This window comes from Neoarius graeffei, chromosome 17, assembly GCF_027579695.1.
Source record: "Neoarius graeffei isolate fNeoGra1 chromosome 17, fNeoGra1.pri, whole genome shotgun sequence".
Lineage (NCBI taxonomy): Eukaryota > Metazoa > Chordata > Actinopteri > Siluriformes > Ariidae > Neoarius > Neoarius graeffei.
In genome coordinates this window covers 20608407-20680495 of record NC_083585.1, presented here as the reverse complement: position 1 = coordinate 20680495, position 72089 = coordinate 20608407, and the positions used below count along the sequence as shown (strand labels likewise).

At 42.6% G+C, this 72089-nt stretch overlaps 1 protein-coding gene across 1 annotated transcript; it reads left to right on the top strand.

Moving 5' to 3' along the window:
- Positions 1 to 29918: 29918 nt before the first annotated feature.
- Positions 29919 to 63681, top strand: LOC132901440 (L-amino-acid oxidase-like). Its single transcript, XM_060943836.1, has 8 exons — positions 29919 to 30017; positions 30565 to 30636; positions 38877 to 39091; positions 46973 to 47082; positions 53222 to 53423; positions 53506 to 53574; positions 53660 to 53796; positions 61484 to 63681. The coding sequence occupies exons 1-8, from the start codon at positions 29954 to 29956 to the stop codon at positions 62244 to 62246; spliced, it is 1632 nt and encodes a 543-aa protein (XP_060799819.1). The 5' UTR covers positions 29919 to 29953; the 3' UTR covers positions 62247 to 63681.
- The last annotated feature ends 8408 nt before the right edge of the window (positions 63682 to 72089 follow it).

The following is a 72089-nucleotide window of genomic DNA, read 5'->3' as shown; positions in this document are numbered from 1 at the left end:
AATAAAACATTTCAGGAGAAAGCTAAAAACCTCTAACTTGCTAACGCCGAGCAAAAACATGGCTGAATCCTGAATGACTCAAGTTTGTATAAATAGGGGACTACATAGACGGCAAAATGTAGTTTTTTTCCTGCCATGGAAGTGCACTTGTATACCGAGGAGAAAGCAATTTGCATTATAGCTGTGAATGAGGATTCAAAATAGCATTAATTTTACAGCATGGATAGCGATAACGACAGTGTTCACAGCAGGGCTCTCAAGTTTTGAATGCAGGCAAGAGTGACATTCCCCCCCCCCAGTTGGGGGGGCCGGTTGGATGGGTCGCAGGAATGGGGGTCTTTCATTAATAATATTATTATTAGTGTTGTTGTTATTAATAACTGCTCAGACGTACAGAAGAAAGGATAAACACACGGCACTGACAATTCAACCAAATACAAAGTCTTTATTCAATTTCCGTGTATTGAATAAGTGTGTGTGTGTGTGTGTGTGTGTGTGTGTGAGAGAGAGAGAGCAGAGAGAGATTATGACTGGTGTCATTTATTGTAAGTGTTTGTTGCCTTTTTGGAGTCCTTCATCATTTGTGTTGTTGGCTCCCGCTCAAGTCCAGCCATTTTCAGGGTCATGATAGAGGCCAATGTCCCGTCTAGAGACAAACTGTTTCGAGTTGAGGTTTTGTTCAGACTGACCATTGAAAATACCCTCTCAGCATCAGCATTTGAATGAGGAAGCACCAAAACCAAGGTTATGATCTTTGATAGCCTCCCAAATTGGTTCAAGCCAGTCACCTTTGAAAAAGGAACCAAGGGCCTCTATTACTTAAATGTTTTCCTTTTATCTTAATAATGAGCAAGTCATGTTGTGTGCAAAAAATTTACTTTGTTCTTTTTTGAGGACATTCTTCCCCAAAACTCCTCAACGTCAAAGGATGTTGGGTCCTGTAATCTGTAATAGTTGGACTTTCCTCTTCCCTATATCTTCCCCTGGAGTCACGCAGTTTCTATATTATGAACAATAAAAACTTAATCTTTCACAAACGGGTCTTTCATAACTGCTGACAAATTAAAAAAAAAAAATCTTCACTCTTGCTGGTATTCACATTTAAACACACGTTAGTGTCGCTGTTATTATTGCTGACCAGTGTCTGTTATTGCCTGTGAACAAGTGGAGCTGCTCGCCAGGGCATCATTTAAACAGGTGCAATACAGCCCAGCTCCTGTAAAACCTTACCATGTCCATGTGAATTATCTGGGCAACATTCTCTCACAGCAGGCAAGTTGCCATTTCTTGTGTCAAACAAGTTGTGAATTTGTTGTAACATTAAAACAGGATATGACTTCCTCTGGTCTCTGTGCTGCTCGGAGCTCATCCTCATGGTGTCCACTGAACAAAACTTTCAGAAGATGGTTGTAGCAGAATCACGTGAACAATTCCTGGGATAACAATGCTTTTTTCATTGGTTGTTGCGTTATCGACCCAGATACAATAGTGCTTCTGATTGGCTATTGTGTAGCCCCGCCCTTTTCCTTTTTTTGATTGGCTGGTAAGTGGCAGGCTCGACTCATGGGAGACGCGCTTGTTTCCTGCCGTTTCCATAGCGATAGCGGCGCGCCAGAGAAATTTATATTATCATTTTTTTCAGCGTGAGAAATACAATGTGTGGCGGGAGTGCGTGACAAAAGACCGAAAAGCGTGACTGTCACGCTCAATGCGTGAGACTTGAGAGCCCTGGTTCACAGTGAAAGCGAGTTTTACTACCCTGAGGAAGAAGAAATAAAAGAAAACATTTCAGGAGAAAGCTAAAAACCTGTAACTTGCTAATGCCGAGCAAAAACATGGCTGAATCCTGAATGACTCCTATTTGTATAAATAGGGGACTACATAGGCGGCAAAATGTAGTTTTTTTCCCTGCCATGGAAGTACACTTGTATACTGAGGAGGAAGCAATTTGCATTACAGCCATGAATGAGGAATCAAAATGGCAGCTCGGCTCGGTTTTCCCTTTCGGGCGCTCTCGTTTTCTGTTAGAATTTGGTAAAGAAAAAAAATATTATTTACCAGCTTAAGGTCGGTCCGTATGGTGAAATACCATGACCTCCGCCTTGAATACAGTCTTGTGTCGACGCACGATGACACAGATAATGGCAGAGTGTTGCAGAGGGTCTTTAGTAGAGGCAGGTTGATGCAAGTGGATGATCTGTTCACATTTCAGCTGTGATTCGCTTCCAATCGGTGCAAATAGCAGGTTGACCCATGTAGAGGCAGGTGGTTGTGCAACACTTAACGACCAATTGCAGGTTGAAGCAGGTAGTGGCAGCTAGACTCAGGGGAAGACAAATCTTTCGAGATGGCTGTGATGCATCACAGGTAGACGCAGACTGCACCTGCAAATAGTTTACAACAACCTGTGAGCAGTCTTATGGCCTTACTTTTTTAAAGGTTTTCTTTGCGCTGTGTCAACCTGTGTCTGTTTCCGACTGGTTGTCTCCTCTCGTAACAGCTTAAAAACTGTGCGTCTTGCAATACGTCTGGCCACAATGAAGGATTTGACGCAAAACGCCTGTGTCCACCTGCAATCAGTCACCACCCGACTAATCACAGGTCACAGCATGTGTCTTTCTGCCGTTTGACCTGGGCATAAGAGTCTAGACCGAGTCTACCACACTGTACAGTAACAACAGCATCAAATCTCAGAATGTCATTTCGAGGACATATATTGCACCATGTAGCCTCTCTGAAATTGGCTGTTATGTCTATCATGTTCATGGCGAAGTTACATTAAGTCAAAGATTGCTTCATGGTCCCGGGCCCAGATGAGCAGCATCAAAACATTTCTAAATGAGTGATTAGTTAAATAAAACTTGATATCAGGAAACATCTCATCTCATCTCATTATCTCTAGCCGCTTTATCCTTCTACAGGGTCGCAGGCAAGCTGGAGCCTATCCCAGCTGACTACGGGCGAAAGGCGGGGTACACCCTGGACAAGTCGCCAGGTCATCACAGGGCTGACACATAGACAACCATTCACACTCACATTCACACCTATGGTCAATTTAGAGTCACCAGTTAACCTAACCTGCATGTCTTTGGACTGTGGGGGAAACCGGAGCACCCGGAGGAAACCCACGCGGACACGGGGAGAACATGCAAACTCCACACAGAAAGGCCCTCGCCGGCCCCGGGGCTCAAACCCAGGACCTTCTTGCTGTGAGGCGACAGCGCTAACCACTACACCACCGTGCCGCCCCCAGGAAACATTACAAAAAAAAATTTGAAAACCCGCTGATCTGCCGTGTCATTTTCAGTATAAATGCATTTTCTTCAGTAAATGCCGCTAGTTAGGTACACTGAACATTATACATACCCGAAATAGAACCCTTGGTGGTTTGGGAGTTTTATCAGTCCGACAGGCTCGTTCGGCTGCTGAGTGCTTTGGTACATTGAGAGGCAAAGGCTGAAGAATGCTTCTTTGTTTTACAGGCTTTGGAATATCGCTAGTTTCAGACGATGAACAGTATTGATTGTTATAATCTTCTATAACCGAAGGCCGTTCCGCAGACAATGGAAATATTACTGGGTCACAGTTTAAGTATGTCTTTTTCCCACCAGAGAAATGTAAGCTACAAACACTTGTCCATTTCGATTCAGTTCGAACGTTTTCGTTGCGGATTAAACTTATCCATTTCTTTCTTCTCTTCTCCTCGACTGGCAGCTGATGAAAGCTCAAATGAGGTGTTCTCTTTGTTCTGGAGACATAGTAAGGCACACAGCAATTCACTTTAGGTGACATGGTTAAAACCAGTTAGACAGAACAATGCAGTGTTTAACAAAAAGTAAACAATACGGCAGAGCTGACCCCGGGTATCACCCATAATGCATTGCGGTAAACACGCGATGGCGTAGTTATGGGTTAGGGTCATTGGAGCATAGTTTTACACCGATGTTCTGATGATTTGTGCTGCCCTATCGAAAAATGCTACTGTAGCACCAACCGACAGCAGAGTCCATCGATTTATGCTACTTTGTCAAAAACTGCTACCGTTGAGTATCAGTATGATTTTTTTTATATCTCCTAAAGATACAGTGGGGCAAAAAAAGTATTTAGTCAGCCACCAATTGTGCAAGTTCTCCCACTTAAAAAGATGAGAGAGGCCTGTAATTTTCATCATAGGTACACTTCAACTATGAGAGACAGAATGGGGGGAAAGAATCCAGGAAATCACATTGTAGGATTTTTAATGAATTAATTGGTAAATTCCTCGGTAAAATAAGTATTTGGTCACCTACAAAACAAGCAAGATTTCTGGCTCTCACAGACCTGTAACTTCTTCTTTAAGAGGCTCCTCTGTCCTCCACTCGTTACCTGTATTAATGGCACCTGTTTGAACTCATTATCAGTATAAAAGACACCTGTCCACAACCTCAAACAGTCACACTCCAAACTCCACTATGGCCAAGACCAAAGAGCTGTCAAAGGACACCAGAAACAAAATTGTAGACCTGCACCAGGCTGGGAAGACTGAATGTGCAATAGGTAAGCAGCTTGGTGTGAAGAAATCAACTGTGGGAGCAATTATTAGAAAATGGAAGACATACAAGACCACTGATAATCTCCCTCGATCTGGTGCTCCATGCAAGATCTCACCCCGTGGGGTCAAAATGATCACAAGAACGGTGAGCAAAAATCCCAGAACCACACGGGGGGACCTAGTGAATGACCTGCAGAAAGCTGGGACCAAAGTAACAAAGGCTACCATCAGTAACACACTAAGCCGCCAGGGACTCAAATCCTGCAGTGCCAGACGTGTCCCCCTGCTTAAGCCAGTACATGTCCAGGCCCGTCTGAAGTTTGCTAGAGAGCATTTGGATGATCCAGAAGAGGATTGGGAGAATGTCATATGGTCAGATGAAACCAAAATAGAACTTTTTGGTAAAAACTCAACTTGTCATGTTTGGAGGAGAAAGAATGCTGAGTTGCATCCAAAGAACACCATACCTACTGTGAAGCATGGGGGTGGAAACATCATGCTTTGGGGCTGTTTTTCTGCAAAGGGACCAGGATGACTGATCTGTGTAAAGGAAAGAATGAATGGGGCCATGTATCATGAGATTTTGAGTGAAAACCTCCTTCCATCAGCAAGGACATTGAAGATGAAACGTGGCTGGGTCTTTCAGCATGACAATGATCCCAAACACACCACCCGGGCAACAAAGGAGTGGCATCGTAAGAAGCATTTCAAGGTCCTGGAGTGGCCTAGCCAGTCTCCAGTTCTCAACCCCATAGAAAATCTTTGGAGGGAGTTGAAAGTCCATGCTGCCCAGCGACAGCCCCAAAACATCACTGCTCTAGAGGAGATCTGCATGGAGGAATGGGCCAAAATACCGGCAACAGTGTGTGAAAACCTTGTGAAGACTTACAGAAAACGTTTGACCTCTGTCATTGCCAACAAAGGGTATTTAACAAAGTATTGAGATGAACTTTTGTTATTGACCAAATACTTATTTTCCACCATAATTTGCAAATAAATTCTTTAAAAATCAGACAATGTGATTTTCTGGATTTTTTTTTCTCATTTTGTCTCTCATAGTTGAGGTATACCTATGATGAAAATTACAGGCCTCTCTCATCTTTTTAAGTGGGAGAACTTGCACAACTGGTGACTGACTAAATAATTTTTTGCCCCACTGTAGCTGCCCCCAACCCATAAACTATGATAACTAAAATGTGCCATATATTAAGCTCCTTACTGATTGAATCTGGACACCCCGCCCCCCGTAAATAAGGATGAATGACCAAGATAGATAGATATTCACCACAGAACATTGCTTTACTTAGACACCAAAACACAGATGAATATAACAGAACAATGAATGAATTGCATGAATGACAATGAATGCATTTGTACTGTACATGTAGGCCTAAAGGGCTCTTTCCTTTCCTATGTTCTGTGCCTGTTCCTTTTGCAAGCTTTCATTGTTTTTAGAGGCTGCTTGCTTTGCAGATTTGAGCAATTTTCCAGACACCTCCACCTCATAGCACTCTGTGTCAATAAACTTGTTAATCTTGCAAGACATCAGATTCAGAAGTGTTTGGTGAGACATCTGACTCCTAAATTCTGTCTTGATATGACACACCATGCTGAATGCCCTTTCCACATTACAGTTAAAATTTGGCAGCACCAATAGCAGCTTCATCAGCTGACAGAGCTCCCTGAAGCTCAACTACCCTGAGCTCACAGATGTGACTTTGGACAGCTTCCCCCAGAACTCATCAACTGGTAAATTCTTATAATTTGGCACCAGTGCTTCCAGGTTAGATGAGACATAATCCAGGACTTCTAAATGAAGTTGTTCTCTGGCATCTGCCTTCATTACTCTAGCAAAGAACTAGAGACCAGAGGTTTAAGCTGAGATACATGAAAGGTAGGGTGAACACATCGCATGGTGAGTGGTAATGCCAGTCTAACAGAACATGGGTTGATTATTTTTTTGATGAGGAAGGGTCCAAGTAACCTGGGTGCTAGCTTGTGAGAGACAGTCCTAAATAGCAGGTGGCATGTGGAGAGCATAACTCGTTGACCTACTCGGTAGGTGGGTGCCTTGGAGCAACGTTTGTTGGCCTGCCTCTTGGATGTGAGTGCAGAGCGAATGAGTCTTCTCCGGGCCAAAGCCCACGTCCTCCTGCAGCGGCGTATAAAGAGCTGGGCTGAGGGTATGACGACCTCCTCCTCTTGGCTGGGGAACAGTGGTGGTTGGTACCCTAGTGAGCACTGGAATGGAGAGAGACCTGTGGCAGAGGAAGGGAGAGTGTTATGTGCATATTCGATCCAGAGTAGGTACTTGCTCCAAGAACTGGCATCCCTGGACGACATGCACCTGAGTGCAACCTCCAAAGCCTGGTTCGCCCGTTCTGCCTGGCCATTGGTCTGTGGGTGGAAGCCTGAGGAAAGACTACAGGTGGCTCTGATGAGTTTGCAGAAGGCTCTCCAGAACTGTGCAGTGAACTGAGGACCCCGGTCAGAAACAATGTCAGCAGGCAGACCATGTAGGCGGAAAACATGGTGGATGAGTAGTTCTGCGGTCTCTTTGGCTGAGGGGAGCTTGGGCAGAGGAATAAAATGGACGGTCTTAGAAAAACGGTCAATAACAGTGAGGATGCATGTGTTGCCACCTGAGTTGGGGAGGCCTGTGATGAAGTCCAGGGCGATGTGAGACCAAGGTCGATGTGGAGTTGGAAGGGGTCTTAGTAAGCCAGCAGTGGGTCGATTGGCTGTCTTGTTCCAGTAGCATGTGTCGCAGGCTGCCACGAACTCCTGGATGTCCTCCTTGATGGATAGCCACCAAAAGCGCTGCTGGATGAGAACCAGGGTTTGGGCAGCTCCCGGCCGACAGGCCAGCTTGGAACCATGACCCCACTGTAGCACCTGAGTTCGCACAGGACAGGGAACAAACAGATGGTTACGAGGAATGTTGTTGGAGTTACCTTCACCGGGGTCCTGCTCCAGGGCCTTCTGCACGAGCGTCTCAACCTCTAGACTAGCGGCTCCCACCAGGCAGCGTGGAGGAAGGATGGTCTCAGACACCTCTTGGTGGGAAGAGAACATCCTGGACAGGGCATCGGGTTTACCGTTCTTGGAGCCTGGGCGGTAGGAGAGTGTGAAGTTGAACCGGGAGAAAAAGAGAGACCAACAGGCTTGACGGGAATTGAGATGCTTGGCAGACTTGAGGTACTCCAGGTTTTTATGGCCGGTCCAGACTAGGAAAGGGAGCTCAGACCCTTCGAGCCAGTGCCTCCACTCCTCCAAGGCTAGTTTCACGGCCAGTAGTTCTCGGTCCCCGATGTCGTAGTTCCATTCGGCTGGGGATAGCCGGCAGGAGAAGGAGCATGGGTGGACCTTGTTGTCGTTGGCCCTCTGGGATAGGATGGCTCCGACCCCTGACTCGGAGGCGTCGACCTCGACGATAAACTGAATCGGGTATGGTGAGAATGGGTGCTATGGTAAACCTGTACTTGAGACTGGAAAAGGCCTTCTCTGCTTCCTCCCCCCACTTGAACTTGGTCTTGGTCGAGGTCAGGGCTGAGAGAGGTCCAGCCACCATGCTGAAGTCGCGGATGAAGCGCCTGTAGAAGTTGGCGAACCCCAGGAAGCACTGGAGCTCTCGTCTTGAAGATGGGGTGGGCCAATCAGCAACTGCTTCCAGCTTGAGGGGGTCCATCTGGATCTTTGCTGGAGAGATGATGAACCCTAGGAATGAGACAGAGCCTTGGTGGAACTCGCTCTTTTCCACCTTGACGAACAACTTGTTCTCTAGCAGGCACTGGAGGACCTGCCAGGCATGACCCTGATGCTCCTACAGGGAGTGGGAGAAGATCAGGATGTCATCCAGGTACATGCAAATGAAGATGTTTAGGAAGTCCCTTAAGACATCGTTAACAAGTGCCTGGAAGACTGTGGGCACATTGGTCAGGCCGAAAGGGACCACAAGGTACTCGTAGTGACCAGTGGCAGTGTTAAAGGCCGTCTTCCACTCATCCCCCTCCCTGATTCTGATGAGATGGTATGCATTGCGTAGATCTAGCTTGGTGAATACCTTGGCTCCCTGGAGTAATTCAAAGGCCGTGGTCATGAGCGGTAGTGGATAGCGGTTCTTGACCATGATGGCGTTGAGACCCTGATAGTCAATGCAGGGGTGGAGTGACTTGTCCTTCTTTTCCACGAAGAAGAATCCTGCCCCTGCTGGGGAAGAGGAAGGGTGGATGATCCCAGCTGCCAAAGATTTGGAGAAGTACTTCTCCATGGCTTGCCTTTCGATGGGCAAGAGAGTAGAGTCGTCCTTTGGGTGGCGCTGTCCCAGGTAGGAGGTCGATTCCACAGTCATAGGGTCTGTGAGGAGGAAGGGACACTGCTCGGGTCTTGCTGAAAATGAGTTTGAGATCCAGATATTCCAAAGGCATGTGAGAGAGGTCGGGGAACTCGCTGGCTGAAGGCTGCGGTGGTTTGGCGGGAGGCAGAGCGGAGTTCAGACAGGAAGCTAGGCAGGACTGGCTCCAGCCTAGGATGGTGTTGTCAGCCCAGTTAAGGTGGGGGTTGTGCTGTGTTAACCATGGTAATCCTAGGATGATGGGTACATGGGGGATGTTTATGATGTGAAGCTGGATGGTTTCTGAGTGGTTACCCTAAATCCTTAGGGTGAGTGGGTCGGTAAGGTGGGTAATGCTGGTCAAGCTGGTGCCATTGAGTGTCAGGACAGTGAGAGGGATGTCGAGAGCAAGTAGTGGGATTCCCAGACGCTTGGCAGTGTTGGCAGTGGCAGAGCAGATCAGATTCATGTCCGCCTCTGAGTCGACAAGGGCCTGGAGGTGGTGATGCTGGTTGCGAGATAATGATGACAGGAAGTAATGGACAATTAGCGGAGGACTGGTTCCGAGCATTGCTCACCAGGGCCCCTTGATTCACTGGTGGGCTCGTCCTTTTAGCGGGCAGGCTCGGCAGATGTGTCCCAGCTGACTGCAGTAGAAGTAGGCCCCTGTGCTCTGCCGGTGATGTCGTTCCTCCGCTGACACCCGAACCCGGTCTACCTGGATGGGTTCGACGGACGTGGCGGGAGGTGGAGAGGAGGTGAAGCTGGGATGGTTCTTCTCTCTCCTCCATTGCTGGATCTGAGTGTCGATGCGGTTGATGAGGTCCATGAGGCTGGAAAAGTCTGACGGCAGTTTCCGTGATACCAATTCGTTCTTGATGGCATTGGACAAGCCGTTCAGGAACGTGTCGATCTTGGCCATAGGTTCTCAAAGTGCGGCCCGCGGGCCAATGGCGGCCCACGGAAACATTTCTGGCGGCCCGCGATAACATCTGATAATATCTATAAAACTGTTAAAACTATACATTGCTTTGAAAGAATGAATCTCCGTTTAGTGGTGTTTAGCAGCATCTATAGACATAAGCGGTAATTACAGGTGTGGTCCGACCGATCGCACCTCACTTCCAGAAGGCCATCAACGGTCGTGTGAAGATGGAGATGGTGGAGCAAAAGCCAGAGCGGGAGCCGGGCCCCTCAAGAAAAAACGTAATGTTAGCGAGGTGAAAAGGCAGTTTCAAGATAAATGAATTCGACAAATTCACACCTCTCCCCCCTCAGACATTAAAGACCCATTCACACCCCCTGCTATTCTGCCTCCTCTTGCCTCTGACCCCACACCAGCACTCAAGATCTGTGAAGAGGATGTTTGTCAGCTTTTTCGCAGACAGAAGATCAGGAAGGCACCTGGCCCAGATGGTGTATCACCCTCCTGTCTGAAGGTCTGTGCTGATCAGCTGGCTCCCATCTTCACCCAGATCTTCAATAGATCCCTGGAGCTGTATGAAGTCCCTTCATGCTTCAAACGCTCCACAATAATCCCGGTTCCCAAGAAAACCACCATCACAGGACTGAATGACTACAGGCCTGTAGCTCTCACATCTGTAGTCATGAAGTCCTTTGAGAGATTGGTGTTGTCACACCTGAAGGACATCACAGACCCCCTGCTGGACCCCCTGCAGTTTGCCTACCGGGCAAACAGGTCAGCGGATGATGCAATCAATATGGGAATGCACTACATCCTACAACACCTTGACACTGCAGGGATGTATGCCAGGATCCTGTTTGTGGACTTCAGTTTGGCATTCAACACCATTGTTCCAGACATCCTCCACACCAAGCTCACCCAGCTCACTGTGCCCTCCTCCACCTGTCAGTGGATTACAAACTTCCTGACTGACAGGAAGCAGCAGGTGAGGATGGGGAGCTTCATATCCAACACTCGGACTGTCAGCACTGGCGCCCCACAAGGGTGTGTGCTCTCCCCACTGCTCTTCTCCCTTTATACCAATGACTGCACCTCAAGAGACCCGTCTGTTAAACTCCTGAAATTTGCAGACGATACAATGGTCATCGGCCTCATCCGAGACAGTGATGAGTCTGCATACAGACGGGAGGTTGAACAGCTGGTCTGGTGGTGTGGTCAGAACAATCTGGAGCTGAACATGCTCAAAACTGTGGAGATGACAGTGGACTTTAGGAGGAGCCCCCCCCCCCCCACTCTGCTGCCCATCACCATCAACAACAACACTGTGACTGCCATTGAGAGCTTCAGGTTTCTGGGTTCCACAATCTCTCAGGACTTGAAATGGGAGACAAACACAGTCACTATCATTAAAAAGGCTCAGCAGAGGTTGTACTTTCTGCGCCAGCTCAGGACGCTCAACCTGCCTAAGGAGCTGCTGACACAATTCTACTCTGCCATCGTTCAGTCTGTTCTCTGCTCTTCCATCACTGTTTGGTTTGGATCGGTCACCAAACAGGAGAAGAACAGACTGCAATGGACAATAAGGTCTGCAGAGAAAATTATTGGTGTCAACCTGCCCTCCATTCAAGACTTATACTTGTCCAGAGTCAGGAAACGGGCAGGTAACATCTCTGCGGACCCATCACACCCTGGTCACAATCTGTTTAATCTTCTCCCCTCAGGGAAGCGATATAGATCTCTGTATGCAAAAACAACCAGACACAAGAACAGTTTCTTCCCTCAGGCTGTCCTGTGATGAACAGCTAAAATACAGATTCATATATCAGTAATATCACTTGCAAAATATCTGCACACTCATATTGTCATTCTGTGCTCACTGTTACTTATATTATATTTATACTTATTTAAATTTACTATTCATCTTTGCACTATGCACCATATTGCACCAAAAGGGAAATCCTTTCTGTGATGAACAGCTAAAATCCAGATTCATATATCAGTAATATCACTTGTAAAATATCTGAACACTTATACCATCATTCTGTGCACACTGTATACTTTATATTTATTTAACTATTCCATACTTGACTTACCTGGATTACTTTGCACTATGCACCTATTTTTGTTGTTGTTTGCTTGTTTGTTTGATTTTGTGTCTATGCTTTTTTATCTGTTTTGTACTATGAGAGCTAAGTGAACCGGAGTCAAATTCCTCGTGTGTGTCCACATACCTGGCAATTAAAGTGTTTCTGATTCTGATTTCTGATTTCTGAAATGGACAAACAATTACTTTGTCGAACCTCACAGGTCGGATAAAGTCGCTTGTCTGATCTGCAGGCAGGTAATTGCAGTGCGCAATGAATTCAATATAAAATGGCATTATGATACCAACATAAAACCTAAGATAAATTCAGTGGCAAGGAGCGCACCAGTAAGCTTGAACAACTTAAAAGAGGCTACACTGCACAGTAAGCTTCTATTTTAAAAGTTTCTTTCTCTCTTTCTCCCCCCCGTTCTGTGTCTGACTGTCTCTCTCTCTCTCTCTCCCTGTCAGGTTTTCCTGAGGTGCTTTGGTAGCTGGAATTGCCCCTGAATAAGGCCTATGCTGATAAGAAGCAAGGCACACTAAGACTGTTTGTTCTAAATAAGTTTGTACTTGAAATGGACTGCACACAGGACTGTTATATCCCAAATTTGTCTGTTGAGGGTAGAGAACCCCAGGAATTTTGTGTGCATTGCAATTTTTCTCAAGATTTTCACAAGTTTTGCCAGGTTTAGCCTCAGTTTTGAATTAAAATGTGTTTATTGCAATAAATATAAACTGTAGAGATGCAGCCTAGTCATTAAAATGATTACAAATGGGATTTTTTTTCAGTTTTTTTCTTTTTCTCCCCCCGCCCCTTTGGCGGCCCTCAGTCCAATGTTGAGTCCCTGAATTGGCCCTCACCTATCAAAACTTTGAGAACCCCTGATCTTGGTGTTCATGTTCCAACCGCACGAAGCCACCAATGTCCGGAACTTGATGGCATAATCCAAGGTAGATCAGGACCCCTGCCACAGCTCCATGAGCTCTCTGGCCGCTTCCCAGCCGCACAGAGAGCGGTCGAAAGTTCACCTCATCTCCTCAGAGAAATCCTTGAAACTGGAACAAAAGGGTACATTGGCATCCCAGACTGCTGTTCCCCACTCTCTGGCCTTGCCGGTGAGGAGCGTTATTGTCCATGCTACCCGGGAGCGTTCTGTGGGGAAGCCCAGAGGTTGCAGCTCTGGGATCAATGAACATTGAGACAGAAATGATCTGCAAGTACATGGTTCTCCCTTGTAGGGCTGAGGCACTGGAAGTCTCGGTTTGTGGAGAAAGGCGGTGGCAGGAGCTGAAGTGATGGCTGAGCAGGGTTAGACATGGCTTGACAGCGCTGCATCTGCATGGTAAGAAGGTTGAGTGCGTTGGACAGGGTGGCGAAGTTCTGGGTAATTTGTTGTAGGTCTTGTTGGTGGGTCCCGAGGAGAGTCCCTTGCTGCTGGATGGCCATTCTCAGATGGGCGAGTTCCGCTGGATCCATGTTGGCCAGAATGTACTGTTAGGGTGGGTGGAGGTATGGTGAAGTTCGGATCCAAACGCAGAACACAGACAGTAATCCAATAAATAAGACGATTTAATACAGGGAAGAAAGGGTGTGGCAAAAGGTAAACAAACAGGACAAAAAACAAATGGCAAAAATAGTCTGGGCAAAATGAGAACAAACAACTTGACAAAAACATGAGACAGGCAAAGACAAAAATGCTAGCGCAAAAAACCCTGAACAAGAAAAGACCCTTAGTGCAAGAAACCATGAATCAGAAATAACCCTTAGTGCAAAAAAACATTGTAGCAGTTCTTATGTATGGGCGGAGCACAGAAGACGGCAGGACAGAGCTCAGGTTAATAATCTTGTTTATTTGCACTTTTCAGTCGCAAACACTCTCTCACACACACGCACACACATCAGCCGTCTGGTTCGGGAGAGAGATCCTCTGCTCTCGCTCTCCCTCCTTAAGTAGGGCGCGGTCACTGGGAAGACACACAAACACAGGTTAATTGCTCTCAGGTGAAATGATTCTGCCACTTACCTTGACTCCGCGCTCCTGTCACAGACCGGCGCTTGACCACGCCCCCGCTGCCACAAACATGAACCAGAAAAATGCTAGTGCAAAAACCATGAACAAGAGAAAATCGCTAGAGAGAAAAACCATGAGTAGCAAGAGAGGCACAGAAATGGCTAGATAAGCAAACAAGATGTTCTGGGAAGGTCTGAGTCTGAGTGAGAACGGCGTATTTATAAGCAGAGGTGAAAACCAGGAAGTTAATGCAGGTGAGAAGGAATTCCTGTCCCGGATCCGGATTGGCGCTGGCGTGAGAGATCCATAATCTCCGGAGTGGATGTCCGGGGCAGAGCATGACACACTCCTCACAAAGTCCATATGCATGAAGGTCGTGACAAAATTCTTACCCAGCCATACAGTTACAATGCGCCGTGATCACTTCTCCGTCTTGTTTAACTAAGATCCAGGTCTTTAAAGGGGTTTCTGATGATCTTTGTGGGTGATTTACCTGAGAGATAAGAGCCAACACAAGTGAGAATCAAACCAACTGTTGTTTGTTTACACTTCAACTTGCAGTGCTTCGTTATAAAGATGTGAACGAAAAGCTTAAAAAAAACATACACACACACTTACACGGGCAAAAACAATACAGGATTCATTTGGCAGTGACTTGATAGCGAGGTCCTTTACCCAGCCACATACAAAAAAGTTGTAAGCCTCCATACTCTTCCACGCTTTCATCTGTTTTGCGGTGTAGAAGGACGTCTGCAACACCAGATAGTTCGAGATGTCGGGGAACTCAACTGAAGGGTAGTTTTTGAGATCGTATGACAAATCCTTCTTTCCCAGACTGTAGGGGTCAATTCTATTGCACATTGCAATCTTTTGAATATATGTAAAGCAAGCAGTGGCTTCTAGATTATGAGCATACTCTGGTAAATTATCACTAGTTGTTTGCACTACGGCGGCTGTTTCGACCACCAGCTATTTCACTTCCAGTAAAACCGCTAAGAAAAGTCACGTGACTGAAACCCAGCAATAGGTGAGAGGCCGAGGGTTATGGAAATGGAGATAGATGCCGCCCTATGCGCCATATGGTGTGGAAAGGACTTTAGATTTAGACATGTCTTTGGACTGTGGGGGAAACCAGAGCACCCAGAGGAAACCCACACAGACACGGGGAGAACATGCAAACTCCACACAGAAAGGCGCCCATCAGCCACTGGGCTCAAACCCGGACCTTCTTGCTGTGAGGTGACAGTGCTAACCACTACACCACCATGCTGCCATTATTTTTGTTGTTGTTTTGTAGATTATAAACCTCCGGAAAAATTCATTGTAGAGTAAGGCTCAGTGTAACAAACAAAACAAAGGGAGGAAAAATGAAGTGGTCTGAATAACTTCTGAAGGCTTTTGATGACTAATAAGTAGTTCATGCATTTGAGAACGGGTGAGTCAGAACAAATAACCACTTTGTAAGTTTCACTTCCATTCTTCAGGGTGCATAGTGCCATTTTTTTTTTTTTTTTTTAAGAAAAACTACATTCCACATGTGGTTTTACCTGTCTCTGCATGAAGTTGTTAAGACTTGCACATGAATATAAAATCCTCCACATTATATAATGGAACTCTGCTTCATATGGGAATGTTATCTCGCAAAATAACCCTCATGTGAGGAGCTAGAACACAATATGAATGAAATCCTTTGAAGAAAATCTAATTACTCATACAATCACTATCATAAAGACTGGAAAAAAATAAAGCAAGCTTTCATCCCAGTCTACAAGTTTGATGGCTTGTAGCCATAGACGTCGGCGATTTTTTTGGAATGGGTGAGATCCTGCTGGAATTCTGTACATTTTAACCCCATCACTGCTACGATTCTGACACCCGACAACACAACAACTAGGCATTTCTTCCAAATATGTCTTCTTGTCTCTACCGTCGCCGAGTCTTTTTTGAGTCCAGGCTGCACGCGCAATTTCCTCTTACGTATGAATGACGTTCACTGTGAAGGGGTCTATATAATGGAACTCTGCTTCATATGGGAATCTTATCTCGCAAAACAACCCTCATGTGAGGAGCTAGAACACAATATGAATGAAATCCTTTGAAGAAAATCTAATTACTCATACAATCACTATCATAAAGACTGGAAAAAAATAAAGCAAAAAAAAATGTGTGAGACACTACAGCCTGCCAGTTTTTTGTTTGTTTGTTTGTTTGTTTGTTTGTTTGTTTGTTTGTTTGTTTGTTTGTTTGATTGATATTTTCTGACATTTTCAGTGGTCCAGATGGTACCAGGGACGCAAACTGCTTCAACCCAAACACTGCCATATTGTCTTTGACTTCTGAGACTATGTGACATTTATGCCGCTTTTCCACTACAAATGCGGCTGAGTCGGGCTGAGCCGTGCTGTGCTGAGTCGGGCTGAGCGGGGCTGTTGGAGTTGCATTTCGACTACAACCGCGCTGAACCGTGCTGGCTGGAAGTGGGTGGACACACTGGGTGGAGTTAGCGAAAGTGGGTGGACGTCAGGTGATGTCGTTAAGCAGCGCAAACAGTGACATCAGTGATCTTTTAAGCGGTAGTCTCACAACCCGAATAGTAAACAATAAACATGGAGGACATGGAGTCGTTAGTGTTGCTGGTCTTGGTGCTGTGGCTTGTTGTCACCGACAACGCAAACAGATACTGGCAAGAGCGTATAGATGAGGCGAGGCGGCGTATAATGCTTCAGAAATTCTCGTAATTCGTAATTCTTCTCCTTCCGGGTTTGCGGTGTTTACAGATCCCAGCGCGCTCGCGGGGCGTGTGTGGGCATGTGAGGACACTCCTCCTCACCAATCAGTGCACAGGGGAGTGTCTGCTCACGCCCCCAGCCTCAGTCGGCTCGCTTTGGCTCGCTTCAGCCCCACTCCAAAACCGTGCGAGTTTTAGGGGCTAAGCAGGGCTGAAGCGAGCTGAGTCGTGCTGGTTTTTGGTAGTCGAAACGCGAGCCGTGTCGGGCTGAAGTGAGCTGAAGCGAGCTGAAGTGAGCTGAAAAAGGGTAGTGGAAAAGGGCCATAAGTTGTCACTGTGTAACACAATTCCCTCCTTTCAGTGTTCTCCAAAGCACATTTGGAAACTGAAACCAGGTTTCAATCAGCTGATCTGAGAGATTGCCATGGAATGAGTTGTAATGGTTCCCTTCTGTTTATTCCAAAACTTTTGAAAAATGGAAAATACATTAACTTGTGATGAGTTGTGAAAATTTGGCGTTTCCTCTGATGGTGATGTCACACACCCTGCAGTCTGGTCACCAAGCTTGATTATTCCTATTCCATCTTGCTACTCAGCAATCATCCAGTTATTTCTGTCCAGTGGCTTTTTATGTGCTTATTACAACACCACCACTGTTTATGACCAGTCCCCGGAAGATTTCTCAGCTTACTGACATATGATCCACGTTGCTACTCATTTACCCAGTTTCTAAAAAATGTGCTTTTACATCAGACACTTGTTAAAATGTTTCACACCCTTCTGCTTTCTGTTTTTTTAACTCATCCTTAAAATTTAACTGATAATACCAGTTTAGTATACACCAAACATCGATTTTCCCCCATCGATATGACACATTTTTCACACCATTCTCATGACTGTGAAATTGTTTTTCCAAATAGTGAAGGCATTTCTTAAAACAGAACCACAGCTGTGCAAAAAGCTCGAAAACACCCAAAACACTTACCACATGCACCAAAATGAAAAACAAAGTTGACCAGTCACTACAACACTGACCAAATGGTTAGATTATGTTTGTGATTTACAAATGCTTGTACCACAATACATTTTTTTATAAAGTTGGTATTTGGACTACTGCTGTCACAACAAATAGGAAACCATCCATCCATCCATCCATTATCTGTAGCCGCTTATCCTGTTCTACAGGGTTGCAGGCAAGCTGGAGCCTATCCAAGCTGACTATGAGCGAGAGGCGGGGTACACCCTGGACAAGTCGGCAGGTCATCACAGGGCTGACACATAGACACAGACAACCATTCACACTCACATTCACACCTACGGTCAATTTAGAGTCACCAGTTAACCTAACCTGCATGTCTTTGGACTGTGGGGGAAACCGGAGCACCCGGAGGAAACCCACGCGGACACGGGGAGAACATGCAAACTCCACACAGAAAGGCCCTCGCCGGCCACGGGGCTTGAACCCAGGACCTTCTTGCTGTGAGGCGACAGTGCTAACCACTACACCACCGTGCCACCCTGTCAAAGGGGAAACCAATAAAATATAATGACATAACTGTAGAACACATTTATTTACTGTATTTATTTTTTTCGCGGTGCGGTTTTCATCCAATCCTGCGCTCTGATTGGCTGGCGAGCGGGTCTGTATCCTATAGTACAGACCCCAGTTACGGACCCCGGTTACGGACCTCTGGCGACTCACTCGTTCACAACAACAACAAACATAGTAGCATTTTTTGTCAACATTTATCTTTTTTTAGAAGAATTATTTATAAGATTATCAAAAATCTTATAAATTTTTGCCAGCATTTCTCAGGAGAATAGCATTAATTTTACATCATGGATAGTGATAACGATAGTGTTCACAGCAAAAGCGAGTTTTACTACCCTGAGGAAGAAGAAATAAAATAAAACATTTCAGGAGAAAGCTAAAAACCTCTAACTTGCTAATGCCGAGCAAAAACATGGCTGAATCCTGAATGACTCCTATTTGTATAAATAGGGGACTACATAGGCGGCAAAATGTAGTTTTTTTTCCCTGCCATGGAAGTGCACTTGTATACCGAGGAGGAAGCAATTTGCATTACAGCCGTGAATGAGGATTCAAAATGGCATCTCGGTTCGGTTTTCCCTTTCAGGCGCTCTCGTTTTCTGTTAGAATTTGGTAAAGAAAAAAAAATTATTTACCAGCTTAAGGTCGGTCCGTATGGTGAAATACCATGACCTCAGCCTTGAATACTGACCCCGGCCTTGAATACGGTCTTGTGTCGACGCACGACGACGCAGATAATGGCAGAGTGTTGCAGAAGGTCTTTAGTAGAGGCAGGTTGATGCAAGTGGATCATGATCTGTTCACATTTCAGCTGTGATTCACTTCCAATCAGTGCAAATAGCAGGTTGACGCATGCATAGGCGGTTTTAAACGGGGGCCGGGGGGGCCAGTGCCCCTGTATAATTGCTCCTGGCCCCTGTTGTGGCCCCTGTGCTGAACAGATAATAAGCTTTATTAATTTCGACGTGCGCTGGCTCAAAGATCGGAACTGACATGACGGAGTGTTCTACACGGACTCCTTAAAGCACTACACGCACACTGTTACCTGCAGCAGAAAGATCAGCAGCAGCACGAATTGTAAACTTTGGACGTGAGAGATAACAGCTGCAGCCCTGCAAGAACTAGGCTACTGCAAAGAGGCGAAGGTAAGGAAAATTATTCAATTTTGTAACGTCAGTGTTTGCACATATCCGTGTTTTACTGTTGTTGTTCACTACAATAATAAATCCGTTTTATTGCGCTTTCTTAAAAGTGCATTGCAAAGCAATAAGTAGCCTAACTTAATATTTTTGGGAAATGGGTAAAATAACCGACAGTGTTTAACCTTCTTGTAAAACTTGAATGGCCTTGTGATATGTAGAGGCTACATTCCTCTCCGTTTACTTTTTAGTATAGACCTACTGTAGGCTATCATCATGAAAAGGAGCAAGAAGGGCATTATGTCCTTTTTTGCCCCTGTTGGCAAAAAGCAACATAGAGAGAGTAAGGAAGATGAAGATTATGAAAGAGGAGAGAGAGCCAGAGGTGGAGAGAGAGCCAGAGGTGGTGGTTGGAGAGGTGGAAAGTGAGGCATCTGAAAGGCAATCTGAGAGTGAGGATGAAGACATTCAGGATCAGATTGAGGGACAGAATGAGGGACAACCCAACGAGTCACTGGGACAACCAGATTCACCATGCATATCAAGTACAGCACCATCAGGTTTGTGATGTTGAACAAATGTGTGTGTGTGTGTGTGTGTGTGTGTGTGTGTGTGTGTGTGTGTGAGCGGTGTCGGCCTACAATTCATATAGCCTACCCTGAAAGTGTGAAGTCTGAATAATAATTAATAAATATAAAATAAAAATAATAGATATAATAATAGGGCGGCACGGTGGTGTAGTGGTTAGCGCTGTCGCCTCACAGCAAGAAGGTCTGGGTTCGAGCCCCGTGGCCGGCGAGGGCCTTTCTGTGTGGAGTTTGCATGTTCTCCCCGTGTGCGCGTGGGTTTCCTCCGGGTGCTCCGGTTTCCCCCACAGTCCAAAGACATGCAGGTTAGGTTAACTGGTGACTCTAAACTGACCATAGGTGTGAATGTGAGTGTGAGTGGTTGTCTGTGTCTGTGTCAGCCCTGTGATGACCTGGCGACTTGTCCAGGGTGTACCCCGCCTCTCGCCCGTAGTCAGCTGGGATAGGCTCCAGGTTGCCTGCGACCCTGTAGAAGGATAAAGCGGCTAGAGATAATGAGATGAGATGAGATATAATAATAAATGAATAATGATAAATAAATGAATAATGATAAATAAATGTTGTTCTCAGTCGCACTCTCATATTTACTGTATTCATCTTTCTCCAGATATCAGCAAGTGCTTGGACGATACTCCAGTGCAGCCACATCTGAAGAAAAGGTTCATTGTATGCAAAAATAGAAATCTTATTTTACAAAAAAGAGAAACATGGTTTTAAGATTTATTGAGCACAATTTATTTTATGTTTAGGCTATTGAGACAGAATGTTTATCTCATTGTATTTATGCTCAATGTATGTTGTTTTGGTTTTAAATAAACTAAACAAAACATTTTGAACACTTAAATATTGCCATGTTTTGTCCATATGTGCCCCCGTGAAAAAACACTGGCCCCACCTCGGCTCCCCTAGTAATTTTGGTCTAGAACCGCCACTGGACACATGTAGAGGCAGGCGGTTGTGCAACGCTTAAGCAACCAATCGCAGGTTGAAGCAGGTAGTGGCAGCTAGACTCAGGGGAAGACAAGTCTTTCGAGATGGCTGTGATGCATCACAGGTAGACGCAGACTGCACCTGCAAATAGTTTACAACAACCTGTGAGCAGTCTTATGGCCTTACTTTTTTAAAGGTTTTCTTTGCGCTGTGTCAACCTGTGTCTGTTTCCGACTGGTTGTCTCCTGTCGTAACAGCTTAAAAACTGTGCGTCTTGCAATACGTCTGGCCACAATGAAGGATTTGACGCAAAACGCCTGTGTCCACCTGCGATCAGTCGCCACCCGACTAATCACAGGTCACAGCATGTGTCTTTCTGCCGTTTGACCTGGGCATAAGAGTCTAGACCGAGTCTACCACACTGTACAGTAACAACAACATCAAATCTCAGAATGTCATTTCAAGGACATATATTGCACCATGTAGCCTTTCTGAAATTGGCTGTTATGTCTATCGTGTTCATGGCGAAGTTACATTAAGTCAAAGATTGCTTCATGGTCCCGGGCCCAGATGAGCAGCATCAAAACATTTCTAAATGAGTGATTAGTTAAATAAAACTTGATGTCAGGAAACATTACAAAAAAAAAATTTGAAAACCCGCTGATCTGCCGTGTCATTTTCAGTATAAATGCATTTTCTTCAGTAAATGCCACTAGTGAGGTACGCTGAACATTATACATACCCGAAAGAGAACCCTTGGTGGTTTGGGAGTTTTATCAGTCCGACAGGCTCGTTTGGCTGCTGAGTGCTTTGGTACATTGAGAGGCAAAGGCTGAAGAATGCTTCTTTGTTTTACAGGCTTTGGAATATCGCTAGTTTCAGACGATGAACAGTATTGATTGTTATAATCTTCTATAACCGAAGGCCGTTCCGCAGACCATGGAAATATTACTGGGTCACAGTTTAAGTACGTCTTTTTCCCACCAGAAAAATGTAAGCTACAAACACTTGTCCATTTCGATTCAGTTCGAACGTTTTTGTTGCGGATTAAACTTATCCATTTCTTTCTTCTCTTCTCCTCGACTGGCAGCTGATGAAAGCTCAAATGAGGTGTTCTCTTTGTTCTGGAGACACAGTAAGGCACACAGCAATTCACTTTAGGCGACATGGTTAAAACCAGTTAGACAGAACAATGCAGTGTTTAACAAAGGCGAAAGTAAACAATACGGCAGAGCTGACCCCGGGTATCACCCATAATGCATTGCGGGAAACACGCAATGACGTAGTTATGGGTTAGGGTCATTGGAGCATAGTTTTACACCGATGTTCTGATGATTTGTGCTACCCTATCGAAAAATGCGACTGTAGCACCAACCGACAGCAGAGTCCATCGATTTACGCTACTTTGTCAAAAACTGCTACCGTTGAGTATCGGTGCGATTTTTGTAGATCTCCTAAAGATATAACTCACAACAAGTTATGTTACATATTTTTTACATTACAAAGAAGGTCACGTGTACTGTCAGAGCTTGGCTTGCATGTTTGCTTGTGTTTAGTGTGAAATGCTTGTATGTTATGTCTTGTGTTTAGTGTGGAATGTTTGTATGTTATGTGTGTCCAAGATGTTTGGGTGTTTTGTATGAGCAGAGATCACTTGACTGCAAACCAAATCTACCTTTGGGTACTAATAAAGTCAACTAACTAACTAATGTTTTGATTATGACATTATTAAAGTAGCACCTTTTGGTATACCAATATTCTCCATCAAATAATGCTCCCAGTAAATACACATTCTATTTTACACCTCCAGTCACTCCAAGGGCACTGTCAGAGCATGGGGAGCATGTTTTGATACTCTATTTTCATATTCTGAAATATAAATTTAAAGGTAGAGTATTTTGATCGACGTTTGAAGGAAATGTTTCTTCTGCTTTTATGTCTAATGCCACTAATCTTGACACTCAAGCAATGCACAAGCTACTGTACCTTCATTCGAGCCTCTGCAACTGCTTGTGCAGATGTTTGTGTTCTGCTGATGTTTCCTGTTCTTAAGAAAGTCTTCAGCAAACTGCAAAAATGGCAGTTTAGTTACTAACAATATTAAAAAAAATCTTTCCTTTCTGACAAAAGCTTTGGATTAAAGGATAATTTCATAATTTCACCTACTGCACAGGCACTTTCCAAAGTTTGACTAAATATATCTTAAAATTATGATTTCTGAAAGGCTGCTTAATTTTAACTGGGCCACATGCAACAGGTTATGTAATAATGAAGCTTGTTTGTTTCAAGAATGGACATACCTACACATTTATAGGTCAGAACAATTTGAAGACATTGCATTCTTGAAATATACAGTGGTGCTTGAAAGTTTGTGAACCCTTTAGAATTTTCTATATTTCTGCATAAATATGACCTAAAACATCATCAGATTTTCACACAAGTCCTAAAAGTAGATAAAGAGAACCCAGGTACTGTATATCAGTTGTTCAACAAACGTTAATCTTAATAAAATCTTCATTCACCACTCTAGACATTTTAAATCCTGTTGAAATACTAATCAGCTCTTGTGAATAACCAACACCAAAAAAATGTTGCGAGACAGATTGCATTGTTGAGACAGGTTCACAGCCCCATTTAGTAACATAGTTATTATTGCAGCTAGGAGTTGAAAATGGGAGCTACAGCAAGTGCTAATAGAGGCCCACTGGGATACAAACCATGCTGCTCCATGCTAGACCGAGGGGCATTGGACAGGACCTTTAGTTATACAGTGGTGCTTGAAAATTTGTGAACCCTTTAGAATTTTCTATGTTTCTGCATAAATATGACCTAAAACATCATAAGATTTTCACACAAGTCCTAAAAGTAGATAAAGAGAACCCAGTTAAACAATTGAGACAAAAATATTATACTTGGTCATTTATTTATTGAGGAAAATGATCCAATATTACATATCTGTGAGTGGCAAAAGTACATGAACCTTTGCTTTCAGTATCTGGTGTGACCCCCTTGTGCAGCAATAACTGCAACTAAACGTTTCCCGTAACTGTTGATCAGTCCTGCACACCGGCTTGGAGGAATTTTAGCCCATTCCTCCGTACAGAACAGCTTCAACTCTGGGATGTTGGTGGGTTTTCTCACATGAACTGCTCGCTTCAGGTCCTTCCACAACATTTCGATTGGATTAAGGTCAGGACTTTGACTTGGCCATTCCAAAACATTAACTTTATTCTTCTTTAACCATTCTTTGGTAGAATGACTTGTGTGCTTAGGGTCGTTGTCTTGCTGCATGACCCACCTTCTCTTGAGATTCAGTTCATGGACAGATGTCCTGACATTTTCCTTTAGAATTTGTTGGTATAATTCAGAATTCATTGTTCCATCAATGATGGCAAGCTGTCCTGGCCCAGATGCAGCAAAACAGGCCTGAACCATGATAATACCACCACCATGTTTCACAGATGGGATAAGGTTCTTATGCTGGAATGCAGTGTTTTCCTTTCTCCAAACATAACACTTCTCATTTAAACCAAAAAGTTCTATTTTGGTCTCATCCAGCCGCAAAACATTTTTCCAATAGCCTTCTGGCTTGTTCACGTGATCTTTAGCAAACTGCAGACGAGCAGCAATTTTCTTTTTGGAGAGCAGTGGCTTTCTCCTTGCAACCCTGCCATGCACACCACTGTTGTTCAGTGTTCTCCTGATGGTGGACTCATGAACATTAAAATTAGCCAATGTGAGAGAGGCCTTCAGTTGCTTAGAAGTTACCCTGGGGTCCTTTGTGATCTCGCTGACTATTACACGTCTTGCTCTTGGAGTGATCTTTGTTGGTCGACCACTCCTGGGGAGGGTAACAATGGTCTTGAATTTCCTCCATTTGTACACAATCTGTCTGACTGTGGATTGGTGGAGTCCAAACTCTTTAGAGATGGTTTTGTAACCTTTTCCAGCCTGATGAGCATCAACAATGCTTTTTCTGAGGTCCTCAGAAATCTCCTTTGTTCGTGCCATGATACACTTCCACAAACATATGTTGTGAAGATCAGACTTTGATAGCTCCCTGTTCTTTAAATAAAACAGGGTGCCCACTCACACCTGATTGTCATCCCATTGATTGAAAACACCTGACTCTAATTTCACCTTCAAATTAATTGCTAATCCTAGAGGTTCGCCTACTTTTGCCATTCACAGATATGTAATATTGGATCATTTTTCTCAATAAATAAATGACCAAGTATAATATTTTTGTCTCATTTGTTTAACTGGGTTCTCCTTATCTACTTTTAGGACTTGTGTGAAAATCTGATGTGTTTTAGGTCATATTCATGCAGAAATATAGAAAATTCTAAAGATTTCACACATTTTAAAGCATCACTGTACCTATGTATTTACGGGTCAGAAGACACCAAGAAAAGAGATTTAAAGACATTTCTTACCTCCAGCAAAGTAACTCCTGCAAGGTAGCATGAAATGATGGCCATGGAAACAGAGCCCAAAAAAAATGGGTCTGCGCATGCGCAAAGACGCAAGGTAGCACATTTTGATAGGTAGCACAGCTTGATGCCCTTCCTGCCTCAACCCTCCCATTTCCAGGCTTGGGAAACAACCATTCACACCTATGGACAACGTAGAGTTGACAACGTAGAGTTGAACTAATCTGCATGTCTTTGAACTGTAGGAGGAAACCAGAGCACCTGGAGGAAACCCATGCAGGGATGAGAAGAACATGCAAACCCTGTACAGAAAGGCCCCAGTCAGCCACTGGGCTCAAACTGACAACCTTCTTGTTGTGAGATGACAGCATTACCCACTGCACCACCCATCCTTAATGTATTTTGAAACAAAATTGAGTGAATATTATTTTAAATATTCTGAGGTGTTCTGGTCAAATATGGCCAATTTGCTATTTTTCCTCTGTCATAAGAGTCCTCTGACTAGCTTTTTTAAAGGGTTTCTCCCAGCTGACTGCCACAAAGCTTTATGTACCTTCACACATAAAATTAATGATAACTGGTTTTGTAGAATTTTCTGTAGTTTGTTCAAGTTTCCTACAGTAGGGGAGAGCGTGGAGACTTGGGACAAGTTTTCAGCTTTTGTAGATTGTGTGAAATCCTTTGCAGGTTGCGTCACATTCATATTGCATGAGAGAGTACAGTTAGGTCCATATATATTTGGACACTGACACAAATTTTCTTTTTTTACCTGTTTACTGAAACATATTCAAGTTATAGTTATATAATGGACATGAACATAAAGTCCAGACTTTCAGCTTTCATTTGAGGGTATCCACATTAAAATTGGATGAAGGGTTTAGGAGTTTCAGCTCCTTAACATGTGCCACCCTGTTTTTAAAGGGACCAAAAGTAATTGGACAATTGACTCAAAGGCTCTTTCATGGGCAGGTGTGGGCAATTCCTTCGTTATGTCATTCTCAATTAAGCAGATAAAAGGCCTGGAGTTGATTTGAGGTGTGGTGCTTGCATTTGGAAGATTTTGCTGTGAAGAAAACATGCGGTCAAAGGAGCTCTCCATGCAGGTGAAACCAGCCATCCTTAAGCTGCGAAAACAGAAAAAAACCCATCTGAGAAATTGCTACAATATTAGGAGTGGCAAAATCTACAGTTTGGTACATCCTGAGAAAGAAAGCACTGGTGAACTCATCAATGCAAAAAGACCTGGACGCCCACAGAAGACAACAGTGGTGGATGATCACAGAATAATTTCCATGGTGAAGAGAAACCCCTTCACAACAGCCAACCAAGTGAACAACACTCTTCAGGAGGTAGGCCTATCAATATTCAAATCTGCCATAAAGAGAAGACTGCATGAAAGTAAATACAGAGGGTTCACTGCACGGTGCAAGCCACTCATAAGCCTCAAGAATAAAAAGGCTACATTGGACTTTGCTAAAAAACATCTAAAAAAGCCAGCACAGTTCTGGAAGAACATTCTTTGGACAGATGAAACCAAGATCAACCTCTACCAGAATGATGGAAAGAAAAAAGTATGGCGAAGGCGTGGTACAGCTCATGATCCAAAGCATACCACATCATCTGTAAAACACGGCGGAGGCAGTGTGATGGCTTGGGCATGCATGGCTGCCAGTGGCATTGGGTCACTAGTGTTTATTGATGATGTGACACAGGACAGAAGCAGCCAGATTAATTCTGAGGTATTCAGAGACATACTGTGTGCTCAAATCCAGCCAAACTGATTGGTTGGCGTTTCATAATACAGATGGACAATGACCCAAAACATAAAGCCAAAGCAACCCAGGAGTTTATTAAAGCAAAGAAGTGGAATATTCTTGAATGGCCAAGTCAGTCACCTGATCTCAACCCAATTGAGCATGCATTTCACTTGTTAAAGACTAAACTTCAGACAGAAAGGCCCACAAACAAACAGCAACTGAAAACCGCTGGAGTAAAGGCCTGGCAGAGCATTAAAAAGGAGGAAACGCAGCATCTGGTGATGTCCATGAGTTCAAGACTCCAGGCAGTCATTGCCAACAAAGGGTTTTCAACCAAGTATTAGAAATGAACATTTTATTTACAATTATTTAATTTGTCCAATTACTTTTGAGCCCCTGAAATGAAGGGATTGTGCTTAAAAAATGCTTTAGTTCCTCACATTTTTATGCAATCATTTTGTTCAACCCACTGAATTAAAGCTGAAAGTCTGAACTTCAACTGCATCTGAATTTTTTTGTTCAAAATTCATTGTGGTAATGTACAGAACCAAAATTAGAAAAATGTTGTCTCTGTCCAAATATTTATGGACCTAACTGTATTTACTCTACCCATTACCACAACATTTGTTTCTCAGGTTGTCACATATACTGGCCTTCAGACTTCACTTTCTCCATCATTATTTTTTGCGGGGAGATGTTGAAGGGAGATATGGGACATTGTGTTGGGAGACTTGGGACACAGTGGAGAGACATGGAACAAAAATTAAATACCTAGGCCTATATGTTTAATTTTTATTTATTATCAAAACTTGTAACATATGAACTGTAGAAAGCACAACCTTATTCATCACACACTTGTGAAATTATGAACTTATGAACACTCAATGCTGGTACAGTGATAGAACAATGTCAGTTTCCCTAAAACCTGACTGGACAAAACAACTTCATTCTCAATAAGGAATGAAATATGCTTAATCCTCATGTAATCTAAAATCTGATTAGTTGAAATTAATTTTGGGTGGCACGGTGGTGTAGTGGTTAGCACTGTCACCTCACAGCAAGAAGGTTCTGGGTTTGAGCCAAGTGGCTGACAGGGGCCTTTCTGTGTGGAGTTTGCATGTTCTCCCCGTGTCTGAGTGGGTTTCCTCCGGGTGCTCCGGTTTCCCCCACAGTCTAAAGTCATACAGGTTAGGTTAACTGGTGACTCTAAATTGACCGTAGGTGTGAATGGGAGTGTGAATGGTTGTGTGTCTCTATGTATCAGCCCTGCAATGATCTGGTGACTTGTCCAGGGTGTACCCCGCATCTCATCCATAGTCAGCTGGTATAGGCTCCAGCTTGCCTGCAATCCTGTACAGGATAAGTGGTTACAGATAATGGATGGATGGAATTAATTTATGGGAATACAAACTGAGGACGGCACGGTGGTGTAGTGGTTAGCACTGTCGCCTCACAGCAAGAAGGTCCTGGGTTCGAGCTCAGTCTATGTGTCAGCCCTGTGATGACCTGGCGACTTGTCCAGGGTGTACCCCGCCTTTCGCCCGTAGTCAGCTGGGATAGGCTCCAGCTTGCCTGCGACCCTGTAGAGCAGTATAAGCGGCTACAGATAATGGATGGATGGAGGAGTACAAACTGTCCCAAGTCTCCCCGTTTCAAACCTCCCCGCTCTCCCCTACACTGTTCCGGCAATAGAAAATGAATATATGCCTCTCTCTCTTTTTCTCACACATTGTACTCCAGCTCTGACCTCTAAAGGATGTACAAACCAACGTGCATTAAAAAAAATGCAGCAAATGCATTTTTGCAGGGCACAAACCACAGTACACATTGTCACTCCTGTGCATGAGCACACACATGCACACAAACTGGACTCACTGCATTCTTAGTTCGTTATATTTGATAATGAAATATTGTTCTTTATTATTATTATTGTAAACTATGTGTCACTGTATTCATTTTGCCTAGTAGTGTGATTGAATCTGTTCAGTTCTCAAAGTAAGGAAGTAAAGTGTTGTTGTTTAGGTCATTCTTCATTTTATATTTACATGCAGGAGGGAAAAAAAAAGCAAGTTCACTTTGACATCTAGCCTTCCAGTCTTTAATAATCACTCAGTCAGGATTTTATCTGGTCTCAGAAACATAACCTGTGCTTATTTGTATTCAAAAACAGGAGGTTTATGCGTCATAAATTCCAATATATATATATATATATATATATATATATATATATATATATATATATATATATATATATATATATATGCTTCATAAAGACCAGATACAAAACAAGGCTTAATGAATGACGTGTTGTGGTTTTGTGCAGAGCTTATTAAATGAATCACACATTCTAATTTTACTTATCATCTAAAGGAGTCACTTTATGATGTAGATCAGGAATGGCAATTTCTCAAGGGTGCTGATGTTGTATTTTTTTCCCACACCCAAAACCCCCCATATGCGCCTGCTTAATTACAGTAACCTGTCGGAGGGTTGAAGAAAAAAAGAAAAGAAAAAAAAACCCAAAACCGCACAGCACCGACTATGCTTTCGTTTTGCTTTGAGAATAAAAGCAGAGCTGCATGTTACCTTCATACACTCTCCTGCTCCTGAGTCTACCATCACATCCGGTAAGTCAGACATCACACTGCATCATTTCACCAGTTGATTGTGTAATAATCATTAACCATTGTGATAATTTAGTTTTAGTGAAAATGTGATGGGTGATGAAACACTGGCATGTAATAGAGGGGGGAAAATTTTTTTCATGCTATTTTCTAGAAGTGGAATTATAATTGATGTTTTTAAAATTATGTTAATGCTTGAATAGTACCTTGGACAGTTCTGCGTTTGATGTTGTTCTTGATAGACTGTTATAGTTTTCCAGACAGAACCTTCAGCAAAAAAAAAAAAAAAAAACATTAAATCCCAAAACCAAGGTTCATGGCACCAAATGTGCCTAGTGTTCCAGGATATAAAGTCATTTCCACTGATGAACTGAGCGCAGGTATGTTAATGAACAGGAGAAGTCCTTAATCTAATTTGTTCAGTCTGGCTGAACTTGGAGTCAGTGTGGGAAAATAGTCCTTACAGAGTTTCCACAGCTTCTATAGTCACCTTAAATCCACTAATAACAAACTCATCAGCATCATCAGCATCCACTCTCAATAAAAACTCACATGTTTACTGATCTGTCTACTTTACAAACTGAATGAATAAACATAGTGCTCATGTGCATCCAGATTCATTCACTGTGGAAATGGATTGAGGTTTGGAACCAAAATAAGACCAGCAATAATTTATAGAAGTGACTGAAAATAGATTAAATATATCTTGGTAATTATGATCGCTGTAATTAAGCACTGATAGCTTGCATTTCTTAAAAAAAAAAAAACCCTGTAATAAATATCCCAGTTGAATGACTGGATTTTTATTATTTGTATTTTTTTCCATAAGAGACACACTTTCACTTTCCAGTTATTGTTCAGAGCTTGGAGACTATGTTTCAGGTTTCTGTTTGTCTCAAGGAGGAGTTTTATTTCTCCTCTCTCTAGGTTTCAGTTTACTGGGAATCTGTGCAGTTGGCTACAGCACCATGTCTCAGGGCTGTTTCATCTGTCTCTCCTGTAAGTACAGCAAGACTTTTTTTTAGGCTATTTTAACTGCTTGCATTGCCTTTGTTTATTCTGAGTATCCTTCTTTGAAAAAGAAGAAGATTCTCTCCATACAGTGCCTTGAATAAGTACAGTATTCACCTCCCTTTAGCGTTTCCACATTTTGTACTGGGACAATCTGGAGCTGCAGTGGAAGTTAACTGGGATTATTATGTCATGCATCTACACAAATGAACCGATTGTATTAAAGCTTGTAAAATGATTTACAAAGTAAAAAAAAAAAAAAAAGACACGAATGAATTCACTCCTATTTCTGTGAAACCCCTAAATTAACTGTTAAAGTGTCCCATGATCTCAGAGTTTGTGAAAGAACATACCGAAACAAAAAGCATCACAGGTCAAAAAGCTGTCAAGTCCACACTGTAAAAAAAAAAAAAATCCGTTGTTTTTACGGAAAAATACTGGCAGCTGTGGTTGCCAGAATAATCCTGTTAAAAATACAGTGAAATGTAAACAACATTACAGAATAACTTGTGCATTTCACTGGGATTCCATGTACAATTAATGATAACTAAATGTACATTTTACAGGTATTCAATGTACAATAATCAATACATAACTGTTAATTCATCTAGGAATGAATTGCGAGTGTTCTCGATTATTGGTTTTTGTGGCTCCAAAATGATGGTTACAAGCAATGATCTACTAGACAGATATTTTATTTGATTTAGAGTTTTACGAAATGTGCCGGAGAGCCTCTACTGACATTTTTTATTATTTTTTTAACAGGGCAATGATGTAATTTTAACTATCACATTCTGTTTTAGTATTACAGTTTGTCTGTGTTTAAACTACAACAATTTGTAAATTCTACAAAAAAATATGATCAATTCAACATATTCTTACTGTTAAATTAACAGTGGTATTTGGTTAGGAGTTTTACAGTATACTGATGTAAATAACACACTGCTTCACTGTTTTTGTATTTACAGGTTTTTTTTATGTCATGATTTTACATAAATTCACTGTTAATTCTACTGACATTTTTTACAGTGCAGGACAAAGTTCTGGAAAAGGATGAGTCAGGATTTGGTTAGAAAAAAAACCCCTAAAACTTCCCCAGACACAGCTGTGGAGCAGCATTATAAAAAAAAAAAAAAATAAAAAATAAAATAAAATATATATATATATATATATATATATATATATATATATATATATATTTTTTTTTTTCTCATTCATTTTGTTTGAGGGCCATATGTATATTATCATGTGATATTTTATGCCACCCTCGATAAATAAAGTTTATATATATATATATATATATATATATATATATATATATATATATATATATATATATATATATATATAAAATGGAAGGAATATGTCACAACTACAGTTCTGAGGCTGAAGACTGAATATCAGTGACTGAGTGGAAATCAGTCATCATGCAGTAAAAGAGTAATCATATCAATAACACTAGGGCTGTGTCCAAAATCACTCACTCATTCACTATGCCCTACTCACTATCTAGGGAATTCTATATAGAGGACTATATAGTGAGCTCATTGGTAAAATGCAAAATAAACAAACAAACAAACAAGGAAATAAAACCCAAACACTTTCGGACACTACTCCGCCGCACTGTTATTTACATCATTGCTGTCGCACAATTAAAACGTGCCGGATCAGTCGGCTGGTGGGTTTTCAAAATAATAAATCCATATTATACTGAGCGTATAATTTCCTACATTAATAAATACAAAGTACTTTGTATCTGCTGCGTCTTTCAGTTCTTTTAAATTGAGGCTGAATCCTTTCTTTCTTCTTTGCCGCTGCCTTTTATTAAATCAAATTTGAGGCTTTTGATTAATTCCTCGCTCTGCACTCTAACTTTTATTCCTCTATTTTATCTGTCTTATTCTATTTTAGCTTTTGTTTTCTATTCTCTTACTATTTACCTTGCCCGGGACAGAGTCCACCAGGGGGCGAGGTATTGTTTTCGGTGGGGTTTCTTTCTTTCTTTGTTTTCTTGTTTGCAACATTACAAGAAAGCAGCTGGACCAATCTTCATGAAACTTTCAGGATAGATGGGCATTGGTCTCAAATAGAACCTCCAACATTTTCAGGGTCATCCGGTCAAGGTCACCAAAAAGGTCAAAATTGTTTTTTTCCACAATATCTTCCTTCATAGTCATCATATTTACTTCAAACCAATCTCAAAATGCTCATCTTTCAATTCTGCTTCCATTGATATGCTACATGACGGGGTGTATCTCAGTTTTTTTCTTAGCAGTTGGGGGTCAAATGTCAGGGGGGTCAAGGCCATTGCTAAAATTTGCATATTGTCCATTATAATTTGAAAACAGTTAGAGATAGAGAGATGTTTATCATTATCAACATATAGGAAGTCATATGTGCTTTCATTTGGCACCATGACCTTTGACCTTGTTTGTTTTTTTTGTTTGTTTATGTCTGTATGTTAACAATCTAGAGTCTAGACAGTTGCACCGACTTCAAATTTTCAGGGTAGGTGGGCAATGGTCCGTAGATTACCTGATTAAATTTTGTGGGTAATCGGGTCAAGGTCACTGGAAAGGTCAACCTTTCTGTCAAAATAACATATTTTCCATTATAACTCAAAAACAGTTGCCGATAGACAAACATTTACTATTATGAGCATATAGAAACTCCCATATGGCCTTTCATTTGGCACCATGATCTTTGACCTTGAGTGACCTTGAAAGGTCAAACTCAAGGTCACGGATTTTCAGAGGGTTGTCACTTGAAAATGATTGATGGTAGACAGATGTTTACCATGATCAACTTATAAGAAGTGCCATATGGGCTTTCACTTGGCACCATGACCTTTAACCTTGAATGACTCTGAAATGTCAAACTCAAGGTCATGGATTTTCATAGGACAACTGATGATTGAGAAATATTACCATTATCAACATATAGGTATAAAATAAGTGCTGCTGGGCGAGATTTGTTTTGCCTGGCAACACTTGTTTTCATTGTACTTGAATGTCTGTTTATAATGCATTTCTTCCTCCATCCATTCACCCCAACACACTTTTTTTTCTTTCAGTGTGACTGCAATGCATGATGGTATATATTGCTTGGTTAGTGAACATTGGTTGTACACTACTTTTCACGATGCATTGTGGGATACTATGAGTCCACTATATAGGGTGTAATAATTTTCACTATACATTCGGACAGCACTACAAAATGGTGAACTCACTATATAGTGAGTAGTGAGTGATTTCAGACACAGGACATAAGACCACTGAAAAATAAAATTAATTTAAATGGATTTGTGGATCAGTAGGGATTCTTGGTTTCCTCGTGAGGTACATGTATTCTATTTTCTAATAGGAAAACACTTACTTATGGGTTTATACTATACATAGAACCTTTAAGGGTTTCTTTACAGAGACGAACAACTGCCAGGGGCTGATTAATGGAATAAACAAAAATGTTTATCTGACATGTATATGATGTATGGCATTTTAACCAGAGTGTATCAGTGAATGCAAACAGAAGCTGTGTTCATTTTATAGATAAAGGGTCCATGTTACAAAAGGTTGGTGAACACTGTTCACCAACCTTTTGTAACATGGACCCTTTATCTATAAAATGAATTCAGCAAAATCCCTTCAGGAGATAAAGTTCAACAACATAATATGTACAACTACACTCACTATTCACTTTACTAGGAACACCTGTACACCTGGACGTTTGTACAGTTATTTAATCAGCCATCACGTGGCGGCAGCAGCACAATACATAGAATACATTTACAGTCATATGAAAAAGAAAGTACACCCTCTTCCAGTTACATGGTTTTACCAATCAAGACAGAACAAAAAATCATCTGATCCTCACCAGGTCCTAAAATTATGCAAATCTAACCTCAGATGTAAAGCAACATACAACAGATTCCACCGTGTTATTATTTATTGAACAAAAATTAAGTGAAAATGCAGAATTGAGGCGGCATGGTGGTGTAGTGGTTAGCGCTGTTGCCTCACAGCAAGAAGGTCTGGGTTCGAGCCCCATGGCCGGCAAGGGCCTTTCTATGCAGAGTTTGCATGTTCTCCCCATGTCCGCGTGGGTTTCCTCCGGGTGCTCCGGTTTCCCCCACAGTCCAAAGACATGCAGGTTAGGTTAACTGGTGACTCTAAATTGACCGTAGGTGTGAATGTGAGTGTGAATGGTTGTCTGTGTCTATGTGTCAGCCCTGTGATGACCTGGCGACTTGTCCAGGGTGTACCCCGCCTTTCGCCCGTAGTCAGCTGGGATAGGCTCCAGCTTGCCTGCGACCCTGTAGAACAGGATAAAGCAGCTAGAGATAATGAGATGAGATGAGATGAGATGAGAGATGCAGAATTGATGTGTGAAAAAGTAAGTACACCCCATGATTCAATAGCTTGGAGAACCATCTTTTGCAGCAATAACTTGAAGCAATTGTTTTCTGTATGATTTTATCAGTCTCTCACATCATTGTGGAGGAATTTTGGCCCACTCTTCTTTACAACATTGCTTCAGTTCATTCATGTTTGAGGGCATTTATTTATGCACAGCTCTCTTAAGGTCCCGCCACAGCATTCCAGTTGGGTTGAGGTCTGAACTTTGACTTGGCCATTCCAACACCTTGATTCTTTTCTTTTTCAGCCATTCTGCTGTAGATTTGCTGGTGTGCTTGGGATCATTGTCCTGTTGCATGACCCAATTGTGGCCAAGCTTTAGCTGTTGGACAGATGGCCTCACATTTGCCTCTAGAATACTTTGGTGTACAGAGGAGTTCATGGTTGACTCAATGACTGCAAGGTGCCCAGGCCCTGTGGCTGCAAAACAAGCCCAAATCATTACCCCTCTACCATCGTGCTTGATGGTTGGTATGAGGTGTTTGTGCTGATATGCTGTGTTTGGTTTTCACCAAACATGGCACTGTGCATTATGGCCAAACAGTTCAACTTTGGTCTCACCTGTCCAAAGGACATTGTTCCAGAAGGCTTGTGGCTTGTTCAGATGCATCTTTGCAAACCTAAGCCATGCTGCCATGTTCTTTTTAGATAGAAGAGGCTTTCTTCTGGCAACCCTTCCAAACAAGCCATACTTGCGCAGTCTTTTTCTAATTGTACTGTCATGAACTTTAACATTTAACATGCTAACTGTGGCCTGGAGAGTCCTAGATGTAGTTCTTGGGTTTTTTGCAGTTTCTCTAAGCATTGCATGGTCAGACTTTGGAGTAAATTTGCTGGGATGTCCACTCCTGGGAAGATTGGCAACTGTCTTGAATGTTTTCCACGTCTGAATAATCTTTCTCACAGTAGAATGATGGATTTCAAATTGTTTGGAAATGGCCTTATAACCCTCCCAGACTGATGTGCAGCAACAATTGCTTCTCTAAGATCATTGCTGAGGTCTTTCCTCCTTGGCATTGTGTTAACATACACCTGAGTGCTCCAGACAAGCAAACTGCCAAAACTTCTGATTTTTAAGAGGTGGCCACACTTGCTGATGGTCAATTAATCAAATTGATTTGATCATCAACACCTGGCTGCTAATTGCCTTCATAATTTCTATGACAGCAGTAAGGGTGTACTTAATTATTTCACATATTTCTACTGCATTTTTGGCTTACTTTGCGTTAAATAAATAATGATAGGGTGAATATGTCATGTGTTATTGGTCATCTGAGGTTGTATTTGCCTAATTTTAAGACCTGGTAAGGACCAGATGATTTTTTTATTATGTACTGACACTTAAAACCTAGACTTGAAAGAGGGTGTACTTTCTTTTTCACATGACTATACATGTACACTCCATTTACAAGGTAAAAACATTCAGCAGTCCTCTGAGCACAGGCTTGGACATATTCGATCAGATAAGATCAGGGATGGGCTTAGAGACTGAGGTACCATAAACTGGGACATTGATTCAGTGAAGGAAAGTAGAGTAGCAGTCGCTATCTGAAGCAACAAAGGAGACCACGGGTGCAGCTTCTACTGTGATGTTGACCAGTCGAGCATGAGATATTGGATCTATATGCCAAGTGGTATGGGATGCCTTTCAAATTATTTGAAGAAAACCAAGTAAATTACATGCTATTCTTCATGACTGCCAAATGGAGTTTTACTAAGCACCATCAGATTGATATCAAAGTTAACATGGTGCAATGCTTTAAACATTTCAGTGACTGAACTGTACTAAAGTGTCACTTGGTTAGTCACACAGGGCTATATTCAGCATTGGTGACCAAAGTCAGAGACTAAAGTCCAACGGTTATGTAACTATTTTCATTGAGATATTTGCAGGTACATTATTATTGTTATCCCTGTCTGATTCATCCACTTACCTAGCTCCAGTAAAAATGAAAATGTTAGGATCTAACTGCTCATTTGTTCCTGTTACGCATCAGTCTAAGGTATGAAAGACACGGAGTGAGGAGACTAGGAAAAACACAATTTCCAGAAAATACTTCCTTCCAATAACAAGTTAATTAGCAGAGATGTAATAAATAGTATAATCACCACATGACAAATAACTAAGGCAACACACAGGCCATGACTCCAGGGAGAAGTAAATTCCAAAATAACAAACATCCCACTGCTATACTCGACCTGAAAACCTACCTTCCCTCAACAAAGAAAAATGAAAAATAAATACAATTTGGAGTTTGCATGTTCTCCCTGTGTCTGGATGGATTTCCTCTGGGTGCTCTGGTTTCCCCCAAAGTCCAAAGACATGCAGGTTAGGTTAAAGCTAGACTGCCTTTCAGATTTTTCAAGTGTAGGTCATAAAAAGAATTTTCCCTGACACACAATTATTTTTGTTTAGTGGACTGAAAGCAACTGAATTTGAATCATAGACTTCCAGTTTTATTAGGTTTTTAAAAAATAGAACAATTAATGAATTTAAGGCCACGTGGTCCTAAATTCTCCGCTATTTTTTCCTGCTTCACCATTACCCAATTCAAGATACTACGTCATGCATGACATGGTGGGCTTTCCCCGTTCACACAAGGCATTGTGGGATAGAAATTTGAAACAGGAGAGAAAAATGGAGGATGTGAGTGTGCGAATGAAATGTGAAAGAGCAACTACAGTAACGGAAAGCGAGAAGAAAAGACGTTATGTTATATACAAAGGAAAGGAAACGCAGGATCAAACTAATAAATATCAGTGGTCAGCGAGCACCTCGGTGTGATCAGCTGTTCGTTTAGAGACAGAATGATGGAACTGTCAGTGCACGCTCAAAGGTAAACCTGTAGATGGCAGTAATGCAACACTGTGGATGCCAGCTGCCATAAAACCCTAAAGAAGAAGAAGGCAATGTGCACATGGACTTCCTCTGTCTGCTTGACTGCGTGAGGCGAGCGATTTCATGCAAATTATTTGCTTTAATCCCCTCAAATTAAATAACTTCCCAGCCACAGAATGGCCTGATATTTTGTGAGATATTACAGAAATAAACATACATCACCATGACCACAATTCAGAGGGAACTAAATTCCACCGATTTTATGAAATCGAAAGGCCGTCTAGCTTTAATTGGTAGCTTTAATTAAATTCACCATAGGTGTGAATGTGAGAATGAATGGTTGTCTGTGTCTATGTGTCAGCCCTGTGATGACCTGGCGACTTGTCCAGGGTGTACCCCGCCTTTCGCCCGTAGTCAGCTGGGATAGGCTCCAGCTTGCCTGCGACCCTGTAGAACAGGATAAAGCGGCTAGAGATAATGAGATGAGGTGAGATCTCCTTACCTAAGCCAAAAACAGGAGAAAAAGACACAGTAAACAAAAAGGCACTCACAAAATAATGGAAGGGATGAGGAAAACCCATAACAGTTATGAATTCAGATCAACACAATAAATAACATTTCCAAACTGATTTCGGATTCTGTAACAGTTCTATTCGTCCTGTGACTGTGGATTACAACTGATTCTAAAAGCCACACCAGACTCACATTGTTTAGACAAACCTAAACAAATGGCCACGATACCAATAAATCAGTAGTTTTATGGATAACAAATCAGAATTGGTCACTGAGCAATCTTTAAAAAGTTATGGAGTTGAAGTATGCTTTCCACTTGTGACATTATGGACTTGCCATTCGTGTCTCACAAAATTAAGAATAAATTAAGTCAGAGTAAGCACACTACATTATCTCATTACACAAATGAACACTGTTAATCGGGTCCTCCGATTTGACATTTGTATTTAACTCTTTTTCAGTATATGCTGTGATTGTGCTCTTCATCATCTCGAGCGTCAATGGACATGAAGAGGATCCAATTTCAAAATGTCTTCAAGATGAGGACTATGAAGAGCTTCTTGAAATAGTCGAGGAAGGCCTTCCTCCGTCAAAGAGCCCTCACCATGTGGCCATCGTTGGTGGGGGCATTGCTGGACTTACTGCAGCCAAGTTTCTAGAGGATGCTGGACATAAGGTAAATGTATGGAGCTTACTCCACAATCCACAGCCATGTATTCTCTTAACACAAACTAATGCAAGATTATGTACAGTAGATTAAGTTTATACACTACCGTTCAGAAGTTTGGGGTCACTTTGAAATTTCCTTATTTTTGAAAGAAAAGCACTGTTCTTTTCAATGACGATCACTTTAAACTAACCAGAAATACACTCTATACATTGCTAATGTGCTAAATGACTATTCTAGCTGCAAATGTCTGGTTTTTGGTGCAATATCTCCATAGGTGTATAGAGGCCCATTTCCAGCAACTATCACTCCAGTGTTCTAATGGTACAATGTGTTTGCTCATTGCCTCAGAAGGCTAATGGATGATTAGAAAACCCTTGTACAATCATGTTAGCACAGCTGAAAACAGTTGAGCTCTTTAGAGAAGCTATAAAACTGACCTTCCTTTGAGCAGATTGAGTTTCTGGAGCATCACATTTGTGGGATCGATTAAATGCTCAAAATGGACAGAAAAATGTCTTGACTATATTTTCTATTCATTTTACAACTTATGGTGGGAAATAAAAGCGTGACTTTTCATGGAAAACACAATTGTCTGGGTGACCCCAAACTTTTGAACGGTAGTGTATGCGATTCTTATATTTAAGCTTTCCTGCATAAATTATTTGGAGAAATACCAACAATCACTTCACAATTTCCATCACCTACTGTATTGCACGATGTACATTTTAAAATAGTTTCATTTTAGATGACTGTAAAACCCTGGGAAGGCAATGACAGGAATGGAGACACTGGTGGCAGGATTTGTTTTTATTTATTTTTTTATCAGAATCAAAACACAAGGCACACAGAATGTTTCTGCTCTCGATGGCCTTCTCACAATCAACATCAGCTCTTTAAGTCCTCAGCTCAGCCTCACGACAACACAAATAGCCTATAAATACACTTCATTTTTAATCACGCACAGGTGTAAGCACCCACTCATTACCTGCAACTCCTTTTCCCATTCACAGATGGTTCTTGACATGCCCTGGCCGTCACAATGACTTGCTCAATTTGTTGTAAGGAACAGCACACAATGTTGTAATGCTAGATATTTATTTTTTTTAAATGACAGAAAAATTATCTAAAAGAGACAAGAACTTTGTAGTAATCCCCGATGAGGGTGGAGCACAGAAGCACGGCAGGCGAGAGTTCGTGTTTACACAAACGCACTTTTATTGAGCTTTTCAGCTTGCTTGCTTTCTTTCTTTTATGCACTCATTCGCTCACTCACTCACACAAGTGCTGTCATCAGGGAGACATTCTTCTCTCCTCGCCCCCTCCCTTTATACTCCATCCCTGCAACACACACACACACACACACACACACACACACACACAAATTGACATCAGGTGTAATGACCTAGCCACTTACCTTCCCCGATCCCGCCCTCCATTCACAGACTGCTGCTTGGCCACGCCCTCACTGCCACATACCCCCACTGCCCGACTCAGGCCGGGGAGCCGTCCGGCCTGAAGCTGATCCCCCCCCCCCCCGACGGGACAGGGAGTCCGCCACCACCATCTGTGCCCCCAGCCTGTGGATCACCTCGAACTTGAATGGCTGGAGAGCGAGATACCAACGGGTGATCCACGCATTGGCATCATTCATGCGGTGGAGCCACTGGAAGGGCGCGTGGTCTGAACAGAGAGTGAAATGGCGCCCCAGCAGGTAGTATCGGAGGGCGAGGACCGCCCACTTGATGGCGAGACACTCCTTTTCAATTGTGCTGTACTTGCTCTCGCGCATCGACAGCTTTCGGCTGATGTACAGCACTGGGCGCTCCTCACCCTCCACCTCCTGGGACAAAACGGCCCCCAGCCCCCTGTCCGATGTATCAGTCTGCAAAATAAAGGGGAGAGAGAAGTCAGGGGAGTGTAAAAGTGCCCCCCCCCACACAGTGCAGCTTTTACCTCCGAGAAGGCCTGTTGGCATTGCTCCATCCACTGGACCAGATCTGGAGCCCCCTTTTTAGTGAGGTCGGTTAGCGGGCTGGTGACGTCCGAATAGTTAGGTATAAACCTACGATAATAGCCAGCCAGCTCCAAGAACCGCCTCACCTCCTTTTTGGTCTTGGGCCTCGGTCAGGCCGCAATCGCTGCAGTCTTGTTAATTTGGGGACGCACCTGCCCATGACCCAAGTGGAACCCCAGATACCGTACTTCCACCCGCCCAATCGCACATTTCTTCGGGTTAGCTGTGAGGCCCGCTCGCCTCAGCGACTTTAGAACAGCCCTCAGGTGTTCCAAGTGCCGCGGCCAATCATGACTGTAGATGATTATGTCATCTAGATAGCCGGCCGCGTAGGCAGCATGAGGGCGGAGGACCCTGTCCATAAGCCGCTGGAACATAGTGGGCGCCCCAAACAACCCAAAGGGGAGCGTGACAAATTGGTGTAACCCAAACGGTGTGGAAAAGGCCGTTTTCTCTCGGGATAGAGGAGTCAAGGGGATCTGCCAATATCCCTTGGTTAGATCCAGTGTCGAATAAAACCGAGCAGCGCCTAACCGATCAAGCAACTCATCAATGCGAGGCATTGGGTACGCGTCAAATTTAGACACCGCGTTGACCTTTCTATAGTCCACACAGAACCAGACTGACCCATCAGTCTTGGGAACCAGGACCACTGGGCTGCTCCAGTCACTGTGGGACTCCTCGATTATGCCCATTTCGAGCATGGCCTTGAGTTCATCCCGAACCACCTTTTTCTTGTGTTCGGGCAAGTGGTAAGGGCAGCTACGCACTACCACCCCCGGGGGCATTTCGATGTGGTGTTCTAGGAGGTGAGTACGGCCTGGAAGAGGCGAGAACACGTCGGAAAATTCCTTCTGCAACCTGGCTACTTCCGTGAGTTGTGTCGGCGAGAGGTGGTCTCCACAAGGGACTGGAGCGGCCTGTGATGTTATCCTTTTTACCTCCGGCCCCAGCTCCGCCTTCTCTGGGACTACCGACACCAACGCCACGGGGTACCCCCTCATTCCAGCGTTTTAAAAGGTTGAGGTGGTAGACTTGCAGTGCCCCACCCCTATCCGTTCGCTTTACCTCATAGTCGATGTCCCTGACTCGCCGTGTGACCTCGAAGGGCCCTTGCCACTTGGCGACTAATTTAGAACTTGACGTGGGCAATAATACGAGTACTTTTTCTCCCGGCGTGAATTCTCTAAGGCGCGTGCCCCTGTCATACAGCCGGCTTTGACGTTTTTGTGCCTGTCATACATTCTCCTGGGTTAATTGCGTGAGGGTGTGGAGTTTTGCGTGCAGGTCAAGAACGCACTGGATTTCATTTTTACTTGGTAAAGGTCCCTCCTCCCAATTTTCCCACAGCACATCCAGAATGCCACGCGGCTTACGCCCATATAATCATTCGAAGGGAGAAAACCCTGTGGAGGCTTGTGGGACCTCTCGTACTGCGAACAACAGGGGTTCGAGCCACTTATCCCAATTACGCGTATCTTCACTAACGAATTTCCAGATTATGTTTTTGAGCGTCTGGTTGAATCGCTCTACTAATCCATGTGTTTGTGGGTGATATACACTGGTGCAGATGGACTTAATCCCCAGTAACCCATACAGCTCGTGCAGTGTGTGTGACATAAACAAGGTGCCTTGGTCTGTCAGGATTTCTTTCGGAATCCCGACCCAGGAGATAACGCGGAAGAGTGCTTCCGCAATACTGCGTGCTGAGATATTGCAGAGAGGCACTGCCTCCGGATATTGCGTTCCATAGTCCACCAGAACTAAAATAAAGTGATATCCCCGTGCTGACCTATCTAATGGCCCGACGAGATCCATCCCAATTCGCTCAAACGGGGTCTCGATTAGAGGAAGAGGGCGCAACGGCGCTTTTGGAGTGGCCGCAAGATTTACTAATTGGTATTCACGGCATGCCGCACACCACCGACGGACATCCCCGTGAATCCCAGGCCAATAGAACCGGGCCATTTTTCGGGCTAGTGTTTTGTCTTGCCCCAAGTGTCCACCCATGGGATTAAAGTGAGCCGCATGGAATACGAGTTCCCTACGGCTCTTTGGGATTAACAACTGGGTTACTCGTTCCTTGGTTTGAGTGTCCTTCGTCACTTGGTACAATCTATCTTTAATAATGGCAAAATAGGGGAAGGTTGGTGCCACGCTTGGCTGAAGAGTTTGACCATCGATTACTCTCACTTGGTCAAACGCATGCCGCAGAGTCTCGTCTTGCGACTGCTCTAATGGGAAATCCCCAAGAGAATCCCCGAGAGAGGGAGGAGGAGCGGGGTGCTCCTCACTCTGACGCGGAGGTGACGTGGATGGCTCTGTGACAGCTTCTCCAGCCAATGCCACACCAGGATCTTCCCGTGACCTACTAGGGCAGGACCCACTGCATGTTAAATACTCCATTAATTTTTTAAATCCCAGCCAATCAGTACCCAAGATCAACGAGTGGGTAAGACGAGGATTAACCGCCGCCTTCATCTTATGCGTTTGGCCCCAGAATAGAATATGGACAGCCACTAGAGGGTAATGGTGAACATCCCCGTGCGCACACAACACTTTCACCGCTTGTGCTCCCCCCAATGCCTCACCTTGCACCAGGCGTTGGTGAATTGAGGTCTGATTGCAACCGGAATCCACCAAAGCGTGATATGTATCCCCTTGAATACTCACCGGTACGCGATACGCTCCGGCCCGATCGGGGGCAGTTTCTGGCGCGTCGGGGATCCGGATGACAGCCCCCACCTCCCTTGCGGGACTGTGATTCAGGAGTCGCTCCGATCCCCTGCTGCGCCAGCACACCGACCCAGGCTTTCCCTCTGCACTGGTGTTATGGGTGTCACTCACCTGAGGGGGAGACAACACAGACACAGAAGAGGGAGATGGGAGGACACCATGGGTGTGATGGGCCGGCTGGGGAGGAGCCAGCCACCGCCTTCGTGGCAGGGGAACGGGGTGGGGTGGGGAGGGGGACCAGAGACAGGAGAGAGAGAAGAGAAGCGAGGGGAGGTGCCTCGTCTGTCTGCCGTCAGAGCTGCCTCCAGATGGTCCTCCGCCAGCTCGATGGCTTGTTCCAGCAAAGCCGGGTGGTGATACTGGACCCATTCCACCGTTCCTTCCGGAAGTTGAGAGATAAACTGCTCCAGTGCCACCAGATCGATGATCTCCTCAGCGTCGCGGTCTTCCGCCCTCAGCCACCGCTGGCAGGCATCCCGGAGTTGCTGGCCAAATGCAAACAGCCAGCCAACCTCCTCCAGTGTCAGTGTCCGGAAGCGCTGACTGTGTTGCTCTGGGGAGCGGCCAAGCTGCTGCAGGATGGCTTTCCTCAGGTCTGCATAGACCAGCCGGCTGTCAGCAGGGAGCTGCTGCGCTGCGAGCTGCGCCTCGCCAGTTAGGACCGGGAGGAGGCGCGCCGCGCGCTGCTCCAGCGGCCACCCCCACGCCTCGGCTGTTTGCTCAAAGAGAGCGAGGAACGCTTCCGGATCATCCTGCGGTCCCATCTTCATGAGGGTGGCGGCAGCGGCAGCCGGCGGCCCTGCTGACGTGAGCCGGTGCCGGAAAGCCTGGTGATCTTCCTGCTGGGCCAGCATCAAGGCTTCAAAGTGCTGCTGCTGCTGCTCCTTCCGGAGGGTGATCAGCTCTTGATGGTGGTTCTGCTGGGCAGTAGCGAGGGCAAGGATGAGCTCTTTGAATGGGGAGGACCACCATGGGGCGGTTCCCTTCTGTGCGTCCCGGGTTTCAGCACCAATGTAGTAATCCCCGATGAGGGTGGAGCACAGAAGCACGGCAGGCAAGAGTTCGTGTTTACACACACGCACTTTTATTGAGCTTTTCAGCTTTCTTTCTTTCTTTCTTTCTCTTTCTTTCTTTCACACACTCATTCGCTCACTCACTCACACAAGTGCTGTGGTCGGGGAGACATTCTTCTCTCCTCTCCCCCCCTTACACTCCATCCCTGCAACAAACACACACACACAAATTGACATCAGGTGTAATGACATAGCCACTTACCTTCCCCGACCCCGCCCTCCATTCACAGACTGCTGCTTGGCCACACCCCCACTGCCACAAACTTATAGAAACTTAAATTAAAAAAGCACAACACAAGGAATGAAAGCTAAACGGCCTTTCGATTTCATAAAACTGGTGGAATTTAGTTCCCTCTGAAATGTGGCCATTGTGATACAGTGGTGCTTGAAAGTTTGTGAACCCTTTAGAATTTTCTATATTTCTGCATAAATATGACCTAAAACATCATCAGATTTTCACACAAGTCCTAAAAGTAGATAAAGAGAACCCAGTTAAACAAATGAGACAAAAATATTATACTTGGTTATTTATTTATTGAGGAAAATGATCCAATATTACATATCTGTGAGTGGCAAAAGTATGTGAACCTTTGCTTTCAGTATCTGGTGTGACCCCCTTGTGCAGCAATAACTGTAACTAAACGTTTCCGGTAACTGTTGATCAGTCCTGCACACCGGCTTGGAGGAATTTTAGCCCATTCCTCCGTACAGAACAGCTTCAACTCTGGGATGTTGGTGGGTTTCCTCACATGAACTGCTCGCTTCAGGTCCTTCCACAACATTTCCTTTGGATTAAGGTCAGGACTTTGACTTGGCCATTCCAAAACATTCACTTTATTCTTCTTTAACCATTCTTTGGTAGAATGACTTGTGTGCTTAGGGTCGTTGTCTTGCTGCATGACCCACCTTCTCTTGAGATTCAGTTCATGGACAGATGTCCTGACATTTTCCTTTAGAATTCGCTGGTATAATTCAGAATTCATTGTTCCATCAATGATGGCAAGCCGTCCTGGCCCAGATGCAGCAAAACAGGCCCGAACCATGATACTACCACCACCATGTTTCACAGATGGGATAAGGTTTTTATGCTGGAATGCAGTGTTTTCCTTTCTCCAAACATAACACTTCTCATTTAAACCAAAAAGTTCCATTTTGGTCTCATCCATCCACAAAACATTTTTTCTGAGGTCCTCAGAAATCTCCTTTGTTCGTGCCATGATACACTTCCACAAACGTGTTGTGAAGATCAGACTTTGATAGATCCCTGTTCTTTAAATAAAACAGGGTGCCCACTCACACCTGATTGTCATCCCATTGATTGAAAACACCTGACTCTAATTTCACCTTCAAATTAACTGCTAAACCTAGAGGTTCACATACTTTTGCCACTCACAGATATGTAATATTGGATCATTTTCCTCAATAAATAAATGACCAAGTATTATATTTTTGTCTCATTTCTTTAACTGGGTTCTTTTTATCTACTTTTAGGACTTGTGTGAAAATCTGATGATGTTTTAGGTAATATTTATGCAGAAATATAAAAAATTCTAAAGGGTTCACAAACTTTCAAGCATCACTGTATATGTTCATTTCTGTAATACGTGGCCCTAAATTCATTAATTATTCTATTTTTTTTTTTTTAAATAATAAAATTGGAAGTCTGTGATTCGAATTCAGTAGCTTTCAGTCCACTAAACAAAAATAACTGGGTGTCGGGGAAAATTCTTTTTATGACCTACACCTGAACAATCTGAAAGGCAGTCTAGCTTTAAAAATTATTCTCATTTTGCAAGTGAAAGTGAGTGTTATTTTGAATGGAATTCCTGGGGGAACATTTTTGCCATTGTTTTTTGATCTCCATCTTTACGCTCCATATTGATTTTTGATTTTCCTGCTCTAATACACATAACCAGCTCATGAATATCTATCATCAATTAGAAAATATTATTATAGCTCTTATGTTTATCTGTACTACAAGCTGTATTTATCTGAATTTGTGTTTGGATTTAACAACAGTGTTCACATGAATGTTAACTGAATAATTATTTAATGGTTCATTAGGTTACAATCATAGAAGCAAGTAATCGAATAGGTGGAAGAATTCATACATACAGGGATAAAGAGGGCTGGTATGCAGAATTTGGTGCCATGAGGATCCCAAACTTCCACTGGTGAGTTAAAGTTCCATACCACAAGCCCTGCAGTAAATTTTTGTCTGGATCAGAATCCATTCTATTCTACACATTATCTGTTAAATCAGTGATTCTCAACTGGTTTTGCTTCAGGACTCACTTTTTATGTCGGACATCAAGTCGTGATCCCACACTAAATTTAAGTGGTTTATCATATGGAAGTAAAAAAAAAATGCATCTTAATTATGAATAATAATCTTCTTAATACTACTGAGAATTATCTGTTGCATAAGCCTAATAAAATGGATAATAATTATTTACTACCTCATATTAGAGGAAATAAATCACCATACATATTGAATTGTTAAGGTTGTACCTTATAAGTCTCATCTCATCTCATTATCTCTAGCTGCTTTATCCTGTTCTACAGGGTCGCAGGCAAGCTGGAGCCTATCCCAGCTGACTACGGGCGAAAGGCGGGGTACACCCTGGACAAGTCGCCAGGTCATCACAGGGCTGACACATAGACACAGACAACCATTCACACTCACACCTACGGTCAATTTAGAGTCACCAGTTAACCTAACCTGCATGTCTTTGGACTGTGGGGGAAACCGGAGCACCCGGAGGAAACCCACGCGGACACGGGGAGACCATGCAAACTCCGCACAGAAAGGACCTCGGCGGCCACGGGGCTCGAACCCGGACCTTCTTGCTGTGAGGCAACAGCGCTAACCACTACACCACCGTGCCACCCCCTACCTTATAAGTATACAGTGGAAATTATAATTTTATTAAATGCAGTGCACATGCTTAATCAAGTGCAAAATTAATTGTTCACATGACATTAATGAGAAAATGGGCCACTCTATAAATGCGTACACAATCCTGAGTAAGTGCAATTTACCTACACTAACAAAAAAAAAAAAAAAAAAAAATCGGTCTCCTATGGGTTCATGTGGTTACTGCTTATAAATAAAATTGTTTTCTGATTCCATGTCCATACAGTAAATATAGCATACAGCAAATATAGCATATATATTTACTCTATAAGGCAGTAGCCACAAAAATGAAGTGTAATCCAAAAATGAACAATTTAAAAATCACAGAAGTAAAATATACCAAGTGTCTGTACTTTATACAACCCCGATTCCAAAAAAGTTGGGACAAAGTACAAATTGCAAATAAAAACGGAATGCAATGATGTGGAAGTTTCAAAATTCCATATTTTATTCAGAATAGAACATAGATGACATATCAAATGTTTAAAGTGAGAAAATGTATCATTTAAAGAGAAAAATTAGGTGATTTTAAATTTCATGACAACACCAAATCTCAAAAAAGTTGGGACAAGGCCATGTTTACCACTGTGAGACATCCCCTTTTCTCTTTACAACAGTCTGTAAACGTCTGGGGACTGAGGAGACAAGTTGCTCAAGTTTAGGGATAGGAATGTTAACCCATTCTTGTCTAATGTAGGATTCTAGTTGCTCAACTGTCTTAGGTCTTTTTTGCCGTATCATCCGTTTTATGATGCGCCAAATGTTTTCTATGGGTGAAAGATCTGGACTGCAGGCTGGCCAGTTCAGTACCCGGACCCTTCTTCTACGCAGGCATGATGCTGTAATTGATGCAGTATGTGGTTTGGCATTGTCATGTTGGAAAATGCAAGGTCTTCCCTGAAAGAGACGTCGTCTGGATGGGAGCATATGTTGCTCTAGAACCTGGATATACCTTTCAGCATTGATGGTGTCTTTCCAGATGTGTAAGCTGCCCATGCCACACGCACTAATGCAACCCCATACCATCAGAGATGCAGGCTTCTGAACTGAGCGCCGATAACAACTTGGGTCGTCCTTCTCCTCCTTAGTCCGAATGACACGGCGTCCCTGATTTCCAAAAAGAACTTCAAATTTTGATTCGTCTGACCACAGAACAGTTTTCCACTTTGCCACAGTCCATTTTAAATGAGCCTTGGCCCAGAGAAGACGTCTGCGCTTCTGGATCATGTTTAGATACGGCTTCTTCTTTGAACTATAGAGTTTTAGCTGGCAACGGCGGATGGCACGGTGAATTGTGTTCACAGATAATGTTCTCTGGAAATATTCCTGAGCCCATTTTGTGATTTCCAATACAGAAGCATGCCTGTATGTGATGCAGTGCCATCTAAGGGCCTGAAGATCACGGGCACCCAGTATGATTTTCTGGCCTTGACCCTTACGCACAGAGATTCTTCCAGATTCTCTGAACCTTTTGATGATATTATGCACTGTAGATGATGATATGTTCAAACTCTGCAATTTTACACTGTCGAACTCCTTTCTGATATTGCTCCACTATTCGTTGGCGCAGAATTAGGGGGATTGGTGATCCTCTTCCCATCTTTACTTCTGAGAGCCGCTGCCACTCCAAGATGCTCTTTTTATACCCAGTCATGTTAATGACCTATTGCCAATTGACCTAATGAGTTGCAGTTTGGTCCTCCAGCTGTTCCTTTTTTGTACCTTTAACTTTTCCAGCCTCTTATTGCCCCTGTCCCAACTTTTTTGAGATGTGTTGCTGTCATGAAATTTCAAATGAGCCAATATTTGGCATGAAATTTCAAAATGTCTCACTTTCGACATTTGATATGTTTATGTTCTACTGTGAATACAATATCAGTTTTTGAGATTTGTAAATTATTGGATTCCGTTTTTATTTACAATTTGTACTTTGTCCCAACTTTTTTGGAATCGGGGTTGGATTATTCTACTCTTACCTCTTACAGTTTTCGAAAGTGAAACCTCTGAACCGAGGCTGACATGCACACACTGTCACCATGACCCAAACTCTTATTTCCCGGAAAAGGCCCGGCGCTAGAGCTCAGTGGTCTCAATACTCTTTTTGACAACTTCCAGTCACAACTCAGAAGTGCATCACATCTACATCACACATGGGACCACTGGTTGAAGAAGGCGAGGAAAGGGGGACGACCTAGAGTATATTTTAAAATAGGAACACACTTTCCCTCGGTAATAAGCATAAACATGTCTGAAAGCGATCTCTTTAGTCTAGTCCATTTATTTCGAATGGTGAACCGAATTGTATACACTCACTGGCCATTTTAATCGGAACCCCTGTATGCGCATGCGCAGTGTGCTATTGTTACACCCATTCTTACAACAGGATGACATAGTGGCTACAGCCTCTATGAGGCAGTAGCCACAACAAACATTGAAACAAATATTAAATAACAAAAAGTGTACACTCAAAATGAAAAAGGCACAACTATTAAACACATATGCCTCATCAGAAGAAGTAACAAGAACAGAGCTGAAATCATAGCCTGTGCAGATCAATAGGAAACCATAGGATGTGATTTCATGTTGATGAGTGTCTCAAAATCAGGATGGTGTGACTGGAAATATCTGTTGATTCACTCTGAACCGCAAAGCAGTTATATGCTGTAGCAACCAGTGGGCATGTTCGATGGCTTGTTCAGGAGACGTTGCACAAACAAGCCAGTCATCCAAGTATGGGAGTATCCTTATACACTCTTTCTGAAGTGGCTCCAACACAACCTGAACACATTTTGAGAAGACCCTTGGCGCCAAGGAATGGCCGAAGGGAGGAACTCTGAACTGATAAGTCTTTCCCATTAACAAAAAATGAAGGAACCTTCTGTGTTCTGCAGTATTGGGGTATGAAAATAGGTATCCTCCAAATTTATGGTCTCAAACCAATCTTGACTTGTGGCCACTTGCAGCACCTCCATTGTGTGCAACATCCAGAAGGGAAGGGCTTTTAGAAACTGATTCAAATGTCTTAAATCCAAAATCAGACTGAACCCACCTTCTTTTTTTGGGACTAGAAAATAAACTGAAAATAATCCCCCAGGATGGACCACAGGGTCCACCATATCTATGGCACCTTTGTGCAGTAATTTTTAAATTTCTCTCATCAAGGCTTCTGCCTGCTTTGGGTTGTGGATCAATGTATATCTCACCCATGAGTGCAGTGGGGGCCACTTGACCATCTGTGAAAAGACCCACCACCAGACCTGAACAGTCAGTGGTCCTGTCTGTGCTTTTCTGTGTAAGGGGGCTGGGGGTCAACAACAGTGGGCCAGCATGCCATGTGGTGAGTGGAGGATAAAGGCTCTGACATTGAGGCTGATAGATAGGCCTAGGAGTGGCCCGAGAGGTCTGAAATGGGAAGCAGGAAAGTTAGAGGGTGTTCTCAAAGTGAGTGCTGTGCCTTCATGGAGGGAACAAGACTCTGTAACTGATGCACATCAATCAAGGGCCTCTTGCACTGCTGGCCCAAAAATTTGCTCAGGTGCCAGCAGATATCTTAAGTTGTTTCTGCATGCTTCAGGCAGAGGGATTAGGCCAGCCACATCTGCTGGCGGGCTTGCACTAAGATGCTCAAGGCAATGCCACACTAGCTGGCAATGACACCCACAGCAAGCAATCCAAGCTCAAGGACTTCTGTTACTAATGGGTCTGATGATGGCATGGTGAGCAAAGAGTGCAATACGACCAGCATGTGTGCTAGTGAGTTGGATACCTGACCAAGAAAAGTGGTGGAGTTGTAAGCATGGGAAAGGAACTCCTCCATGTAGTGACCAAGGGAGGGTGAGACCAAGTCAAGACCAGGACCAGACCAGTGGATGTGAAGGGGAGTGGGGAAGGGTGACGGCCATTAATGGTAACAAAACTTTTGATTTAGCAATGAGTCACGTTATTGGTTGCATTTGAAGCAGGAAGTTTTTCATCCAATCACAATAATGATGTTAACAAATAAATCACACAATGTATAGGCAATTTAGTGAAATCCTCACAGTTGTGGTTTTGACCAGTCTTGAAATAAAATCCAGAGTCCTCTATGTCTAAGACCAAGACAAGACCAAGTAAAAATGCAGTCAATTCCGAGACAAGATCTTCAAAAAATGGTCTTTTTGACCAAGACTGGTCTCAAGTACTACAACGCTAACAAGTGTTGCCAGGCAAAACAAACCTCGCCCGGCAGTCTGGCCTATTCACCTTACAAGGTGAATCTGTGACCTTCCGTTTGACATTTCAAGGTCACTCAAGGTTAAGATTCATGGTGCTAAATGAAAGCTCATATGGGACTACCTATATGTTGATAATGGTAATATTTCTCAATCATCAGCTGTCAGGTTATAGTCCTATGAACATCCATGACCTTGAGTTTGACATTTCAGAGTCATTCAAGGTCAAAGATCATGGTGGCAACTGAAAGCCCATATGGGACTTCCTATATGTTGATAATATTAAGTATTTCTCTATCTTGAACCGTTTCCCAGTTATGAGCGGGAAATAGCATATAAATGAAAACCCGTGACCTTGACCCCTGATATTTGACCCCCAACCAATAAGAAAACTATGAGAGATACCCCATCATGTAGCATATCAATGGAAGCAGAATTGAAATATGAACATTTTGGATTTGGTTTGAAGTTAATGGGATGAATATGAAGGAAGCTAGGGCGGCACGGTGGTGTAGTGGTTAGCACAGTCGCCTCACAGCAAGAAGGTCCTGGGTTCGAGCCCAGCGGCTGACAAGGGGCTTTCTGTGTGGAATTTGCAACCCGTGTCTGCGTGGGTTTCCTCCGGGTGCTCTGGTTTCCCCCACAGTCCAAAGGCATGCAGGTTAGGCTAATTGGTGGCTCTAAATTGACTGTGAGTGTGAATGGTTGTTTGTCTCTGTGTCAGCCCTGTGATGACCTGGTGACTTGTCCAGGGTGTACCCTGCCTCTCGCCCATAGTCAGCTGGGATAGGCTCCAGCTTGCCTGCGACCCTGTAGAACAGGATAAGTGGCTACAGATAATGGATGGATGAAGGAAGATATCGCAAAAAAACCCTAATTTTCACCTTTTTGGTGACCTTGACCGGAAGACCCTCAAAATGTTGGAGGTTCTATTTGAGACCAATGCCCATCTATCCTGAAAGTTTCATGAAAATTGGTCCAGCCATTTTCTTGTAATGTTGCTAACAAAAAAACAAAGAAACAACAACAAAAAAAAAGAAACCCCACCAAAACCAATATCTCGCCCCTGGTGGACTCCATCCTGGGCGAGGCAAAAACACCTTTAAAGTCTCTGCTTCACTTTGAGAATTGTTGGTTTACAGGTATTTCAGGTCATTATAATGCATACGTTCTTTCTGTTTCCAGGATTCTCAGGAATTTCACATTAAAGCTGGGTCTGAAACTGAACAAATTCATCGAAGAAGACATAAATACTTACTATTTCATCAATGGGCTCCTTCACAAAACTTACAAAGTGAAACAGAATCCTGATGTGTTAAACTACCCCTTAAGAGAGGAGGAGAAAGGAAAATCGGCCAGTGAACTTTTCAGCGAATCCTTGTCGAAGGTCAGTAAGAAGGAGCAGATATTAACCTTTTTTTTTTTACGTTTCATTATCTTGACTGAAAACAATTTTCATTGTTTTCTAGATACGAGAATATGTGAAATTAAATGGCTGCAATGCAATGATAGCCAAGTATGATTCATACTCCCTTAAGGTAATGAACCTATAACCTGAATTATTCAAGCTTAAGTTAAACCTAATTAGTTTGGTTATGAACAAACGTGTGTTTAATTGAACAGGAGTATTTGGTGAAAGATGTTAACATGAGTAAAGGAGCCTTGTGCATGATTGGAGACATCCTTAATGAGAACAGCTTCTACTACATTTCTCTCATGGAAAGTCTGTACCTGCAGTCTGATATAAATGATGATACGACGTAAGTATATCTTAATAAAATGTGCAGCAGAGGTGGACAAATCGCTAATCAGGGTGCCCAGGACATGCATATTACTTCTCAGTTGCGTTTCAGGTTTTTTTTTTTTAATTCTTATGGACAGGGCGGCACGGTGGTGTAGTGGTTAGCGCTGTCGCCTCACAGCAAGAAGGTCCAGGTTTGAGTCCCGTGGCCGGTGAGGCCCTTTCTGTGCGGAGTTTGCATGTTCTCCCCGTGTCCGTGTGGGTTTCCTCCGGGTGCTCCGGTTTCCCCCACAGTCCAAAGACATGCAGGTTAGGTTAACTGGTGACTCTAAATTGACCGTAGGTGTGAATGGTTGTCTGTGTCTGTGTGTCAGCCCTGTGATGACCTGGCGACTTGTCCAGGGTGTACCCCGCCTTTCACCCGTAGTCAGCTGGGATAGGCTCCAGCTTGCCTGCGACCCTGTAGAACAGGATAAAGCGGCTACAGATAATGAGATGAGATTCCTATGGTTGTCAAGACTTACTCTCTCCTTCCTGGCCAAAAAGCTCGAACCAATCTGCCATTTTCCTCTGAGTTCTCTTATCAACAAGGCATTTGTTTCCACCCACAGAACTGTTGCTCACTCACTGAATGTTTTTTGTTTTTCGCACCATTCTGTGTAAACTCTACAGACTGTTGTGTGTGAAAACCCCAGGAGATCAGCAGGTTCTGAAATACTCAAACCAGTCCATCTGGCTCAAACCAACACCCATGCCACAGTGAAAGAAAGTCACGCTTTGAGATCGCAATTTTTCCCGTTCTGATGTTTGAACATTGTGAACATTAACTGAAGCTCTTGATTTGTATCTGCATGATTTGATGCATCGTACTGCTGTCAAGGGATCGGCTGATTAGAGAACTGCATCAAACAGCAGGTGGATGGGTGTTCCTAATAAAGTGGCCAGTGAGTGTATGTTCCAGATGTTATTTCATAGTTTTGATGTCTTCAGTATTGTTCTACAATGTAGAAAAGAGTCAAAATACAGAAAACTCTATAAATGAGAAGGTGAGTCCATACTATGTTAGCGATAACTAATGTAACTGAGATGTAAAGAATAAAACATGGTGAGGGTTGCTATTTTAGGAAAAACCATCAATGTTGCAAAGCAGATTTACAGTATTGTTACAACCCCGAAGTTGATTATTTTCCTTTAACAGCATGTCCCTAAGGGTTTTATTCCTCTTATACTACAGTGATTTGTCAATGATTAAAATGATACATATTTTTTATACTTAGATCAGGGCTTTACATTAGCACCCGCCCACCCGCCAAATGCGGGTAAAATTCGGCTTTGGCGGGTAATGACTTTAGTCCCACTAGCCACTTTGGCGGGTGGTTTATTCTGTGGTATGACAATATATTTTAATTGTAGTTTTCTCTGAAGGCATCTGATATAATAAACGCATTGCAATGTAATATTATGCGCCTACAACTCCCATGAGCACCTGCATAAACATTCTGACACAACATGTTAGAATTGTTTAGGACGTTCGCTAACGTCTCATTCTCATCTCATTATCTCAAGCCACTTTATCCTGTTCTACAGGGTCGCAGGCAAGCTAGAGCCTATCCCAGCTGACTACGGGCGAAAGGCGGGGTACACCCTGGACAAGTCACCAGGTCATCACAGGGCTGACACATAGACACAGACAACCATTCACACTCACATTCACACCTACGGTCAATTTAGAGTCACCAGTTAACCTAACCTGCATGTCTTTGGACTGTGGGGGAAACCGAAGCACCCGGAGGAAACCCACGCGGACACGGGGAGAACATACACACTCCGCGCAGAAAGGCCCTCGCTGGCCATGGGGCTCGAACCCGGACCTTCTTGCTGTGAGGTGACAGCGCTAACCACTACACCACCGTGCCACCCCGTTCGTTAACGTCTCAGATAAAATCAGTGATACGGTAACCTGCGGTTAATGAACGAAGCAACAAAGTTGCTGACGACTGACAAGCGCACTATGTGGTGGCATATAGCTGGAGTTTCAAACCCTGGTGCTCAGGGAAAAAGGGGCAGAGATGATCAGGGCCGGAGCAGCATTTTAAAATCATCGAGGTCCATGATGCGCAAAGCACGCACTGAAAACTTTTCAACATATTTAAATGAGAGGGGTGAATTACACATCACACAAGAGATCTATTCCTGAAATTACTTTTAATGGTGTTTGAACTGAATATCATCACTTTTGGAAAAAAAATCATGTATGTGGCAAGAGTAAGAACAATTTAAGCTTGTTTAATGGTTTGATCTGGCCCAAGCAATGAGGACAAAAGATACCCTAACCATGTAGCCTACGGAACAAAGATACATTAACAATCTGGCATCCATTACACCTACACACAAAAAAATTCTGGGAAAAAAAAAAAAAAACCAGTATACAGCACCATGTTTTAGGCAAAGTTATCCAAGGCAAACAGAAGATGAAACTTTCCACTCAACTTATCAACTTACGGCCTGCTGGAAGCCTCAGGTCACAAAGACCATTTTTCATGGACCACGGGCGATTGCTCTAAGACAACGAGGGAGGCTCAGCCTCCTCTAAAAATGACGAACATCATGTAGGATGAATTGCGCTCGGCTTATGTTATAGCTGACCTTATAACATTGCTATTTCAGATCCAGAATCATAGAAATGTATGTGCTCAACCCAACCACAGTGCGAAATCATTCCATTATAACTTTCCCCAGTTCGCCTTATGTGTGCGTGAGTTTTTCCCCCTCGTGACAGCACAATGCAGCCCAGCCTCAGTGCACTTCAATGGCATTTGGGAGCTCTGCGCTTTTCAATCTCAAAATGCAAGACAATTATTGGACAAATACTGCGAAAACGCCCGCCCATGGACTCCCAGCCTCACAGTGGGAGGGACATGGCAGTTTCCACGAGGAGACTGGTGATTGGTGAAAGCAGCCAGATATTTTCTTTGATTGACAGCTTGTTTCAAATATAGACAGGCAGCGGTGAATTTCAGTTCAGTCCCATGCGGATTCGCAAGTGGTGTGGTGTATTGTAAGAGATCAGCTTACATTTCGATTTCATTCATTACATACGGTTTCTACCAGCTTTTTTAGTTTGTATATATTTTCATTGTAAATAAAGTGTAAATATAGTGTTGTCAAGTTTGCTATCTTAATTCCAGAAATTTCGTTTATTTGAGTGACTGAACTTGAACTTGAAGGGGCTAGTCAGCTAGCAAGAAAGCTGCGCCCGGATGCCAAGCATTGCTGATTTAATTTTGGCGAAGCCATTTGCCAGTCTTCCTTTCGAGGAAAAAATTAAAATTAAAGAGCAGGGTAGACCAATGCCTCAAACTGACTTGGTGAAAAAGGTAGGGAATAATATTCGTTCCTTTCAGCTCTCCTGGTACGAGAAAGTGAATTGGCTAACAGCAAGTGACCCACATCAACAACAGTAAATAGGCTACTTTAGTAACATGTCATGGATGGACCAAAAATATAGAATCTATTTAAAATGTTTATGCTGAGTATATTATATTGGAATATATATTTCTCTGGATATGAATTAAACACAGCTACAATTTGGAAAACATTTTTAAACAAAAACACAGCCGAGAACATTTCACACTACAGACCTGGATTAAAAGTGAAGGGTTATCAAAATTGTCAATAAAATATTTCTCAGTCAAAATAAGTAAAATATACGGAAAGTGTCATTGAATGAAATGTGTGGCACCCAGCTCTATGTTTGGCTCCCCAAGGTCAGTGCTTGTGCCTATTCCAGAACACTCTGCTGTTACTGCTGAGGTTCCTGACAAAGAGCTGCTTTCAATAATGATCAATTTTTAAACAACATGCCACAATTTTAAAATATAAAATGTTAAAATATACCCCCCCCAACACCACCATCATGTATATTGGACAGTAGGCTAATGGGCCAAAAGAACCTGTTATTTCACAGTTTGTGACCCTGCCAACAATCAGCCAGATCAGAGGCAAGAGTATGGGCAAAACTGATGTTTTTTCTTTTTTCTTTTAAAATCTGGAAATATTGTAACCAACCAGCCTCCCCTGTTTGAAAGACTACCAGCCACCACTGTCATGGACTATTCAGACTCATCTGGTGATGAATGTAATGAGGACATTTAATGTCTCTCTCTACACATGTTCACATACACACACACACACTATTAACAGATAATACATAATATACATACTTGATAATACACAATATTTGCATATCAAAACATCAAATGTTGTTCAATGATAAATGTTTTGAATTGGACTTCTAATATTAGAATCAGTTCAGTTGTACTGAATGTTATTTTTCATATTATACAATATTTCATATTGTAAGGGGCTTGAATTTGAGTTCAATAAACAGAATACTCTGTTTATATTTTTGTCTGAATTGGTTGCATGTTTTCATATAGGGAGCTACCTTACAGCACTGAATACTTGAGTGCTACTGTAGACAGGGCAGTAACCAGGATTTTTCAAATACCGAGGTCAAGCATGGCTGACAGCACCGAAGGGCCCCCCCCCCGGCACAACTTAAATAAATAAATAACAAACCAAGGATAGATTTGGTGGTGGACACATTTATTTTAACAATTCTACAACTGTGGCTCCATAACTGTGGTGTTTTATCTGACATAAAAGTAGAAAGGTAGTGAACTCTTGAACTGAGTATACATACCTAAAATACCAGTAACCTAAAGTATTGGCATTATTTACATTGCAGCATACACATGACAGAAAGGGTGTGAACTGCTGAATTGTAAGCTTTAGTATTACACCTTATAATAATAGTGTGAGTGTGTGTGTGTGTGAGAGAGAGAGAGAGAGAGAGAGAGAGAGAGAGAGAGAGAGAGAGAGAGAGACTGAGAGTTTGTGTGTTATTTGTGGGTGTCTGTATGTGTAGAGACATTCTGAGCAGTAATGTAAAGGCATCAGTCTATCTGGCTGTCTTGAATTGAGATCCATTTGCATGCATTCTCTGAAACAGAGTGTTCTCACCATTGCCTGTAATGTAAGTTTGGCGCATAACACATTTACTTCAACAATTCTAAAACTGTGCCATCATAACTGTGGAGTTTTGTCTGACATAAAAGTCAAAACTGAACTGAGTGTATTGCTCAGCTACCTGAAGTATTGGCATTATTTACATTTCATTATCTTAAATTACATTAGAATATAGGACTATTAGTTCTGTGTGAAGACTATGTATTAGAGTGTATTATCTGTGTGTGTGTGTGTGTGTGTGTGTGTGTGTGTGTGTGTGTGTGTGTGTGTGTGAGTGAGTGAGAGAGAAAAAGAGAGTTATGAGAGAAAGAGAGAGAGTTACTCAAACAAGCCCGTTTAGTCAGCCCTGCACAGGGCTGCCTGTGACAACGTAGTTTTGAATGTTTCTCGAAATGCTAACTAAAATGTAATAGGCAATGACAATGAAACGTTTTCCCTTGGAAAGTTGGCACGACACCGCTGAACGGTCTGCCACTGCACTGACAATATTTTCTCACCTTCCGTCCTTCTCTTTCCCTGCTCTTCTGTTGGCTGTCCAAACCTTAATTTAGTTTGTTGCAACGTTTTCATTTTGCACTCAGGTAAAGCTCTATAATGCTATGTGACTATTAGCCTACGTTAGGTTAGGTAGGCATATGTGATAGAGCGTAGACTACACCCTGCCTGTTTTATCCAAAACCCAACTTTCCCGGCCGACACTAGTATAGGCTACGTCGCGTGACGCTGCGTTAGACACGGCAACGATAGAGATAGAGGCTGAGAGATTTCAGATGACATTAGACAAATGTGAATTTTATTGGGGGGAAATACAGATGACATGTGGATGTGGACGCTGCGTTTTACATTGATCACTGCTTGAATTCAGCGTAGACCAATTTTAAATTTCTGAAAAAAATACCGAGGACATGACCTCGGTGTCCTCAATGGTAGTTACAGCCATGACTGTAGAGATACATTATACGCTGCCATTCATAATTAAGTCTAGATCTTCCGAACTTTAACGTATCATGGTGAAGAAAAAACTGTGATTTCCTGGCAACAAAATTGTGGCTAGTGAAAAGGCTGAATGGCTAGTGACTCGGGAAAACCACTAGCCACAGTGGCTGGTGAGCAAAAAAGTTAATGTAAAGCCCTGACTTAGATGATAGTTTAATGTTGAAACAAGTTCCTGTTATCACTTAGACTACAGAAGCGATAAACAGCTGTTCCCTCACCAGCCTCTCTTTTTTTCCTCTTGAATTTTGGCCCTGGTCACACTACAGCTCGCGATGGGTTTGCGAACACTTGGCGATGAAAAATTGGTCGCATCGCCACCAATCGTCCTATGCATGATGAATGTTCTCCAAGCTTCATGAGTTGTTTTCTGTTGTGTTTCTGCCTCGTGAGTGGCCAAAAATGTCGCGAAAAATTTGTGAAATTTGGTGGCGATGTTTCCATCATCAGCGAATACTCACAGATGGGTTTGGGAATACTTCCCGAAGCTCGTGGAACCTTCGTCAAGCCTCTTGAGATGTATTTGTCTTGAATCCGTATCCCCGATGCTTGCAGGGGCTTCGGCTACACAGCAGCGAGGCATAGCCTAACCTTCCCCGAGACTTAAAGTGTATTTCCATTCAGGGATCCTTCGCTGAGGTTTGTAATTGGTTTGGCGAAGGGTTCATGAATATTCAACAAATGTTTGGTGACGGTTGGATGACGCATTTGTGATCGTCGCTGATTGGTTGGCACTGATGCTGTAATGCATGGTTGAAATCTATTGAGCAAGGCATTGGCGATCATTCTCCTGCCAGACAAAACCCTCAATCATGCCTCCTCAGAAAAACACCAGATCTCCTCAAACGAATATCGTCAAGTGTTCGCCTGCTGTGTGACCACAACTTTTGGTCAAAGCCCAGTTGGGATACCCGCACTTCTGAAGTGCTTCCTTGATGTGTTTTTGCTCCTTCTCTTTTCCCTCTACCGTTGTAGGAATGTTCTGAGCCCTGTGATGTAAGGTCCTAATGACCCCCAATTTGTGTTCCGGTGGGTGGTGAGAGTACTGGTCTGTGTGTGTGGGTTTCCGGTAGACGTCGATGCTAAGGTTTCTGTCTTGTTTGATGTGCATGCCACAGTCCAAAAACTTTTGGATAGCCCAAAAACTGCCTAATTTTCATCGAAAACCCATCGTAAAGGATTGCAAGCTGTAGTGTGACTGTAGCCTTAGACAAAAACGCAGCTTGTCATGTTACCAAGAAACCAGAAAGCACAAAACATCTCTGTTCTGAAGACTTTCCTGTGGTTGGGAAACTTACTGACTATTACAAAGTGCTGACACTGGAGACTCTTTCCATAAATGTTAAATAAACATCCTCCTTACCATAATCTCCTGACCATTATTAACAGTTACACAGTATGTCTTTAAGTAACACCACGTTTATTATTAGACTTAGATTATGTATTGAATGTCCTGAGTGTCTGCTGTACAAGCTCCGATAAATTAGCCATTGCTATAGAAATGATAAAGTATTAGATCAAATGAATGACTGTAAACCCGTGATTTAAATTACAACTGGCATGACTGTCAGAGCTGCTGTTATAGAAAATTAATCAACACCTTGTGACCAATCAGATTCAAGAATTCAACAGGGGTATAAATTTAAGTATTTTTTTTATATTATGTTTTTTTTTCTCTCCAGATATTATGAGATCTCGGGTGGCTTTGATAATTTAATCAACAAGTTTTACGAACTCCTGAATGCCACAGTCCTCCTCAACTCAAAAGTCAAAAGCATCAGTCAGACAGAACGCAACGTGACTGTGTTTTATGAACAAGAGCACAAGTCATCCTTTTTGACCCAGCAAACGTTTGACTATGTCTTGGTGACAGCGACAGCCAAAGCCACTCTCTTCATCAAGTTCCAGCCTCCGCTGACATCCTTGAAGATGGAGGCCCTACGCTCAGTGCACTACTCCAGCTCCACCAAGGTTGTGCTGAGCTTTAGCCGCAGGTTCTGGGAGGAGGACGACAACATTTTTGGTGGCAGAAGCATTACAGATTTGCCCTCACGCTTCATCTACTACCCCAGCCATAGCTTCCAGGGGAAAGGAGGAGCCCTCCTGGCCTCCTACACCATCTCGGATGACTCTACGCTCTTCCAAGGAATATCCGATGATGAGCTGAAGTCATTGGCGCTGAACGACTTGATGAAGATCCACGGAGAGCAGATCCAGGAACTCTGCACTGGAGGTGTTGTGAAGAAGTGGGGGTCGGATCCATACAGCCTTGGAGCCTTTGCTATCTTCACCCCTTATCAACAATCTTACTATGCTAAAGCTCTGGCCATGAACGAGAACAGGATTTATTTTGCTGGGGAACATACAGACATGCCTCATGGCTGGATTGAGACTGCTATGAAATCTGCTCTCAGAGCAGCTAGGAACATAAACAATGCTGTATAACAAGAAACTCTACAACTAAGAATTTGGTTCATGTTGGCACGCAAATGGTTTAAAGCAGAGGTATTTGTACTGTGCGGTGTGAAGTAAAAGAATGATTTTTGAAGGAATAGCAGTGGGGGGATGAGTGTGATAGAAAATATAAAAAAGTATATATTTAAATGAAACCTGCCAAGCTTTATATATTTTAAATGCAAGAGCTCCACATTTTAACAACAGAACACAAAAATATGCCAAAACAGCAGTCTTTTTTCCCCTTATACAAAATAAAAACGCCTGACGAGCTAATCGATGTGTGATTCCAAAACGATTGAACGTTGTGCAGGTTATTTGACCTCTCAGCTTGAAAGATGTGCTGATGTGTCATTTTTTAAGTTCATTGATATTATATAAAGTCGATCAATGTGGCTCCAATTTAACGATCATTACAGAAGTATAAGTAATCAGTTAAAGCGAGACGACCTTTCGATTTCATAAAATCGGTGAAATTTAATGCCCTCTACTGTAAAATTTGGTCATTGTGATGTATGTTTATTTCTGTAATATCTCACCAAATATCAGGCCATTCTGTGGCTGGGAAGTTATTTAATTTGAGGGATTAAAGCAAATAATGTGCATGAAATTACTCACTTTGTGCAGTCAAGCAGACAGAGGAAGTCCGTGTGCGCATGCGCAGGTTTACCTTTGATCACACCGAGGTGCTCGCTGACTGCCGATTATTTATTAGTTTCATCCTGCGTTTCCTTTCCTTCACAACATAACATCTTTTCTTCTCGCTTTCTGTTACTGTAGTCGGTCTTTCACGTTTTATTCGCACACCCACGTCCTCCATTTTTCTCTCCTGTTTCAAATTTGTATCCCACAATGCCTTGCATGAACAGGGAAAGCCCACCACATCATGCATGACATAGTATCTTGAATTGGGTCATGGTGAAGCAGGAAAAAATAGCAGCGAATTTAGGGCCATGTGGCCTTAAATTCATTAATTGCTCAATTTAAAAAAAACAAACAAATGAAATTGGAAGTCTGTGATTCGAATTCAGTAGCTTTCGGTCCACCAAACAAAAATAACTGGGTGTCGGGGAAAATTCTTTCTATGACCTACACTTGAAAAATCTGAAAGGCAGTCTAGCTTTAACTGTATTTATTACAGATGCCACTGAAATGTTTGAGCTTAAATTTATTCAGGTTTCCCAACTGAAAGGGGAAAAAGGCTGAAAATTTTGACAAGGGGAAAAAAAAACACTAGGCTGAAAATGTGGTGTAAAATCTCACAGTTACGAACAGCTTTGATAATCATTATACCTGGAAAGTGATTTGAAATGTTGTTTGTTTGCTTTGCTATGATGGTCAGAAAGCATCCCTGTTTCAGGAGGGACATACAGTAGACAAATGATTTGTTAAAGCATTATACTGATAATAAATGGTTATGTTTGTATTATTATTATTATTATTATTCTCTGCCTTATACAACTCCTCCTTAACTGGAAAATAAAATAAAGTAAACAAAACCACAGTCTTATAATACAGTAGTGTTATAAGACTGTGGTTTTGTTTACTTTATTTTATTTTCCAGTTAATAATCGTCAGTAATTTGGCTTTTTTTTTTTTCAGGGGATCTCTGGGAAGTGGGTCTTATGGGGAAAAAACTTTTCAGTACGTCAGGCTTAGATCAGTGTTTATGGGCCATTCTCAGAAAATATGATGATGATAGTAAAGACATTTAAAAGAAAATTGTGTACACTAATTTGTTACAATCCCTGTAAATATATTTAATAGACAAATAAATCATATTTCATGAAGTCACAAAGGAAGAGATCTCATTATTATGAAAAAATAATGCCCAGTTGTTGTCTTTACCATTACCCATAATGTCTTTACCGTTACCCTAGAGCAGGATTTCCCAAAGTGTGGTGGGGGTGCGCGAGCTGCCACTAGGGGGTGCGCAAGATAAAAAATGTAATGGCGATTTTTAACTCTTCTTCTATGCCGTAACGGTTCTGCAGTAGTTTGTGGCTTCATTCATTCATTCATTTATTCATTCGCGATGCTCAACTAGTTGAAATCGGCAAAACTAAATGCGCCACCACAAATCAGGGATGAAGGAGGAGAAACCCCAACAGATAGGGAGGAATCGGGGGCAATTGGTGAGGAGAAGAGAAGAGAGGGAGACGGGATTCGCAACCCCTTTGAAGTTTCCCTACCTGTCCCACAGCTGACGTTTCCCCAGCAGGAACAGCTGATCGAACTGTCAACAGAGCGATTGCTCTAAGACAACGAGGGAGGCTCAGCCTCCTCTAAAAATGACGAACATCACGTAGGATGAATTGCGCTAGGCTTATGTTATAGCCGACCTTATAACATTGCTATTTCAGATCCAGAATCATAGAAATATATGTGCTCAACCCACTACAGTGCGAAATCATTCCCTTATAACTTTAATGTGTGCGTGAGTTTTTCCCCCTCGTGACAGCGCGATGCAGCGCAGCCTCAGTGGACTTCAATGGCATTTGGGAGCTATGCGCTTTTCAATCTCAAAATGCAAGACGATTATTGGACAAATACTGCGAAAACGCCCGCCCACGGACTCCCAGTCTCAGTGGACTTCAATGGCATTTGGGAGCTATGCGCTTTTCAATCTCAAAATGCAAGACGGTTATTGGACAAATACTGCGAAAATGCCTGCCTACGGACTCCCAGCCTCACATGGGAGGGACATGGCAGTTTCCGCAAGGAGACTGGTGATTGGTGAAAGAGGCCGGATATTTTCTTTGATTGACAGCTCGTTTCAACTATAGACAGGCAGCGGTGAGTTTCAGTTCAGTCCCATGCGGATTCGCAAGTGCTGTGGCGTATTGTAAGAGATCAGCTTACATTTCGATTTCATTCATTACATACGGTTTCTACCAGCTTTTTTTAGTTTGTATATATTTTCATTGTAAATAAAGTGTAAATATAGTGTTGTCAAGTTTGCTATCTTAGTTCCAGAAATGTCGTTTATTTGAGTGACTGAACTTGAACTTGAGGGGGCTAGTCAGCTAGCAAGAAAGCTGCGCCCGGATGCCAAGCATTGCTGATTTAATTTTGGCGAAGCCATTTGCCAGTCTTCCTTTCGAGGAAAAAATTAAAATTAAAGAGCAGGGTAGACCAACGCCTCAAATTGACTTGGTGAAAAAGGTAGGGAATAATACTCGTTCCTTTCAGCTCTCCTGGTACGAGAAAGTGAATTGGCTAACAGCAAGTGACCCACATCAACAACAGTAAATAGGTTACTTTAGTAATATGTCATGGATGGACCAAAAATATAGAATCTATTTAAAATGTTTATGCTGAGTATATTATATTGGAATATATATTTCTCTGGATATGAATTAAACACAGCTACAATTTGGAAAACATTTTTAAACAAAAGCACAGCCGAGAACATTTCACACTACAGACCTGGATTAAAAGTGAAGGGTTATCAAAATTGTCAATAAAATATTTCTCAGTCAAAATAAGTAAAATATAGGGAAAGTGTCATTGAATGAAATGTGTGGCACCCAGTTCTATGTTTGGCTCCCCAAGGTCAATCAGCCAGATCAGAGGCAAGAGTATGGGCAAAATTGATGTTTTTTCTTTTAAAATCTGGAAATATCGTAACCGTCCAGCCTCCCCTGTTTGAAAGACTACCAGCCGCCACTGCAACAGATGGAGCGCTACAGTTGCAGTTCAAGCGAAAGGCACTTGTGGATTTCTGGACTGCGTCGATGCCGTCATACACAGTCCTGGCAAAACCGGCCTTGAGAGTTTTGATGCCCTTCGCAACAACTTATCTGTGCAAAGCTGGGTTCTCCGCTTTGGCAGCAATTAAAACTAAACATCGGCAAAGACTGGGAGATGTTGAGAAAGATTTGAGGCTGAGACTGTCTTCAATTACCCCAAACATCGGAGAGCTCTGTGCCAAGATGCAGGCCCATCCGTCGCATTAATATTGGTATGTATTTGGCCAAATGGCATTGATCTTGCTAAAAATATATACTGCTACTGAAAATAGGACCTATATAGCCTACTGACCCACCTACCGTCTGTCTGTCTGTCTGTCTGTCTGTCTCTCTCTCTCGTTGCAGACTGAGCCACCAGCGCTGCACTTCACAATCAGATGGATCCTCTTCTTTATCTGTTCCTGATATGCTCCTTAATTGTTGTATCTCTTTAAAATGCATATGTTCATAATTATCATTGCTATTTTTTACTGTTATTATATGTTAACTTTTTTGCAAATTAAATTAATTCTCAATTCATTTTCATAACCTTGTAATGACAGGGTTGTGTTGCTAGTGTTTTAAACACGGATGAAAATCATATATTTTCCCTATACCTGGCTGGTAGACTCAGAGCCGGCCCATGGCATAGGCAATACAGGCAAATGCTAAGGGTGCTGCGTCCATCCAGGGGCGCAGAAATGGGGGGAGAAAAATTATGACTTCTACTATTCTGAAAACGAGTCAGGATTATAATGTCTTAGCCTAATTTAATTGTACAGCAAAGCATGTAGTCAGGGTGCGATATGTCAAAAAAAGCGGGGTGGGGTGGGGTGGTGGTGGTTGTTAATCATGAAACAATAAGCGCTCAACAGTGGTTCGCCCTGTCTATAGTGTGTCTTCGGGCGCGGAAGTGCGCATCCGCGGCTATTCTCTGTTTTGGCCATGTAATAGCCTAAGTGTTGTTGGCTAAAGAGTGTTTTTGCATAACGTAGATAACTGACATAGATCTGTTGCTTGTTTCGAATATGGCTGCACTTGGAGCAGTCTGTCGGTGTCGTTGAGCAGTCTGGGCTGAAGTAAAGGTCTTTTATGCACCGAACACGTTTCGCAGCGAGATATTCCAATGGTGCCTGGCATGTTTTTTTTTTTAAATAAAACAAAGTTGCTTTGTTGATCTGTGTTCTCATTAAAATGACAGTTTAGCAGCTCATTCAAGCAACCATGTTGCGAAGAGCTTCCTGGAGGAAAATATAATAAATGCGTTGAAAACAAGAAACAATCTCAGTGTGTCAAGACTGCAGGGAAACAAAACAAGCACTCAGATGTGTTCTCTTTACCAGCGCCGGCGATTGCTATAGGCCAGGGGTTTTCAAAGTGTGGGAGACTTTGAGTCTCCCACACTTTGAAAGTGTGGAGAGTGTGCTCCCCCCCTCGGAGAGCAAATAAACAACAGCGCCCCCCCCCCTTACAATTTTTGTTGTTGCTATACTTAATGTTCCATTCGTATTTTTAAAAAAATGATTGTTGTACACATTATTTTTTTCTTTTTCACATTTTAAACATCTGTGCTTTTTAAAACATCTTGTTTTACACATTTTAAACATCTCATAGCATCGTTAGCTAGCACCTCTTGGCAGACAACACACTGTGGCAGTGGAGCATCTTCAGATCCAGTCCATGAAAATCCAAACTTTAAATAATCGTGGTCAGACTTCCTTCTTTTTCCAGTCCCCCAGGATTCCGCGGGCCTTTTTTGTGATTGTTGCGGGCTAAAATGTCTGATGTTGCGGGGGTTTTCCAAAAAAATTGCGATGAAAGTTGCGGTGTTTTTTAGGTTTTTGTTGCGATTACACTGCGGGAGGAAGTGAAAGTTGCGAGAAATTGTTGCAATTTTCTCTTTTTGTGATTAAAATTGAGTGATATGTTAAATATTAAGTTATTACTGAAAAACTATTGATTAAAAAAACAAAGAGAAATTGTCCTATAAACAACTTTACCAATATATAATATAAATGCCTCAGCTGTGTGCAGGCAGTCTCTCCTGAAGACTAAATTAAACAATAATTATAAACTAATAAAATAAATGGCTCAGGCTTCATAGAAGAAAAAAACAATTTGAACAGAATCTCACAGTATGATGCTGAAGCTGCCTAAACAATGGAAAATAAAATACTATTTTGGCAAAAATGTTGGCATCCATTAATTTCTTGTATTAAGTAAAAAAAATAAAGTGCACACAGTCCTTCACTGTAAACATAACACACTCAGTGTTGCCAGATACTGCTGACGTTTTCCAGTCCAAAATATGTTCAAAACCCGCCAAAATGCACTTGAAATCGTCCAATCTGGCAACACGACGCACATGCTGCCTCTCTTGAACACACGGAAGTAAGGCGGAAGGTAGTTTGTCGACATCACCTCAAGACGACGCCAACGATTGGTCAAATTTGCGGGAAAGTTGCGGTGATTGGATATAATTGCAACACCGCCCTGAATTCGCGGGGATTGGTTGAATTTGCGCTGAAGTTGCAAATCGCAACATCCTGGAGGCTCTGGTTTTTGCTTGGCCCAGACTTTGTCTCCTCACTCACTGTAGCTTTAGGTACTAAAAACCGATCCATTTTGTCTCTCACGTTGCGCCCCCCCTGAAGAACTCTGGCGCCCCCCAGGGGGGGCGCGCCCCACACTTTGAAAAGCCCTGCTATAGGCGACCTAGGCAATTGCCTAGAGCGCAAAGTGTGCCCAGGGGCGCCAAGGGCGACCAAAACCCCACCAAAAAGGAGGGATGGAGTTATTGAATGGAGATGTTACCAAGTGCATCAGTGGTGACAGTGTTTTCAACCATTGTGCTGCCGAACTCTAGTACCGCGGAACACTAGTGTGCCGTGAGAGATCACCAAGTGTACCGTGGAAAATTATAGAATGACTGTATATTGTAAATATTGGCAACAGCATTTTAGTTTCAGTCAACATTTTCTATTGGTGATGTGCCTTGAGATTTTTTCATTGAAAAAAGTGCGCCCTGGCTCATGAAAGGTTGAAAACCTTTTTTACAACACCTCTGATGCGGCTGGGGATGTAGAAATACGCGCTCCTTACCTCTGCTGTTACACTACCTGTGACAGTAGCTTCTGCTGAAAGAAGCTTTTCAAAATTAAAACTGCTGAAGACATACTTAAGGTCAACAATGAATCAAGAACGTCTGAATGGGCTTGCACTGATGAGCATCAACCAAGAGATCTCAAGAGAAATATCATTTGATGATATTATCAAGGAATTTGCCATTAGGAAGACCAGACGAGTCCCATTGTAATGTTATACTTCAATAACAAAGTACCCATAATAGCACTTTTGTTTGAAAATACAGCCCATTGATGTCCTAACAGGGTGCTTAAGTTTGCACAATTTAGAATTGTAGAATTTTTTATTCATTTAATTTGTTAATTCTTCAGAGATGACAACTTTTAATAGCAAAAAAGAAACTAAAAATAATTTTTTGTTTATTGTCCATGCACTACACTTTGAACAGGGTGCAGAAGAGTTTTTGCCCATTATATGGAGATATGTATTGAATTTGTGTGGTCATTTTACTTTGTGACACTTTATGTGAATAATGATAACAATAATAACAATAATGAAAAAGATAAAAATGACTTCTTGTTTATTGTCCACGCACCATACATTGTTTAATAGTAATAGAATAGAGTGATTAGATTAAAGTGTTATTTAGATGTTGTTAGAGGGGTTTTTTTGCTGGGGGGGCGCCAAAACTCAATCTCGCCTAGGGCAGCCAAAGAGCCGGCCCTGGGTAGACTACATGCCTCGATGTGATCTCCCTTTGTAATGAATTTGCGCATTTACCGTGTTGCAACATTTTAAAACTGTTACATTTCAATCAAATTCTATCTAATTCAAATATGAGAGCGCATAATATGTTAATGTGATTCGATGTTCTCATTCAAGCACGACGTGCTGCCTTTGTAAGAAAGCTTTGGTGTTTTTTTTTTTACTTTTGTGGTTTCCTGCAGGTGTGGCAAACGATGTTTGTTATCATTTTAGCACGATTAAAGATGCTGCCTTTATAAGAAAGCGTGTGTTTTTTGAAACTGGGGAACTGGGGGTGCGTCAACCTGGTTGGAGTATAGAAGGGCCAAAAAAGTTTGGGAACCGCTGCCCTAGAGAGTAACGGTAAAGACATCTCATGCATTTTTCACTGAGTGCAGAAAAAAAGATAAACAAATTATGCATTTATTATCCCATCCTAACTTGCTACTTGGCTAACGAAACTTTTTCAACATGCAGCATCATTATCTTTATCATTTCCCTGACATTTCGAATTTTCATATTTACCTGATCAGCATCCTGGATTCCAACATTCATGCACCAGTGATTTTTTTTTTCAAAATGGCTGCTCAACATCCTGGTCCTGCCTCATGTAGCTCCACTGCCCTCTAGTGTCAAAGCCCTGAGTTACAGCATGATTTTGTCTCACCTGGTGAATAATCATCAGATGAGAAGTAAAATTTGAATGTGTGATACATTTCATAAGCTCTGCACAAAACCAGATTCAACATGTCATTCATTAAGCCTTGTTTTGTATCTGGCATGGACGTCACTAGGATTGAGAGATGGGGGCGCTTAGCCCCAGGACTGTGTTCAGTAATGCGCACGCGCCCTGAAATTTTTTTATTGCTCCTACATAGGCTTCATCAATTATTCATTATTTGAAGAACATTTATCAGAATCTGTTATCTGGATCACTTTTTTTTCTACCCTGCTATTTCTCTCCTAAGTCTTCAGGATATCTTCTTTATATTAACAAAATAAGTCTAAATCAGTTCATTAGAGGCTGGGGCTATGTTTATGAAGAAAGATGTTTGCAAATATCTCCATCAATGCATTTGGTAAAAATTAATTAGGTTATATTCCAAATAAAGCTATTTATTTCAGTCTGATGCACTGAACAGGAGACAAAATAATGGTGTGGTGCTTTATTTAATTAGTTTAGTTACAACTAGCTTAGTTCAAAATCCTAGTGAAATCTGACAGTACAGACAAATATGAATGTTTCTCAAACATTTATTCTGCCAAATGAGAATACAGCATACCTTAACCCTTTGGGGGACACTTAGTTTTCAGAGCAGATATCAAACAAATAAATAAGCTTAAACTGATAGTGAAGTTTAGAAAGAAAATTTGCTCACCATTTCTGTCCTATCTCAAAAACAGCTTTCATTATTTAAGTGCCAGCAAGAGCTACTTTACAAGATGGGCTAAAACACAAAGAAAAAAACTAAGGTCTTACTTGGTCTTACAACCCCGATTCCAAAAAAGTTGGGACAAAGTACAAATTGTAAATAAAAACGGAATGCAATGATGTGGAAGTTTCAAAATTCCACATTTTATTCAGAATAGAACATAGATGACATATCAAATGTTTAAACTGAGAAAATGTATCATTTAAAGAGAAAAATTAGGTGATTTTAAATTTCATGACAACACCACATCTCAAAAAAGTTGGGACAAGGCCATGTTTACCACTGTGAGACATCCCCTGTTCTCTTTACAACAGTCTGTAAACATCTGGGGACTGAGGAGACAAGTTGCTCAAGTTTAGGGATAGGAATGTTATCCCATTCTTGTCTAATGTAGGATTCTAGTTGCTCAACTGTCTTAGGTCTTTTTTTTAAAGATTTTTTTCACCTTTATTGGATAGGACAGTGTAGAGACAGGAAATGAGTGGGAGAGAGACAGGGAGGGATCGGGAAATGACCTCGGGTCAGAATCGAACCCAGGTCCCCGGATTTATGGTATGGCGCCTTATCCACCTGAGCCATGATGCCCCCGTCTTAAGTCTTTTTTGTCGTATCTTCCATTTTATGATGCGCCAAATGTTTTCTATGGGTGAAAGATCTGGACTGCAGGCTGGCCAGTTCAGTACCCGGACCCTTCTTCTATGCAGCCATGATGCTGTAATTGATGCAGTATGTGGTTTGGCATTGTCATGTTGGAAAATGCAAGGTCTTCCCTGAAAGAGACGTCGTCTGGATGGGAGCATATGTTGCTCTAGAACCTGGATATACCTTTCAGCATTGATGGT

What these genes read in the sequence shown, in the direction of transcription:
- LOC132901440 (XM_060943836.1), top strand. Translation starts at nt 29,954, where the DNA reads ATGGCACCAAATGTGCCTAGTGTTCCAGGATATAAAGTCATTTCCACT. An exon ending in AGGATCCCAAACTTCCACTG is followed by an intron (nt 47,083 to 53,221) that starts GTGAGTTAAAGT and finishes TTCTGTTTCCAG; the next exon opens with GATTCTCAGGAATTTCACAT. An exon ending in TCAGCGAATCCTTGTCGAAG is followed by an intron (nt 53,424 to 53,505) that starts GTCAGTAAGAAG and finishes ATTGTTTTCTAG; the next exon opens with ATACGAGAATATGTGAAATT.